At 44.4% G+C, this 65,665-nt stretch overlaps 2 protein-coding genes across 2 annotated transcripts; both read right to left on the bottom strand.

Moving 5' to 3' along the window:
- Positions 1 to 11,510: 11,510 nt before the first annotated feature.
- Positions 11,511 to 50,930, bottom strand: LOC138359438 (putative per-hexamer repeat protein 5). Its single transcript, XM_069318578.1, has 3 exons — positions 50,882 to 50,930; positions 48,146 to 49,728; positions 11,511 to 11,729 (listed from the first exon to the last, which is right to left on the bottom strand). Exons 1-3 carry the CDS (start codon positions 50,928 to 50,930, stop codon positions 11,511 to 11,513), a joined length of 1,851 nt encoding a protein of 616 aa, XP_069174679.1.
- A 3,318-nt stretch (positions 50,931 to 54,248) lies between these two features.
- On the bottom strand, positions 54,249 to 54,905 carry LOC138359437 (fibrous sheath CABYR-binding protein-like). The gene has a single exon (XM_069318577.1). It carries the CDS (start codon positions 54,903 to 54,905, stop codon positions 54,249 to 54,251), a length of 657 nt encoding a protein of 218 aa, XP_069174678.1.
- Positions 54,906 to 65,665: the final 10,760 nt, after the last annotated feature.

The following is a 65,665-nucleotide window of genomic DNA, read 5'->3' as shown; positions in this document are numbered from 1 at the left end:
CCTCCTTTATGGACTGGCGTTACTCTTGCTTTTTTGAGGATATCAGGGAAGGTGTGATACTCTATAGATTTGTTGAACAGTAGTGCTATGGGTGGGGCAAGGGCATGGGAGGCTCTCTTGTACACAATGGACGGAATTTCACTGGTGTTCCCTGCCTTGGTTTTTAGAGAATGTATGATGGACACAACATCTGCCGGGCTGATTGGTGAAAGGAGAAGAGAGTTTGGATAGCTGCCTGAGAGATATGTGTTAATATGTGTCTGAGTCTGTGGGATTTTACTGGCAAGATTAGCACCAACCGATGAAAAGAAACTATTAAATTCATTTGCCATTTCTAAGTCAGTTGACGGTATACCCCCATCCTTGTAGAGTTTTATTTGGTTATGTGAGTGTTGTTTAGTTCCTAGGATACTAGAGATAGTTTTCCAAGTGCTTTTCATGTTGCCTTTTGCTTCATTGAATCTATTCACATAATATGCAAGTTTTGCCTTTCTTATGATACTGGTAAGCATTGATGAGTACCTTTTAGCTACTTCCTTTGAAACTAGGCCAATCCTAACTTTCTTTTCATATTCATGTTTCTTGTTGATTGAGTTGAGAATGCCACTTGTGAGCCATGGATTGTTTAATCTTTTGTCAGTTACTTGCTTGGTAAGAAGGACAATGAATGTTGTAGAGGCTTAGAGTTTTGGAGATGAAGAGGTTAGCTAATGAATTTATATCATGGGTATTATTGAATTCAGAATCCCAGTTAATATTGTAAAGTGCCTCTGTAAGATTGTCTAAAGCTGATTCACTGTGTAGCCTAAATGAAAGTTTCTTGCTTTTTGGTGGTGTTATGTCCATGTTCGCTATGAGAAAGGTAGGATAGTGGTCAGTTGTTCTGTCGTAGATTATACCAGATACAAGGGGAGCTGTTATGTTTGTCCATATGTGGTCCAAGGTAGTGGCTGATGTTTGAGTGACTCGGGTAGGTTTGGTGATTGTGGGGATTAGCATACAGGAGTTCATGCTGTTAAGGAAATAGTCAACTTGAGAGCAATTTTGTTGACCCAGGTCAATATTAAAATCTCCCAGAATGAAGTGGTTTTTGTTGAGATTGTTGTTTATAATAAGATTCCTTAGGTTGTCTGAGAAAGAAGCTATGTTAGTATTGGGAAATCTATAGATGGCTCCAATAGTCAAGGAAGATTTAAGGGATTTAATTGTAAACTGAGCAAAAGTATATTCACAGTAGTCATCTCTGTCACTAATAACACTGTTGCAGATAAATGTATCTCGGTAATATATAGCTGTGCCACCACCTTTTTTATTAGGCCTACAGTTATGAATGGACACCAACAAGGTAAGATGAACACCAACAAGGTAAGTTGAGGTTTCTAGTTGAATATTTAATAATTATATGTGGCAAGGCAATTCAAATTATGTTGTTTGTAGTATAAAAGTAGTTGGAAATTGTCACTTTTGGACTCGTAGGTGAAAAAGTACCATTATCCGAAAAATGTGATAATCCGGCTGGGGGTCCTTCCCATATAGTCCGGATGATCGAGTGGAGACAGTATTAGTATATTTTGGTAGCAGTCTTTCCTGTAGACATATATTAATAAATATGACCGAAAAAGTAAGATTAATAATTCTAACACAAATTTTCTCTATCTTTCTTACATTTCTTTTTCACTGTTGATGGTAATTCAAAGATCAATTCTCCAAAATTCATTTTTATTTCTAGTCTGACGCGTCACTTGAGCGCGTTTCGTAAAACTTATTACATTTTCAAAGACTTTAGTTTACAAACACACAACTGAAACTGAATAGAGCTTACACATAATCGAGGTTTATATTTACAATTGGGTGAGGTGGATGAGGTGAAAAAACGAACTTTCAACAATGGGTATTAAATTCCAACACAAGACAGAACACGAAACAATGGGTATTGAATGGGTATTAAATTCAAACACAAGACAGAACACGAAACAATGGGTATTGAATGGAAGTAATTGTAGAAAGCCTATTGATCCATATTTCTTGATGCTTCTATATTGCAGCGGAGTCTTGAAGTGGGTAGAATATAGTTGTGCATTAATTGGCTGTTGATTGCTGGTGTTGACTTCTTGATGTGTAGTGCTTCGCAAATGTCAAGCCGCCTGCTATCGCTGTATCTATCGATGATTATCAAACAACTATCTATCTAACACCACAGAAATCATCGATAGATACAGCGATAGCAGGCGGCTTGACATGTGAACGCGTTTCGTAATAAATTATTACATTTTCAAAGACTTTAGTTTACACACACACAACTATAACTTGCAAACACTAAACAGAGTTTAACCCTTAAACTGCTCATGGTGTATATATACGCCCTGAGTAACATGTCCCACAGTGCGCATGGCGTATATATACGCCATAGGGTGCCAGGCCCGATTCAAATGGCCCGCGGCTACACGGGGTTCACAGTAACTTCCTCAGGGCTCTTGTAAACAGACGCCATTTTTTTTAAAAATCGTGGGCAATATTCTCACGTGTAAGAGGCACAGTACTGTTGGAGCAACCAAGGCTGGCGCACGCAGCATGAGCGAACAGCATTGCTGTTCAGCTTGTGACCACAGCATCGCCGAAAAATGTCAAAATATATAATTGTTATTATTTAGCGATGACAATATTACAGATTACCCATGACTGTGATATAAATAACCAGGGTTGTGATAATAGCAGGATTGTTGTAATAATTAGCGCTGTGGGAGGAGTGATGCTGAGAGACGGAGGGAGACAGCATCGTTTACTGTGTGGCCACCTGTTATTGTTTGCATTCACCATACCAGGTCAGTGGTTCTCTATGGTGAACACAAATGTAGATACTTATATATAATGTGTGTATTAGTGTAATAACAGCAAAAGGATTATGCTGGAAGGAGCCATTTGGGTGACGGAGGTGACGTCGTCTGCACGATTTGTCTAGCTGTTTAGAGGGTGGCCACTATGCTCTTTGGGCGCACTACAAGCTTAGGTGTACAGTTACGGTGCATAAAACATGTAGATACTTATATATAATATGTGTATATAGGGTAATAACACTGCAAACAGTATTGTTGGGGGAGAAAGTTTAGTGCGTGTGACCTTGAATGAGTGAGGGAGCCGCCAGCCGCCATCTGTGTATACCTGGTTACCTGGTTGATGGGGTTCTGGGAGTTGTTCTACTCCCCAAGCCCGGCCCGAGGCCAGGCTTGACTTGTGAGAGTTTGGTCCACCAGGCTGTTGCTTGCAGCGGCCCGCAGGCCCACATACCCACCACAGCCCGGTTGGTCCGGCACTCCTTGGAGGAATAAATCTAGTTTCCTCTTGAAAATGTCCACGGTTGTTCCGGCAATATTTCTTATGCTTGCTGGGAGGACGTTGAACAACCGCGGCTCTATAGCGACGACTCTTAGTGCCTGAACTAACTATATCAGCTTAGCTTACAGTTGTGGTGAACAAAATATATACATACTTATATATAACGTCTGTATATAGTGTAATAACACCACAAATGGTATTGTTGGGGGAAGAAAGTTTAGTGCGTGTGTTGAGGGAGTGGCAGCGAGTGGCTGGCTGGTGTGTGGTGGTAACTCTTCGTTGCTTTTCGACTCTCAATACCAACTTAGTGGTTCGTTATGGTGACCAAAACATGCAGATACTTATATATAACCTGTGTATAGAGTGTAATAGCAGCAAAACTATTTGTTTATTGTTTTATAAACATAATTGAATCACTAATATGCACATCATACTTTTGAGTATAGCGATTATTCACCACTTTTATTATATAAATATATTACAATACACACTATTGAATAATATTACTGCAAAAAAACTAAGAAAAAATAAATCGAAGACATTGAAACAATTAGGTAATAATATCTTTGTGGCAACTCCCACCTGTCAGCGCGGGTGACGCTGACGGGTCTGACGACCGCTGTCAACGCCCACTTTTTGCCAGACTTCCTCGGTCAATTGCGCCCAAAATATGTCACCTACGATTTTTTTTTTATTTTTCCCGTGCTCAGGGGACACAAATTAACATGTCTAGAAGACGAAAAAAAAATTTGAATTTTTTTTTTCTTGCGCACAGGGGTGTAAATGTCCCCAGGACCCCTGAGCAGTGTAAGGGTTAAACAGCTTTGATTTTATACCTGCATTTGGGTGAGGTGATATGTTACAACAGTTTTGGATGAGGTGAAAACAAATTTTCAACACAAGACAGAACACGAAACAATGGGTATAATATTTTGTAAGTTAAAAGGAAGAATGTAAGTAACTGCAATGGGCCTATTGGCCCATATTTCTTGATGCTTCTATATTGGTGCGGAGTCTTGAAGTGGGTAGAATATAGTTGTGCATTAATTGGCTGTTGATTGCTGGTATCGACTTCTTAATGTGTAGTGCCTCGCAGATATCAGCCGCCTGCTATCGCTGTATCTATCGATGATACGTGTTTTTTGATAAGACTTCTCTGGTGATGGTCTGGTTGTGGAAGAGATTATATGTTCCTTAATGGAGCCCTGTTGCTTATGCATCGTTAACGATGCATAAGCCATTCTATAGGCATTGCTCCCCTTGCCTCTCTGAGGGGGCCAGGTTCTGGCCGTGGTCCCCGGTAGGCCCTAGAACTCCATACACATGACTGATGCCAAAGTCTGACATTAGCATATCAGCCTGGTAAAGCTCCGGGGCCTCCGGGTCTCACCCAGAAAATGGCGTTTCATTACATTCAACGCTGGTTTTTTCCAATATTTTGACTATAACACTTGTCAATGATACAGGTCTATATTTGATGGGATCTTCCCTGCTGCCACTGTTGTAGATTGCTGCTGCCTCTAATATCAACAGGGAATCTGAAATAGGTAGTACAGTGAATATCAACCTTGTAGTGCAAACATTTGTTCTGTGTTAGCCTTTTTCCACACATCTGCTAGGACTCCTGTTCACGGGGATGCCTGAAAAATCTGTTAAGTGGAATGCTGAGCTCAAGTGCACATTCTCTCAAAACCCATGGTGAAACTCCATCTGGACCAAATGCTTTGTTCTTACTTAGCTCCTTTGGCATTTTTTTCACTTTATATTCAGACACCTCTATGAAATGTGAGAAATCTTTAAAGAATTCGGATAAAGAAAGAGATCTAGAAGTGGTTCTAGATAAAAAGCTATCACCTGAGGACCACATAAAGAACATTGTGTGAAGAGCCAATGCTACACTTTCTAACTTCAGAATTGCTTTTAAATACATGGATGGCAAAATACTAAAGAAATTATTCACAACTATTGTCAGACCAAAACTGGAATATGCAGTGGTTGTATGGTGCCCATATCTTAAGCAGCACATCAACAAACTGGAAAAGGTGCAGAGACATGCAACTACTGTAATTTACTCGTGGAAAATAGTAGAGGGGCTGGTCCCAAATCTGCACACAGAAATAATATCATTTGAGACCGGAAGGTATGGCAGCATGTGTAGAATACCCCCGTTGAAGAGCAGAGGTTCAATAGGTACTCTGAGAGAACTCTGTCAACATCAGAGGCCTGATACTGTTCAACACGCTTCCACTAAATATAAGAGGCATAACTGGCCGACCCTCACAATGTTCAAGAGAGAACTCAATAAGCACCTCCAAATGATACCTGATTAACCAGGCTGTGATTTATACGTCAGGCTGCGAGTAGCCGCATTCAACAGCCTGGTTGACCAATCCAGAACGAGGAGGCCTGGTCGACGACCGGGCAGCGGGGACGCTAAGCCCAGAAAACACCTCAAGGTAGCCTTAAGGCAAGGCTAAAAGTTTTGTGAAGAAATGTTTGCACTGCAAGGTTGATATTCACTATGTCACCTATTTCAAACTCCCAGTTGATATTAGAGGCAGCAGCAATACAGTTGCTTTTACAAGTTTCATTGTGTAGCCTAAGGCTTATCTTCATTGTATCTAGAGGCGGTTTACCTGCTTGATGGGGTTCTGGGAGTTGTTCTACTCCTACTTCTACTCTACTGGAAGTACTTGAGGAGTACTCTCTACTCCTCAAACTCTGACTTGTGAGAGTTTGGTCCACCAGGCTGTTGCTTGGAGCGGCCCACATACCCACCACAGCCAGGTTGGTCCAGCACTCCTTGGAGAAACCTATCTAGTTTTCTCTTGAAGATGTCCATGGTTGTCCCAGCAATATTTCTTATGCTTGCCAGGAGAATGTTGAACAACCGCGGACCACTGATGTTTATACAGTGTTCTCTGTGCCTACGGCACCCCTGCTCTTCACTGGTTTCATTGTGCATTTTCTTTCATATCATTCACTCCAGTATGTTGTTATTTTACAGTGTAGATTTGGAACCTGGCCTCTAGTATTTTCCATATGTATATTATTTGATATCTCTCTCGTCGTCTTTCTAGTGAGTACATTTGGAGGGCTTTGAGACGATCCCAATAATTTAGGTGCTTTATCGGGTCTATGTATGCCGTATATGTTCTCTGTATTCCCTCTATTTCTGCAATCTCTCCTGCTCTGAAGGGTAAAGTGAGTACTGAGCAGTACTCATGACGTGACAACACAAGTGATTTGAAGAGCACAACCATTGTGATGGGATCCCTGGATTTGAAAGTTCTCGTAATCCATCATTTTTCTGGCTGACGCAATATTTGCTTGGTTATGCTCCCTAAACATTAGGTCGTTAGACATCATTATTCCCAAATTCTTTACATGGTGCTTACCTACTATGGGCAAATTTGATTGTGTTATGTACCCTGTATTATGTTTAACCCCTGTGTGGCTCCAGGCTATTTAGCATTTGTCACCCACAGGCGCATACAAAAAAAAATTATTTTTTCTTTTAAACCTGTTAATTTGTGTTCTCTGATCATGGGAAAAATAATAAAAAATATCGTAAGTGGCATATATTGCCCGCTATAGGGGGGAAGTCTGGCAAAAAACAGGGGCTGACTCAGCGTGCGTCCCAAGCGGTCTGTTGCTCGCCAGCTGTCAGGCAGGAGTGGCCACAAAGAGATAATTACCTAATTATTTCAATGTCTCTGATTGATTTTTCATAGTATTTTTGCTGTAATATTATTCAATAGTGTGTAGTGTGATATATTTATATAATAAAATGAGTGAATCATCGCTGTACTCAAAAATATGGTGTGCATATTGTTGATTCAATTATTATGTTCATCAAACAGTGAACAAATACTTTGTCGATTATTACACTATATACACAGGTTATATATAAGTATCTGCATGTTTTGTTCACCATAACGTACCATTAAGTCGCTAATATGAGTCAAAAAGCAACCAGGAGTGACCGCCACACACCAGCCAGCCACTCGCTGCCACCCACTCCCTCAACACCTCACTCGCCCACATTCTCCTCCCACCATACTGTTTTTGCTTTTATTCACTATATACAGACGTTACATATAAGTATCTACATTCGTGTTCACCATAACGAACCACTAAGTTGGCATGCTGAGTGGCAGTGGCAACCAGTGGCAGCCCGCCTCTGGCTGCTACTTCCTCCCTCCCTCACCCACATTCTCCTCCCACAATACTGTTTTTGCTTTTATTCACTATATACAGATGTTATATGTAAGTATCTACATGTTTTGTTCACCACAACTGTACAACTAAGTTGATATAGTTAGTTCAGGCACTAAGAGACGTCGCTACACACAGTCAGGTGACGGCTGCTTCCTTCACACATTCAAGGTCAGACGCACTAAAGTTTCACCCCCAACAATACTGTTTGTGGTGTTATTACCCTATATACAGACGTTTTAAACACTTTTATTATGTGTGATGTTAGTGCAACTGGCCTATAATTTTTTGCCAAGGCTTTACTCCCCCCCTTGTGCAACGGAGCTATATCTGCAGATTTAAGTGCTGCTGGTATCTCCCCTGTATCCAGGCTCTTTCTCCAAATTACGCTGAGTGCTCTCGCTACTGGTACTTTACATTTCTTTATGAATATTGAATTCCATGAGTCAGGCCCAGGAGCTGAGTGCATAGGCATATTGTCAATTTCTCTTTCAAAGTTTTCCGAGTTTGTGGTAATATCCGTTATATTATCTGCAGCTTGAATGTCATTCATAAAGAAACTGTCTGGGTCATCAACTTTCATGTTGTTTATTGGTGTGCTAAACATAGCCTCATACTGGCTTCTTAGAATTTCACTAATCTCTTTGTTGTCCTCTGTGTACGTACCTTCATTTGTAATTAACGGTCCAATACTGGTAGAGGTTTTTGATTTTGATTTTGCGTATGTGAAAAAATATTTCGGATTTTTCCTTATCTCTTTTGTATAGCTTTCTGTTCCAATTCCATTTCCTCAGACTCATATGATCGCTTCAACGTTTGTTCTATTTCTTCGATCTCCCTGCTTAGGCTTATTTTTCTTGCTTGTGATAGTTGTGTCTGCCGAAGCATTTCTGTTATTTTTTCCCTTCTCCTGTACAGTTGTCTGCGTTCTCTTTCTAGAGTGGTCCTCTTTCTGCCCCTCCTCACAGGCACGTGCTTCAAGCAAACCTTGTAAGCTTCAGCTGTCAGTTGAGCTATTCCCTGTGTGGGAGTTTTGTCGTTTATGACTGTCTCCCATTGAATGGTTGCAAGGTCTACATTTATTTTTTCCCAGTCGATCCTCTTATTGTTAAAATTGATTGATTGAATATTCCTTCTCGCTTGTTGGGTCTCTTAGACCTACTACCGTTATTTATGCTAGTTTGCACTTCAATGAGCTTATGGTCTGAGTATGAAGTATCTGAGATTGTGATGTCTCTGATTAGTTCATCATTGTTTGTGAACTAATGATGAACTAGAAAACAAGTCTAGAAAACTAGAAAACAACAAAAACACCCTAGAAAACAAGTCTAGTGTGTTTTCGTTCCTAGTTGGTTCTGTAATCTGTTGATTGAGCGAGAATTTGTCACAGAATCTCAAAAGTTCTCTGACCTGTGGTTGGTTATTTCCCGAGTCATTCCCTGCTATGATATTTGTGTTTGCCATTCTCCATCTTAGACTCGGGAAATTGAAATCTCCAAGGAAGATTAACTCTTTTGCTGGCCTGGCAAGCGACCTGGCACACACTGCAACGAAGGCTGAGCATTGGCCGTGAGCGCACAAACCATACTCAAATGTTTATACAGTGTGACCTCACTCGAATGAGGCGTAGGCATTATATGAGGCGAGGCCGATTCGTTTCACTGTGGAATTCGTTCTACCCGTCAGCCCCAGGCTGTCCCTCCCCTTCATGTGAAAATAACAAAGGTCCTACATCCACTATCAACAAAACAAAAAATCACAGAAAATCTATTTATTATGTATTTATCATTTTGAACATGGCACATGATAGAACAATCAATGGTAAACAATTCCATATTAAAATCAAAACTATGTGACTGTTATTGGTGGCTGCAAATATGATGTATTGGCCAGGATTTCCATAAGCCAACTGTATCAGTCTATATAAATATTCATAAACAATTCATTTATTATGAAGTCTTCATTTTCACTATGGCATTTGATAGAACAATCACTTATAAACAATTTGGATTAAAAATTCTACATATATGAGCATTATTGAATCCAAAAAAGCAAAATCACATAATTTTCTCAACAAACTGAAGAGGAGGGGTGGTTGGCGGGCCACCGGTGGTAGGGGAAGGAGGGTCAGGGCCGGCCGCTGGTAGTCAGGTGCGGGAGGGGAGGGGGGAGGGGTTGTAGCATGTTGGTGGTATAGGAGTGAGGGGGGGAGGGTGGCAGCCAGACTGACAGGCCTTGGGCCAGACCAGGCCTCAGGCCAGACCTTGAACCCAGACCTCGACGAAACTCGACCCAATGTTGACTGCATAGAGGCTAGCCGCCTCCTTACCCCTCCATCCCCCCCCAATACATCCCCTCACCACTAACCCCACACTTTATTATGAATTCTTCATTTTGACTACGGAATGTGGTAGAGCGATACATTACAAGCCACTGAAATGGTAAAATTTTCTCTCCTAATTTTGTCAAAAGCAGCAAGTGAGCTTAGTATCGAGGCAGGCAAGTGCTGCAGCAGTCAGCTGGTGTCTCTACTCACCCTCCTTCTCTGACGCCTTTCCACCCCCAATACATCCTCTCACCACTGACACCACAATTTATTATAAATTGTTCAATTTGACTATGGAATATGATAGAGCTTTGTGTTACAAACAACTGAAATGGTAACATTTTCTCAGCTAATTTGGTGAAAAGCAGACAGTGAGTGAACTATCAAGGTGGAGCATGGAGGCGCCAGCCACGTGTTGCCATTTACATGATAACTCGAGCCAGAGCTCTCCACTGACACAACCTGCCTCCCCTGACACCACTGTTACTCCATCTTCCCTGACAACTTCCACCACTGACACAACCAGCCTCCCTGACACCACTATTACTCCAGCTTCCCTGACAACTTACACCACTGACAACCTGCCTTCCATGAGAATAACTTACACCACCTGCCCCCCCCCTAACAATAAACCCTAACTACTGACACCACTTGCCCCCCTGACAACAACTCTCACCAATGACCCTTGATACCATTTTATCATCCTTCAACCATTTATCCCTAGAAACAATGGGTAAGCATAATAAAACACTGTATAACGGTTTACACTTTGGCGAATCATAGATGATGACAGCCACCTCCGACACTCGGTCTCGGTGACTGCTTGGATGAACAATCTTCGCTTAATCAAACATTTGTATGTTCCACTGAACATTTAGTACCTAATTCAATTTGTTCGGATCTTCTGGGAATTCGCTAGAACGGGGTTCGTTAGTGAGGATGAACTGTACTCTTTTCAGCTTTCTAACCTCAATTTTCATGCTACGTCATTCATTTTGCTATCAAACTGTTCACAATATAAAGGGGCACATTTAAAACCAGTCCCATAATATTCGGACAATAAATGGGATTTTTAAAAATGCATTAATTGATGATGGCATTACCTTCATCAGGGACTCAGCGTGTTTTGGTTTTATGATGTCGATACCCTCATCAGGCCGCGAAACCCCTGATATTATTAGTTGGTTTTTGTTAACCCTTGGGCTGCTCTCTTGCGATTTTAGCCTGCAACACGTCTTATAAAAGTGTTCATGTGTGTTTCCTGATCATGGGAAAAATAGAAAATAATTTGTGACATATTTTGACCACAATAGGGCGAGGAAGTCTGGCAAAAGTGAGGCGTTGACAGAGTAATCATCGGAGGCAGTCAGCTCCACCCGAGCTGTCAGGCGGGAGTTGCCACAAAAATATTATTACTTAATTATTTCAATGTCTTTGATTTTTTTTCTGTTTTTTTTTCGAGTAATATTATTCAATAGTGTGTAGTGTGATATATTTATATAATAAAATGTGATCCATCGCTATACTCAAAAAGTATTGTGAGCATATTAGTTATTCAATTACAGTGCATCCTCACTCTAACGAACCCTACTCTAAAGCATTCCCGGATAATCCGAACAAATTGCATTTGGCGCTAAATGTTCAGTAGAACATACAAAAATTCATTTGTGTTGTTCCACTGATGGTGATGACCTAGGCCGGCATGGCAGGGCTGTGAGAGCTGTGTACTGTACACACTCTCCACATCGTTCACTTCAATATCCGTATCACTAGTATCAAACACCTGTCTTAGGTCTTTTTCCAGATTTGAGTTATCAAAATCCCTGGCATGCTCATCTTCAAGGAATATGCCCTGTATTCCAACATCAGAGAGTGTTTTCTCAAAAACATGGCCAATTAGAGACTGGGAGCTCAATATGGATACATACAAAATAGTTCCTACCTTGAATATGAGCCTGCCCACAACCGTGGGGAATGCTGGGAATTTTTTTCAAGCTGGCAAACACCTCAGGAATCCATCTTGTACCCAAGTTTTGAACCCTACAATATATCTACGAGTGCCTTAACCACTGTGATGCGCTGAGTTTATTGTGACATTCCCCGTGCACATGAAATCAAGTGTTCCCCAAAAATGTTTTTTTTAACCCTGAACATGTCTATGTAAAAATAAATACAAAATTCCACTTACTTTGGCTGTGGGGACGTGGACAAGGTGCGCTGTGACGTCATCATGGCTGGTCGCCCGTACCAGAAACTCCCAGAAGCAAGTGTGCAGGCCATTCAAGCATTGTGAGTTGCCACAAATATATTTTTAATTATTTGTTCTATGTATTTTCAATGCGGTTTTATTAGTTTTTTTTATTGTATATGATGCATATTTTTGTTATTTACAATATGTATACAACAGAACGTTCATAATGTTCCATGGAACTGTGATACTGTGTGTCAGTAATGTATCCACAATGTTTATTGTTGCAATATTACTTGCTAAAAATTCACTAAGATTACAATATGTATAGTTTCACACACTATTTACACACTAACACACTGTATTACACAATCAGTACTTCAGAAGTGAGTAATAATCAATGAAGTAGTCCATGGTACAAAGCGCGACTTCGCTCTCGTTGCACCAGGTACATAGATTTTCGCTGTTTCTTTGTTCTATGTGCTTGCAAATAACGCACTCATGTACACCCTTGGCTTTAGTACTTGTAAGTGGTATGTAGCCAAGCTTGTAATGTGTAAGGTAGTCTTGAAAATACTGCTTTGTAAGGTCCCTGACTGGAAGATTCAGTCATTTATGGCAAGTGTCAGTCAATCTGGAAGAGATTCAGCCATTCTGGAAGAGATTCAGCTAATCTTGAAAATATCTATGGAAAACACCACCATGGAAACCGCTAACACTGTTCATCTATGCTACTTGTATCAGATGCATCATCACTGAACCCAGAAAATGATTCATCTATGTATCACCTATATAAATTGGAGATGGCATAGGTGGGCATGGGTGGCGTTCACAGCTACAACTGGATACGCTCGCTGTGTCGTCCTAATAGGTGCGGTATCACTTGCATCCGACCTTTGTGTTAGGTCCTTATTGCTTCATCAATATCATGACCTAGCTTCATCAATATCATGACCCTTATGTTCTTCAAGCTATAAGGTCTGAATTTCACCGACAGAGAGCAATCTTTCAACACTGCGTCGGACAGGTGTTTGGGAGCCAGAGGCACGTGCACCACCCCATGGTTACTCAATACTAACCCAGCCAGCAGCCCTAGGACATTCTGGGAATTTTTTTCAAAGAAAGCTGCCTCTCACTGGAGGTCCCAAGAGTTCATTTTGTATCCAACCTACCGCGAGCGTGTTTTGACCGAGTACGAAAAAAAAACTTTTGTCGGTGGGGACAGTTAATGGCGAAAAGCATTTGTCGTTTGGCACAGTGCAGTGGTTAAGGTGTTATGTGCACCGCTTGACTGAGCGAAATTAGGCGCTAATGCATTTCAGAGGGTTAATACACTCAACAAAACTGGTTATTAATACCATGACTAATACAATCAACATCACTGGGTAATGCCAATATGATGAATACACTCACCATTACTGGGTAATGAAAACACCAAGAATAACCCTTGTGTGGCTCCGGGCTATTTAGCATTTGTTACCCACAGGTGCATACCAAAAAAAAAAAAATTATTTTTTCTTCCTAACCTGTTAAGTCGTGTTCCCTGACCACGAGAAAAAAAAATTAAATTGAACTTACAGACGACGTAATTGAGCCGACAAGATGGGCGATGACATCACACCCTGCATGATCGCTCATGCACGGTGTGTCCCAGAGGCGTCGCGTGCGGTCTTCAAGCAACCAGAGTTGCCACAAATTTATTTTTGCGTCATTATTTACAGTGTCTAGGCCTATTTTATTAGCAATATTAGTCACTAATTGTGTTGCACATAATGTTACATCACAGTCATTGTCAATAAATGTTACATACATCGAGTATACACATGTGCACACAAATGTTTTCCATTACGCCATTATATTATGTAATCACAATGTTCATTATTATATGTACACACAAGCATGCACTATGTACAGGTTTTTGCACTATTATTGCACATTTAGAAATCTTGGAGAGAGTGGTAGTCGTTGAAGCAGTCGACAGCACACAATGGCACTGCACACGCTTCACACGATGTTTGCACCACTTTACGTTTCTGTTCTCTCCTTTTTGTTGTTTTTACATACTAGGCATTCACGTTGGCCTATTGCACGCTTTCCAGCTGGTGGCAAATGTTTTAGTCTGTGTTGCTGAAAGGCCTCCATGTGAGCAAGCTTGGTGTTGCAGCATGCTGCAACACTGGGTTCATGATTGGTCTTTGTATGCCAGGGACACTTGACCAAACTTTGCTAATAACTGTGCTGCAAGTGTAAAAGCAAATGCACAGAAACTAGGTTTATGTCCAGTTTTCCCCAGATACATATTATAGCAGTTCAACATGCTCATGTCAACAAGATGGAAAAACACTTTTTTCGTCCATTTCAATGTTTTCTGCACACACTCGATCATGCCAACCATCATGTTAGCCTTATCAATCAAACGCATGTTGATATTATAGTCAAGAACACAATCTGGCTTATATACTGGTTCTTTCGTTACACAGTTCACCTTGCCACTATTCACCATTGTACCCTCATGAATGGTTGTCAGCATGTTCACTTCTCTCTTGTCTTTCCACCGAACCGAGAGTATTTGATCACATTTCTGTAGCTGGCACTCACCAACTGCAAGTCTACCGTCAAACACTGGCATTTCCCTCTTTCGTGCCTTTACTGTGCCAACCAATCCAGTTCTATTTTCAACCAAAAACGTAGTTAGCAATAGACTAGTATAGTAATTATCTGTGTATAAGATGTGGCCCTTGTTCGTCCATGGTGCCATCAGTGACTTCACCACACTACCCGAGACACCATGTTCGTTGTTACCGGGAATGTCTACATCGCTAGCTGAATACAGAATCATGTATAACACGTATCCTGTTTCACAGTCACAGTACAAAAGAATTTCAATCCAAATCTGTTTCGTTTGGAGGGAATATACTGCTTGAATGAAACATATCCTTTGAAAAGCACAAGGGATTTATCAATCACCAGCTTCTGTGCTGGTACGTAAAAATCTCTGAACTTATCAATCACTTCATTCATATAGTCTCACTCGCCAAAGTCTATCATCCTCTGCCCGGTCCTCATTACATGCAAAATGCAGATACCTGAGGAGTATCTGAAACCTATCTCGGGATATATATTTCCCTAAGAAAGGTGTTGGAATAGTCAGATCTTTGCTCCAGTAATCTGTGATAGCGTGTTTGACACAGTGCTTCATCAACATACATATTGCTAAAAACACATACATTTCACCTACATTGGTGGTTTTCCAATGTTGCAATCGTGAAAATTCTGTTATCTCTCTTCTAATGAGATGAGCCGCATGAAGGTTCGTTTGGTGTACAATATATTCCATGAGCGGCTCATCATAGAATGCTGTAAAATAATCTAATTTACTCATATCCTCTCCATTATCAGGGAAAAGCTCGGTAATCCCATCTTTATTGTCAAAGGCAGGAATTCGAGGAATAAAACCAGCACCATCACTCCACACTAGTACACCTGGTGTCCTGCGAGACGCAACAGGGGCACGACGGCGAGGAAGCGATGTACACCGTGGACCAGGAGCTGAAGCCCATCTACGCACAGTACGGCCACTACGTGCACATAAGGTGGAAGCACGTGAACATCACCATCACTACACTACTCTTGGTGCCTCATGTTGTTCCATGCGGTGGCGCTTGGCTGGGCGAGACGCTGCTGACGCGACAAATTCTTGCCCAGTAACACCACTGGTACTGGCACCAGGCCCAGTAACACTATGTTCTGATTCCACTTCACTAAAACCAGAAAATGAGTCACCTTCCTCTGACTCGTCACCGAAAATATCCTCAGACTCTAAATAAGCACATGAACTGTGTGGTCGAGGGTGAATTGGAGTAGACACTGGGCTAAGTGGTATTGGTGAGCATATAGGCCTCGCCATGGGAGGCGGCTGTATCTCATTTTCACTGTCAGTGCTACTATCATCGGTCAATTGTGTGTAGTCTTTATCAATATTAGTTATCAAAATCACTTTCCTCACCATCAGAAAATAATTCACTGGTTATTTGCTCTTGGGCGAGTGATTGCGTGGTGCGCGCCGATAAGCGTTCGGCCGTGCGCTCGACATGGTGGCTGCTGGGTAACTGATGCCTCCCACGCGATGGTAGCGTGAGCTGGATTTTTTTTTACAAAATGGTGTCTGTTTACTATAACCCCTAAGCAGCGTATGGGAGTCCCCTCTACTCGCGGGCCTTTCAAATCTTGCGCGGTACTCCAATGCATCATATGATGTGGAGCGCAAGTTACTGCAAGTCACTCAACCCATCATATGATGAGTTGCGCACTTAAAGGGTTAATACACTCAGCATCACTAGTTAATGACAACATAATAAATATACTTACCATCACTAGTTAATAACAATATGATACACACACACTGGTAGTACAGTAAGAATAAAATTGTCCTTACCATCATTAATGGGCAGAAGTTGTGTTTGCTATCGTCCTTGGTAGCCGAGCAGAGATGGAAGCAGTATTACCTATTAGGCAAAATAAAACAAATTTAAGGTTTCTATGACTAAATTTTTCCCACCAAAACATAGTAAATTTTTTGAAAAATTTAATATTTTTTAGGTATTGTACTTTGAGCAAAAGTAAGGAGGTGGCCAGGAGTAAGGAGGGTAGGCCAGAGAAAGGAGGGTGGGTAGGAGTAAGGAGGGTGGGTAGGAGTAAGGAGGGTGGGCAGGAGTAAGGAGGGTGGGCAGGAGTAAGGAGGGTGGGCAGGAGTAAGGAGGGTGGGCAGGAGTAAGGAGGGTGGGCAGGAGTAAGGAGGGTGGGCAGGAGTAAGGAGGGTGGGTAGGAGTAAGGAGGGTGGGCAGGAGTAAGGAGGGTAGGCGGAGAAGGAGGGTGGGTAGGAGTAAGGAGGGTGGCAGGAGTAAGGAGGGTGGGTAGGAGTAAGGAGGGTGGGCAGGAGTAAGGAGGGTGGCAGGAGTAAGGAGGGTGGGTAGGAGTAAGGAGGGTGGGTAGGAGTAAGGAGGGTGGGTAGGAGTAAGGAGGGTGGGCAGGAGTAAGGAGGGTGGGCAGGAGTAAGGAGGGTGGGCAGGAGTAAGGAGGGTGGGTAGGAGTAAGGAGGGTGGGCAGGAGTAAGGAGGGTGGGCAGGAGTAAGGAGGGTGGGCAGGAGTATGGAGGGTGGGCAGGAGTAAGGAGGGGGGGCAGGAGTAAGGAGGGTAGGCAGGAGTAAGGAGGGTAGGCAGGAGTAAGGAGGGTGGGCAGGAGTAAGGAGGGTGGACAGGAGTAAAGAGGGTGGACAGGAGTATGGAGGGTGGACAGGAGTAAGGAGGGTGGGGCAGGAAAGGGGAAGGGGTATGGGCGGGTTCTCGGCTGCCTCCCCTCCCTCTCTAACAGCCTACGTAATACAAACCATGTGCATTAACCTGTAAATGCTGTAAATGGGGGCTGGGCCAAAAATATTTGAATTATGTGAAAATTAATATTAAATGTTAGACAAATCTCCAACTTATTGGCATAAGCGTCATGCAAGTTTCATCCTAATATTTTCAAAAATATATTTTAGACAATTTTTTTTAAAAAGGAGAACATTTTGTTGATAAGGAGAACAGCTCCTATTAACTGGAACTGAGGGATAATGCAGTAATAAAGGGATGCAAGCACTTGTACAATGTACAAAGAAGAAGAATAGTAGCAAGAAGTATCGACAAAGTGGATATGCAGCTGGTGCCTGTATTGCATTGCTGAGTAATACATCATAATACCAATAATAATGAGTATGTTATCATGCTCTATTTTGTTAAATATCATAAAAATGTATTGCCTAATGTTAATATCTGTTACTGTCACCAATATCCAAAAAATATATATTTTTTTATCTCCTTTGTTTATTATCTCATTTTGATGTAACCTCTACATCCTGGAGAGTGCATACCCATCCCTAACTATGTCAAGATAGAATGAAATTGGTCACCCAATAAATCAGTCACAACTGGCAGAACTTGGGACTTTGAATTTTTTTTACTGAGTTTTTCACAGATTTCAAATTCTATTTTCTTTGTCTCTTTAGGCGGTTTTGATGATCAGGGCTTTATCACTTTTATAAAGTACAGTAGCACCTCGATTAACGAGCGGCTGTATCTAAGATCATTTTGAGTAACGAGTGAGCCACTCACAGCAAATTTGTCTCTATTGACGAGCTTCACCTCTATTAACGAGCAAAACCACATGGTGCTTCCTAGCGTCTCGCGGGTTCTCACAAATTCTCGGACGCCTCCGACACCAGTGTTGTTGTTGTATCGCGCATGACAAGCATCCCTCTGCATTTATTTGCGCTTTTCTTTCGGTATTTTGTGGTTTTGTGACAACAATTTGTAACGCAAGATGTCGCCAAAGAAGCTGCTTGTTAAAGATAGTCTTGTCAAGAGGAAGAAACACACAATTACTATGGATTTGAAGAAGGAAATTATAGCAAAGCATGAGCGTGGTGTCTGTGCGGCTGATCTCACAAGGGAGTATGGCAGATCCTCATCAACAATTTGCACCATTAGTAAGGGGATGAGGAGGTAAGGGAGGATGCTGCCTCTTCCAGTGAGATCAGTGAAGTGTTGGGAATGTTTGAAAAGGTAACCGCATTCTTGGAAAAGCTGCCCTGATAAAGCAGTGACAACCTTGTGTGTGAACATGTTTAATGATAATTTGGTGACTCGTTTTAGGAACATCCTAAAACAAAGACAAGAGCAATTGTCAATAGATACGTTCTTTGGAAAAGTAGAGAAAAGAAGAGCCAGTGATAGTGAACCACAATCCGGTCCCAGTGGGGAGAAATTCCCGAGAGAGCCCCCCTGATTCAGAGGTGGATTCTCCTTCCACACCATAACCCCTCTCCTCCTTCCCACCTCCCCATCGTCTCATTCAAGCAAGCAACGACTCTTCATAAGGTAAACATGAAAATAGTACAACAAAACATTCATAAATACATGTGCAGTATTATATTTACATTATAAAATGTCATACAAGTATGGATATTTTTGTGAGTGGAACGGATTAAATTTATTTCCTTTATTTTATATGGGGAAATTTGTTTCTAAAGACGAGTTTCCAAATAACGAGCTCGGTGCCAGAAAGGGTTAAACTCGTTAATCGAGGTGCCACTATATACATTTTATCCCCTAAATCATTATAATTTTCCCTATACAGTATTTAGCTGTTTTTTTTTTGGGGGGGGGGTATTTTTTCTTGACATCATTCCAACACATATTGACCTACAACTTTCACATATTCGAGTACGAATGCCAAACAACGTTTATTAAAACATATAAGTAAATTAATGAATTAGAACTACCTTATTCATTGTCGATAACTTTAACTTCAGTTATCTCTAAAACATTGAGTCAGCTTCAAAAAATTCCGTTTCTGACCAATTCTCACCATTTTTACAAATAATGTGCACAGTTGTCTGTTCTACAATCCTATTAGAATAATATTTTAAATAAAACAAATTGCAACAGTCATTTGATAACTTGTAACATGTACATTAAATTTTGAGTATGCCTATAAAATAAGCACAGGTCATGTCAACGCATTGGGCCTGGATGAGATGGCTGGCACCATGTGCTTCTCCTCTTCCTGGGGTAAAAACGTCGGGTTCACGCGCGATGGATTTTCGTGATAAATTTGAACAATTTTTACTGTTTGAACTCATTTAACCCTTAAATGGCGCATAGCTATATACCATTTGACACCCACAGGCGCATACCAAAAAAAAAAAAAAAATTATTTATTCTTCCTAACCTGTTAATTTGTGTTCACTGATCACGGTAAAAATAATAAAAAAATTGTAAGTGGCATATATTGCCCACTATAGGGCGGGGAAGTGTGGCAAAAATCAGGCGCTGACTGAGCGTGCGTCCCAGGCGGTCTGTTGATCGCCAGCTGTCAGGCCAGAGTTTCCACAAAGAGATAATTACCTAATTATTTCAATGTCTCTGATTGTTTTTTTGCTGTAATATTATTCAATAGTGTGTAGTGTGATATATTTATATAATAAAATGAGTGAATCATCGCTGTACTCAAAAATATGGTGTGCATATTGTTGACTCAATTAGGTTCATCAAACAGTGAACAAATACTTTGTCGGTTATTACACTATATACACAGGTTATATATAAGTATCTGCATGTTTTGTTCACCATGACAAACCACTAAGTTGGTATGCTGAGTGGCAGTGGCAGGCAGTGACTGGCTGCCACTGGCTGCCACTCCCTCCCTCACCTCACCTCACCTGACTTGCCACCATTCTCCACCCACCATACTGTTTTTGCTTTTATATACAAACGTTATATATAAGTATTTACATGTTTTGTTCACCATAACTGTACATCTAAGTTTGTATGGTGAGTAAAGTCACAGAGACATAGCTTCTCACACAGTCAGCTGGTGGCGGCCGCCCTCAAGGCCAGACGCACTAATATTTCTCCTACAACAATACTGTGTGGTGTTATTACGCTATATATACACACATTATATATAAATATCTACCAGTTTTATTCACCATACTTGTACAAGTAAACTGGTATGGTGCCCAAAGACCATCGTGGTCATCAGTAAACAACATGATAAGTCCTGCAGACGACGCTCCACCCTCACCAAAATGGCGGCTCCCAACCTCCTACTCTCGCTGTTATCTCACACTATACACACGTTACATATAAGTATCTACATTTGTGGTCATAGCGAACCACTAAGCTGGTATGGTGAGTGCAGTCAATAAAAGGTGGCCACACACACTCAAAAGACAACGCCACCATCCTCCCTCCCACAGCATTACTCCTCCCTCCATGGCGCACAGCGCCAAATATCACCACAATCTTGCTATTATCAGAACCCTGGTCAGTTTTATCACTGTCTGGGGTCTTCTGTAATATCATCGCTACATAATAGCATGAACAAGTATATTATGGCATTTTTAGGCGATGCTGTGGTCACAAGCTGAACAGCAGTGTTGTGAGTTCATGCTGCGTGCGTCAGGCTTGGTAGCTGACTCAATACTGAGGCCCCTAACACCCGGGAGTTTGGCCCACGATTTTTTTTAAAATGGCGTCTGTTTACAAGAGCCCTGATGAAGGTCTGGTGAACCCCGTGTATCCGCGGGCCGTTTAAATCTTGCGTAGTACTCCAAAGCATCACATGATGCGATGCGCAATTTACTGCAAGTCGGTCAAAGCATCATATGATGCGATGCGCAATTGAAGGGTTAATCTGTCAAGATGTCTCAGAGCAGCATTCATGGTATTAAAGGTATAAAACAAAAGAGAAAATATTTGTCAATTGATTAGAAAGTTGACTTGATAGAGAAAGTAGAGCATGGATACTCTGTCACTCGACTCGCCCAAGAATTCAACATCGGTAAAGCTACAGTTTGTGATATAAAAAAGCAGAAGGATAATATTAAGAAATTCTTTGCTCAAACTGATACAATAGGCAACAGAAAAAATTGAGGCCTGCTAAGTATACGGATTTGGACTCGTCTGTATTTAAATGGTTTACACAGCATGGTACGAAAGGAATTGCTGTTTCAGTTGATTCTATTAGAAATGCAGCTGAAAGACTTGCTGTAAAGTTAAACATAGACAATTTCAAGGCTAGCATTGAATAAGTATGTCGATTTAAAGAGAGGTATGGCATCATTAACAAGAAAATTTGTGGCGATGCATTAAGTGCAGATGTTGGAAGTGCTAATGCATATAAGCATAAACTTTCTCAGCACATGATATCTAATAATCTAAGCTGGTTTTAAGTGTACAATGCAGATGTAACAGGCTTTAACTGGAAATGACTTCAAAGAAACACTTTGGCCTTCAGGCTTGAGAAGAGTATTCCTGGTTGCAAGATAAAGAAGGAAAGAATTTCAGCATTATTGTGCTCTAACGCAGATGGCAGTCACCAAACAAAGTACGCAATTGTTGGGAAATCTGCCAACCTCAGAGCACTGAAAAACTGCATGAACAGATTACCTGTCATCTACTACAACACAAAAAATGCCTGGTTCACACAGATTATTTTTGAAGATTGGTTCCAGAATCACTTGTAAAGAAGTAAAAAAAGCAGCAGATGTAGAATTCAGAGTGTAGAATTCATCCTACTGAGGTAAAGGTAATGCTGTTGACTGATAATGCCCCAGCTCACCCCATTGCTAAATTAACATCGCCTGATGGCAAAATAACATGTATGGCTTTACCACCAAACACTACATCTGTAATACAGCCCATGGATTAAGGGCTTATCAATGCTCTCAAAAGGCTTTATAAAAGAGCTATGAATTCAGATATGGAAGTTCTGCTCTCTGAGGAAGACGAGATGCTTAACCACTGCACTGCGCAACGCGCTTGTAGGCGCTCGACGGGTGGTGCGTAACACACCTCAGGGATCTTATAGGTATAGCGTATGATTCAAAACTCCCGCGGATACATGGGGGTCACATCAGCTTCCTCAGGGCTCTTTTGTAAACAGATGCCATTTAAAAAAAAAATTGTGGGCAACATTCCTGGGTGTAAGAGCCTCAGTATTGAGTGAGCAACCAAGGCTGGCGCAAGCAGCATGAGCTCACAGCACTGCTGTTCAGCTTGTGACCACAGCATCGCCGAATAATGTCAAAATATATATGTAACTGGTATTATTTAGCCATGATAGTATTACAGAAGAGCCTGAGTGTGATAATGACTGTGTACAATGTTCAAATGTAAGTGAATCAATGCTCTTCAAGATGTTCACAGCGCTAGCCACAGCACCACAGCATTATTTCGTCCATCTAGGAATCTTCAAATGACTTCATACGTTCCTTTACAAAATAAATGTGTGATCGATTATTCATTTACAGGATTTAGTGACCAGGATTGTGGTGATAATTAGCGCTGTGTGTAGTATTGTGGGAGGTGGAATTTTGGTGAGGGAGGGAGGGAATCGAGGTAGCGTCAGCATGTGGCAGCCACTCTTGTTTTGCTCACCATACTAGCTTAGTGGTTCACTATTGTGAACACAAATGTAGATACTTATAATAAATAAATAAATAAATAAACGTTTATTTAGGTAAGGTACATACAAGAGATTTTACAAAGTTTGTTGGATTAATAGATAGAGCTAGTACATACAATGCCTAAAGCCACTATTACGCAAAGCGTTTTGGGCAGGAAAAACATTAATGACTAAAGCTTAATACTAATGGGTATAAAGAATAAAATGTGTTGAGAACAAATAAAAATAGAGATAAAAGAGGGGGAACATGGCTGAAAAAGCAGCACAAATACAATTACAAATTATTACAGACAATTACAGACAAACAGCGTTGTTTTAAAAAAACCAGCGTTGAATGTAATGAAACGCCATTTTCTGGGTGAGACCCGGAGGCTCCCCGGAGCTTTACCGGCTGATATGCTAATGTCAGACTTTGGCATCAGTCATGTGTATGGAGTTCTAGGGCCTACCGGGACCACGAGCCAGAACCTGGCCCCCTCAGAGAGGCAAGGGGAGCAATGGCCTATAGAAACCCCCGTGTGGTTGGAAGCATTCTATGTCTGCCATCGACTGGGTCAAGCATCCAGAAAGGCAAGCATTCCAAAACAAACCCCTATTCTGGTGAAAATTGCTACCTAAAGCCGAACTAGTGGATAGAACTCTTCAACAGAAAACAAGGAAACTAGTATGACGTCATACGTCACGCGCCGCTGTCTGCGCAGCTCCCCCCTCCCCGGGAGGGGGAAGGGGGAGCCCCAGACCTCCCACGCCGGCTATCCACCCATCAGTTCTGAGGCTGGATGTCAAAACACACGAAAAACGCCGACCGGAGGGAGGGAGGGTTGCCGGGGAGCCTCCGGGTCTCACCCAGAAAATGGCGTTTCATTACATTCAACGCTGCTTTTCTGGGGGGAGCCCCGTCGGCTCCCCGGAGCTAACTACACACAGAGGAAGGTCAAGGGACAGAACCGGGAGGCGGACACCACGCACCCCCCAAAGAGGCGAGACAACCGGCAGCAAACGCCAACCCAAGGCACCACAGCCCCGAAAATCCCAGGAACAACACGAGAACCATGAGCAGCAAGGCCCCTGCACGAACACCAAAAATCCATGCCCGAAAGACCGCAAGGCCACGTCACCCAGACGGCAGCGAGAGCAGCGAAGCCACGAACGCCACAGGCATGAGTGAAGAACACAGGCAGCTTAGCCGCAAGAACACGGCTGACCACCCGGGACACTATCACCCACGAACCAGGAAGAACAGAACCGGATCAACGCAAAACGCGCTCCGGACCCAAACGCCGTGGCACGCAAAAACAGCGAAGGGCCGCCACTGAACACAAAAACGACACACCCCCGGCCCGACCAACGAAGCACCAACAAACCCTGGACCCCTCCAGAATGCAGCAGCCCCACCCCGCGCCAGAAAAGATGGAGACTGCTGCCACCAAACAACCAAAACGCTAAAACCGAAGGAGCAAGAAAACTCAGCGACGCGACCCCCAGAGGCAAAGGCCCAAAGGAAAGAGCCGACGAAAAAACACACCGGAACCGAAGGGGCACTACCAACCGAGGAGAAGACAGAGCACGCTGACCAGAGACCAGGATGGTGCAAGCGGCGCACGAACAGGCCGGAGGTGAAACGACGCACAAGACAGCTGACTAACGGTGCAGAAGCAACACCAAGACCGAAAGCAAGCTGAAGCGGCTCTGCCCGCGCTGCACGAAAAGAGACAGTATGTGGCAAGACGACGGCCCCCAACCCCCACCAGAAAACCAAGCCGAGAGTAAACCAAGCTAACAAGAGTAACCACCTAAGAAGGGACAGGAAAAGGAAGGACCGCCAAAATACCCCATACTGCCGCCAAGAGAAGCACGCAGGTGGGACACCTACCACGAAGCCACCCGACCACCAACCGGAGGTGAGACCGCAAGGCAGAACATAAGCAGCCCCGACAAGGCCCCTCCGAGCCCAGGAAAAAGGCGGAGCCGCGGGAAGATCTCGGCGCGACCACCGAAACCCAGGCGGCACAAGGAGATGGAACGTCTGCCGAACAGAAAAACTCCCCAAAGCATGCAAGCCCGCCAGGAGTTCAGAAACGACGGGTCCGATGCGAGACATCGCAAGACCCCCAAAAAAAAACAACCGGCAGGGCAAGCTAGGAAACCAAAGAAGGCGGAAGGGTCGCCGCCAGAACAGTACCCGAACCAAGGGGTACGAACAACTGCAATAGACCGAGACAAAGAAGCACATCACAGGACACAGGCTGACCAACGCCTAAGAACACACGCAGAACATCCCTGCTGCAGAGGAAGCAGGAAGAAAGAGCAGAAGCACAAAAACCCCAGGAGAACCACCAGGGGTGGACAATCAGGCAGGGACAGAAAAAAAAACCACGCAATCCCCAGGCACAAAACGGCAGCAAAGTGCCACTCCACAACCGGACACAGGAACAAGGACACGCCACCGTGAAACACGGTACCAATGCACACGTGCAGCAGCAGCAACAGGCACCACTGCAACATGTAAATAGCAACTCCCTTCTGCAAAGGCAGAGAACGGAGCAGGCAGACCCCAGACAGGGCCAACGGAGACACAACAAAACCCTGCAGGCCCAGAAACCTGCACCAGGCGACCGACGGCGGAGAAACCCCGCTCGATACCTGCTGGATGAGGTACTGGGAGCTCTTTTACACCTGAAGCCCGGCCCAAGGCCAGGCTAGACCGGCCAGAGGGTGGCCCACCAGGCAGCTGCTAGGAGCAGTCCACCGGCCCACATACCATCACAACCAGGACGGGCCGGAACTGCCATACGAAAACAGGCTAGTGCACCCTGGAAGTCCACGGACGAACCAGCAAGAAGGCTTATGCTTGCAAGTAGGTCGTGTAACAAGCACAGACCTCTGATGGTAATACAGTGTTCCCCAAATGTGCCAATAGCACCACTACACTCCACTGGTACTATCCCGCAAGTTCTACCAGATAGGGGGACCCAAGAGCCAGAGCTCAAAACCTGCAAGCACAGCCAGGAGCCTTACCAGGTGAGTACAGAACCAACCCTACAACCCCCACACCTCACAACATTAAAAAAGGAGGGTCCCCTGAATGACTCCAGCATGGGTTGGACATGCACATAAGGGGGACAGGAAGGGTTGAAAAAGGGACAGTCACTGGTGTGCGAACGGTCTCAGTCGTACAAAAATATACCTAAATAAAGACAGGTATATAAACAACTCTGCATCCAGCGCCCGGCCAAAAGACGCCAGACCGCAAACTCACCTGGCGAACGGTGGCACGAACTTGACACGACTCAACCGTGCCCAGAAGAACCAGGGAGCACCGCCAGGTGAAGACGCCAGAGCCGGACCCCGCCGGACCCGCAGGAGAGCAGGGAGAGGCGAAGGAGGCGGTCCACACCCATGACACAGGGAAAACCGCGGTGTCCTCCCCACAACTGGGAACCAGGACACCCCTGGCGCGAAGGGGCACATACCGCAGCCAGGGAGAAGAACGAGAGGCGAAGCACTGTAGCAAAAAGGGCGCAAAACACCAGCACTGAAACACCGCCCAGACCAAAACAAACTCCACGGCGCATGCGCATAACACGCTGGCCGAACCGCACACCCTCTCTGTGGGAAGACGCCAGCCAGGACTACTGCACGAGAAAAGTAGCCAAAAGAGGAAGCAGGAACAATAAAACCGGCCAAAGAAGCAAAGAGCGCAAAAAGGAACCCAACCAGGCGACAAGCAGCCCAACCGGGCGACAAGCAGCCCAACCGGGCGACAAGCAGCCCAACCGGGCGACAAGCAGCCCAACCGGGCGACACGCAGCCCAACAGGGCGACAAGTAGCCCAACAGGGCGACAAGTAGCCCAACAGGGCGACAAGTAGCCCAACAGGGCGACAAGTAGCCCAACAGGGCGACAAGTAGCCCAACAGGGCGACAAGGAAGAGGAGCCGACAGACGTTCCAATAATGCGGGAAGTAGCGAAAAACCTTCCCGTACCCTCGAGAACACAGAAGCCAACACTAGTCCCGAAGGCACACGCAGGCGCACCCGAGATCAGAAGTCACGCAGAACCCCATCGAACGGGGAAACATGACAAAAACACCATCCCAAAAAGGGGTGGGAGGAAACATCCACCCACAGGACAGAACCAACCGACTCAAAGGCCAAGGAACCGAGCCCAGGGGCCGACGCCCAACAGCATGTACGGCGAGTGGGGAAAAGACCCCACTCCGCGTAACCACAAGCCCCGCCTAGAGGGGGATAAAAAAAACCCACGGGGTCCAACGGGGCCAAGGCCCCAAGTCAGCCCCTCCCCAGCCCCGGGAACCAACACGACAGGCCCCGGGGCCGAGCCGTTCCCCCAAAGCCCCGGCCGTACCAGAAAACCGGGGTAGCCGTGAAAACACTAAGGAAGGGAGCCCACTGGCAGATTCATACAACACGGCTGGAGGAACAGGCTCAAATGCCCCCGTCACTACCCCGGAAGGGGAATTCCCCGAGACTGCCCGAGTCTCAACACCACCAAAAACCCCGCCCCGAACCTACAGATGGTAAGGAACCGGACGCAGGCAGGAAGGGTGATCCAGGGGAAAGACAAGGGGGCGTGGATGGAACCGAAGCAACCAACACCCCCAAGTCCCAAAAACTACAACGGGGCAGCCCCGGGGCTCCCGGGGAGGAAACCACGAGAACGTTGCCACCACCAAGGCTTAAGTGCAACGCCCCTGCTGCCCGCACCCGCTTCGTTAGCACAACCGGGTAACCAAGCCACAACGAGCAACCAAACTCGCAGGACTCCGGGTCGAAGGTGTCACCGACCCCACAGGCAGCAGACGGAGGCAAAACAGAGAGTCACCCAGAGACAAAGGGCGAAAGCAACCCTCAAACTCGCTGGAAGCGAGGGGGGGACTCTGGGGTCACATCCATCGGACCCGCGCGCCCCCAGGGGTTTCCCAGGGTCCCGAGCGTTTACTATAAGAGGACTCGCGCTCAGGTAATCCCAGGCAGGGTACTGCTAACCGGCACCCAAAGCTACCAAACAACTTTCTAAGAGCTGAACCCCTGGGACGTGTAAACTCACGGGGACCTAGCAGGGGGTACCACCAGAAAATACTCAGAACACAAGGGGCAAGAACGAAGGCAGACCCCCCCCCCCAGGTAGATAAACAAAAAGAAAAAGAAAACCCCGCAAGAGGACAGCGTACCCAAGCGGAACAGAGCCGGCCGCTATGATTGGTAAAGACAAGCTGCACAGCACCCTGCGCCCCTACCAGTGCAAACTGCCCCCTACCCTAAGGCGAACAAGGGAGACAGAACACTCGAGCACACAAAGAGTGGCCGAAAACCAAGCAGTAAACGGCCAAGCAGGGGCAGGACCCAAGGAACTTGTGGAAGGTGGCCCCAAGGGCAGTACTTACAGGGCACCTAGGGAAGGGAACCCTAGGCGCATGCAGCCCGAGTACTGGAGAATCACTCCCGGCTCACGCACCACCTAGAAAACAGACACCACACTCTAGGTACAGTGCTGAAACAACCACTGGAGCCGGAGCACATAACCGTTGCCTATAGCATCAGCCGAAGAACTGATGGGTGGATAGTCGGCGTGGGAGGTCTGGGGCTCCCCCTTCCCCCTCCCGGGGAGGGGGGAGCTGCGCAGACAGCGGCGCGGTGACGTATGACGTCATACTAGTTTCCATGTTTTCTGTTGAAGAGTTCTATCCACTAGTTCGGCTTTAGGTAGCAATTTTCACCAGAATAGGGGTTTGTTTTGGAATGCTTACCTTTCTGGATGCTTGACCCGGTCGATGGCAGACATAGAATGCTTCCAACCACACGGGGGTTTCTATAGGCCATTGCTCCCCTTGCCTCTCTGAGGGGGCCAGGTTCTGGCCGTGGTCCCCGGTAGGCCCTAGAACTCCATACACATGACTGATGCCAAAGTCTGACATTAGCATATCAGCCGGTAAAGCTCCGGGGAGCCGGCGGGGCTCCCCCCAGAAAAAACCAAGAATTTATTTCCTGCACACAGGGGGGGTTGCCATATTTTGAGCCCGAGCAGCACAGTGACTAATAAGGATACAAAGGTTAGTAGAACAATAGAAAACTTCAAGAAATATTCAATTAAGGATGCAATTTACAACTAGGCCAAAGAATGGAGCAAGTTGAAGGTCACCACATTAAAGAATGCATGGAATAAAATTCTGAGTCCGGTACCTAGTTAGAATGAAGACAAAGATTACTATGATTTTGAGGGCTTTGATAATGTGATTTTTGAGACATTCAGAGATGCAGGTGAGGAAGATGTGCAATTTTCTGATGTGAATGCATGGTTAGATAATGATGCTGATGATCCAGGTTATGGTGAATTAGCTGATGATGAGATTATCTAGTCAGTTACTGGTAATAATGATGAGGATGTTGAAGAGGAAGATGATAGTGTGTTATCTATTCCATATGCTGCATCATTGCAAAAGGTTAATGATCTGCTTGATTTGGTTGCTGTAACTGATAATGAAGAGCTGACAGATTATTACCGGCACCTAAAGGACATGAAAGATATTATAATATCTTTGTGGTTGGCACAACAAAGAGACAAACTATGATTCAAAAGTTTTTGGTATGATTTCACAGAAGGCCTACAGGAACAGCACCCAGCACTAGCAAGGACACACCTGAGGATGCCAGGCAACTGACCAGCACCCAGCACTAGCAAGGACTCACCTTCCAGGATGCCAGGCAACTGACCAGCACCCAGCACTAGCAAGGACTCACCTTCCAGGATGTCCAGGCAACTAGACCAGCACCCAGCACTAGCAAGGACTCACCTTCCAAGGATGCCCAGGCAACTGGACCAGAACCCAGCACTAGCAAGGACTCACCTTCCGAGGATGCCCAGGCAACTGGACCAGCACCCAGCACTAGCAAGGACTCACCTTCCGAGGATGCCCAGGCAACTGGACCAGCACCCAGCACTAGCAAGGACTCACCTTCCGAGGATGCCCAGGCAACTGGACCAGCACCCAGCACTAGCAAGGACTCACCTTCTGAGGATGCCCAGGCAACTGGACCAGCACCCAGCACTAGCCATAACTTACCTGAGAGTACCAATTGAGCTGTACAGCACAGTTCTAATGACACTAAATGTACAAAGTGTAGTTTAAGTGATATATGTATACTGCAGTAGTGTGATTCTAGTGGTCTGTACTTTATGTACAGACTGTAGTGTATAATGTACATTTGTTAGAAAAGTTACTGTTCTTTAAACAATTTATATTGATATCATATGTGTGGCACTCTCAGGATATTGAGACTAACAAAGTTTGCACTACACAACTCAAAGTTACCCTAGTGTTCTAGTGCAGACAAGAATATTCAAGATGGCCGCCAGCAAGAGGAAAAACAGAGTTTGATTTTGGGGGATTCAATGAAGAAAGCATTGATATAAGCAGTCTACACAACAAGTTGGCAAAATTAGATACCATAGTGAACTCTCATGTAGAAATAATCAGTAAATTGAAAGAAAGTAATGACTAGTTGTGTAGCAAAGTTTTATGTCTTGAGGGTTTAGTGAAAGACTTGTGCAAGGACAAGACTCAATTGGAAACAAATTGCAAAGCCATGGAAGAGGAAAATAAACTCTTAAAAAATAGCTTTGGAAGAAGCAAATTTAAACATAAATGACTACAATAGGTTAAGTAAGGAAATTCAACAGGAGAAACAGCTTTTGTCAGCACAGATGGAGGAAGTTACACAGGGAATAGAACAGTGCAAGAAGGATATGCAACTAACCTATGCACAAGTGGCCAAGGAGAAGGAAAAAATTGAAGAAGCAGTAAAGGAAGCCAAACACTGCAGCAACCAAGATAAAACAAACATTAGGCTGGAGATGAGGAAGGAATTGGCATCTAACCCAAAGTTGGTACAAAACACAGTTGATCGGAGCAAGTCCCTGATAATTTTTGGTTGCAAAGAAAAGATAATATCTAGGTCAGAAAGAGCTGTAGAAGAAGCAAAAGTAGTAGATAAAATTGTTGGCCTCGTGGAAGGTCTTACTACCATAGAGAATGTCTGCGACTACAGGAGAATAGGCAGGTACGTAAAAGGGAAAGATCGATCTTTGAGGATCACCCTAAACGGTGCCAAATAGATGGAAGAAGTACTAAGGAATGCTAGAAAATTACAAAGTGATGAGGATGGGAAAGTGTGATCGTTAAGACGAGATCTTTCAAGAGAAGACAGAGAGAAGCTGAAACTAAACCTCATAGAGGTAAAAAACTAAATGAGAGCAGAAATGAAGAAGAAATCAATTCTTTTTTCTACAAATTGATAAGGGAAGGCAGGCCTGTAAAATGGTACAAAAAGGCAACCCAACAAAATTGCTAGAGAGAGGGGTAGTGATGAATAAGGAGAGGGGGAACATGTTCCTGAAAATAGTATACACCAATGTAGATGGAGTAAGATCAAAGATACTGGAGTTAAGTGATGTAATACAGCTTCAGACACCAGACATTGTTGCACTCACGGAGACATAACTTGAAGATGTTATTTTAAATGAGGTCATATTCCCAAGAGGCTACTCAATTTGGAGACGGGACAGAAAAATTAGGAAAGGCGGTGGCGTTGCTGTGCTGGTGAAAGTACACCTAATGGTGAACGAAATAATGATTGCCAATCCACGAGAAGTTGACGTAATAGCATTAGAGATCTCCTATGAGGATGATAAACTAATGATCATAAATGCACATAGTCCACCGCCATGCAACACATGGACAAAGGGGGAGCTAGATAGTGAACGAGAGGGTCTTATAACAATAATGAGAGAGTTTATAGTAAGAGCGGATAAATATAGATCACGACTTTTGATAGTCAGCAACTTCAACTTAAAATCCATATACTGGGAAGCATACAAAGCTAGAACAGAGGATTTTTGGACCAGTAGATTTGTAGACCTCATCCTGGAAACATTTTTGTATCAACATGTTAAACAAGCTACGAGGATGAGGGAAGGGGACGTTGTTGGATATTTCCAACACCGAATACAACACTGTTGTATTCTCATTACTTATTACTAACAATACTAATTATTGTAGTAAGTAAATTTAACAACACGTAGAATTCTCATGTACTAATAATTTCATCTGTGCAGTAGGCTAGGATTCTCACTTCACCTGACGCCAGTATTGCGTCAGATTTCCTTACAGTAAACACATTATATCCAATGTATGTGAGAATTAAACACGATTCTCTATGATTGAGGCATTCTGTATGATAACTAGTTGCAGATGAATTGACTTCCAACTAAAAGCCGAATAGAGCATTGGAGTCATAGCGTCTATCTCGTAATAACGTTAACGTCACCAGTGAATGCCATGGGGAGACATTAATTCCTCTCCCTTATATATTTACTATTCTTAAATTGGTAAATAATAATAATTTCCTCCTCTAAATAATAAACCCGTCCAGTCTTCAACATTTCAAGCATAAATGCGAGAAATATTATTGTTCGTGAAAATAATTTATTTCGTGAACGCGGGACGCGGCGTGGGTAGGAGGAGGACCAACTCAGTACACGCGGAGAGCCGCTCAGAGGCAGACCTGCGTATTCCGTACTCACAAGGAGACGCCATTGTCCAGCCACTAGGGCAGACGTTATCCATCCTCAGATGAAAGTCGCCACTGTGAGGCGTGAATAACCTTGCAGATAATATCTTCAGCTAGTGCTGGTGTCAAATAAGGAACCTTTTAACCTGGTTCTTGACGACACGTGACCGGCCAGCGAAGCGCGTCACTATCCAGGATAGGTCAAACCGGAGCCTGGGACGCGAAGCACGGCAATCTTAATACTTATACAGTGCCCACAGCTAAGTATATTCCTTTATGTGATGCATCAGGTAAAGCTTTAATGGTAGCTGGGTGATTGTCCGTTATGACGCACGATAACATCTAATAACAGGTGATTAAATTCTGTCACTTGTAACTCTCAATTTCTTGAATATAGATTTAGTAGTTAAATTAGTTACTACTGTACATATTTGTCTTGCAGCACGAGAGAGGAACTCTCCATGCCGCCTTCTCCCATATTAATCCGTCCCTTTCGTCAGCCGACCGAGTCCAGAGAATAAGAGGAACTTCCATGGCTTGTCTAAAGGAATCATCATTAAGCTAAGACTATATTTTCTTTCATGATTCTATTGCAATTTCTTATGTGCAGAATCCCACAGGATTAATATGTGGTTTACTGTAACTCTCATTGCTATACTCATAATCTATGTTTCCATCTATGGTAATGATAGCAGTTTCAATATAATTTTTATAGGATTAGATTATTATTAATTGAATTAGTGAACGAACCACACTAATTCCTGGACGTACTTACCTCCAGTAATAACCCCCCAATGTAGGTGCTTGAGGGTTTGATTCATTTAATAATACAGCCCATTAATTATTTCTATGATCATAAATTCTAGTATTTTTATCCATAGTTACTGGTTTCATCTAGGAATTATTTAATGATCAGAACTTCTCAGTTTCCCTCTTTACTATAAAAGTGGGTGGTCCTTCGTAATTTAATTTACTACATTAATATTTAAATAATCACTTTCAAGCCTCAAATATCCCACATTATGGTCCTTCGAACCGGATGGGCATTAAATTTATAATTAAAATATTAACCATTAATAACTAATCCTTGTGTGATAGAAGCTAGACTATCTATTTAATTAATTGTGTCAGCTAATAGTGTAACACATCAATTAGTCTAGATCACACTAACATATTGCTACTTTCACCTCATGTGTAAGGTAGCTTTAGTGGGTCATAACCAATTACCCACAACACTTAGACCTACACTTCATACTGAAGTAGAATCTTTAGGTCACCAAGAGCAACAGCTCATAACCTTATATTAATCACTAACACCAATTAAGTGTTAACCATTTAGGCTTTACCAATGTTTCAATATATGGCTGTCAGCAGACTGTCCATTATAGCCTGAATCCATGTTAAAATTACTGATTCACTCAAGTCAGTGGATCATTAACATTTAAGGATCCAGTATACTAATATAAATTACTGATCTCATACTAGTTAATCATTACTAACCCTGATAACATTTTATTCCATAATTAGGAGTACATTTAGGAGTTAGATAATATTTACGGCAGTAGAATACTTGCCAAACACAATTAATTCCTTTGTGTTCATTTAATTTCTTATACACATAATTACGCAAGTGTATATTATATAAAATACAAAAAAAACAAAAATACAGCACAATTATTTGCACATTACTGCACCATAATATAATCTTTGCCAACCTTTAGTAGGTAGCAATTTAGGCTGTGATTGTGTTGAATTTGGCACAAGCACAGACTAAATATAGTTGTAGTTTCTCAAGTAGAAATTCTCACGACAAGGCTTGAGCTAGTTAGTGACACATATATTATTCTTTTGTGCTGACCCTATCAAGGGTGGGATTAACCATTTATTGTGTAATTATTTTATTGCATATTTCTATGTATGTCTTTGAGTGTTACTGTAAGTCAACTACCCATCCGAAGCTGATTTAGAAGAGCTAAGCTGAGGAACACCTGTAGTGAGACCAAGGTACCACTCAAATCTTAGTTACTTATTATTAGGTAGGTAGCTAACCTCTAAATGAGGTAAATTACAACCAGCCTTAAGACATATTAGGCTGTCAATACTTATACCTGCTCTACATCAAGGAGCAGGCACCATAGCTATACCACTAGCTACATAAGCCCTATAAGGCTGTCAATAATTATATCTGCTCTGCATCAAGGAGCAGACTATAGCTATACCACTAGCTACATAAACCCTATCAGGCTCAATTTACCGCAAGAATGAATCCTTTAGAAAGGAATGCAAGATTCTTGACAGCTCTTCAACGTCCCTTAGGAAAACTGCTTATGAAATGTCATTTCTGTGTCGAAACTGACCCAGGTGACGTCTATAGATTAGCAAGTTACATAAGGCACGCCATCCAAAAATATGATCATGTAAAGACTGTAATCGAGTCCCACAGGAATTTACTCCAAGTCGGTCATACTGTCTCAGACCACTTACGTCTAACAGAATCTGATCTCGATAACTATGAACATTCTGTTCAAACCAGTTTAGACCGATATAAGGAGGTGCTTGCGAAACAAGATATTCCCGAGTGGGTGGATCAGATCATTAATAGACCTGTATCCAAGTTAACACTCAGTTCAGATGAAATACCTGAACTACCTCAAGACGAGGAGAATCCTCTAATCAATACTGATCACTATACAGGATCAACAACTGAAGTTCAACCTTCATTTTCTAACCTCTCATCTAATACAGCTTCATGTGATGATTTGTTTACAGAGTCTGATCAAATTTCAGACCACTCTTCTCAATGTTCCCTGGATTCTATAAGTGCAATACATAAGGCTACTGAATTAACTAGCCTATCACCAGAATCCAGAGAAACAAGTGAAGCTGCAGATGAAACAAGTGAAGCTGCAATGATCAGTGAATCTGAACCAGAAAATGATAAAGCTAATGCTGCAGCAGCAGCCGAAGCTGTAATCAAAGCTGAGGCTAAGCAAGAAGCCTTAAGCAACACAAGTAATGGTCACAATTGCTCCCAACAGCCTTCTAAAGTAAGTGCTAACAATGAGAAGACTATTATAAACCTTGTGCACCAATTATTAAATTTATCTTCACCAGAGCAATCAGTTGACTCTTTACAAGACTTTAGTTTTCAGCTTGAGTCACTGATAAATTCTTTCAGTAAAGAGGTGGATCACCCAACTACTGAGTGGATGACTAAAATTATCATCCAGAGAAAATTGTCTGGTGACACACTTAATAAATTATATGTATACCAGAATGGTAATACCCTGTCAATGCAGGATATATTTACAGGTTTGCGTAATATGAGCAATCATACAGCAGACCAAGCAATTAATGCTAAATCTGAATGCACCAAAACTATACCTACATCAGTTTCCTTGCCTGAAACTCCTAAAGTGACACTGTCACTAGGTAACAAAGGTGCTAATAATCAATGTAACCAGAATCAGTCAAACACTGATTCATCAGTGAGGCCTAAGAGTCCCACAGGTGCTCCTAAGAGACCTAATAGTCCAAAGAGCACTCCCAAGAGCCTGTTAATGGTTCCCCAGAGTACACCAAGTTCTCCCAAGAGAATAAATAACAAACAAATGCAAACAGCAAAACCATCACAACCTGCAAATACTGTTTTACCTAAACCGGTAACCCCTAAACGATCTGTAGGATGGGGAATGTGCTTGTTTTGCAATCAAAAACATTCTCTGTACAAATGTACTAATTATCCTAATAGAGACACAAGAGTCAGACGACTCAAACAGTTACACAAATGTACTAGGTGTCTCAAACCACATAATGTTAACAGCTGTGACACCCCACTGAACACCTGCAATAGGTGTAGAAGGGGCAAGCATCATGCTGCACTGTGCAAATTAGTTAGGACTAATTATGTCAATCCTAGAATAGGACGTAGAGAATCTACACCAGTACAGTGCTGCAAGGTGCGAGATGTGTACAGCGTAACTTCCCAAGCATCTCAAGTGGATGCTGCTTTGCCTACTGCCCAACTTCAAGTGAAGAACAGAGGATCCCAAATCACCATACGTGGACTATTTGACCAAGGTTCCCAGAGAACTTTCATTACTCAAAGGGCAGCAGAGGCACTTAATTTACAACCAATAGGACAGGTAAAATTAAACTTGTCAGGGTCCATGATAAATCGAGGAACCCATGAATACTCAGTAGTTCAACCGCTTGTACGACTAGGTAGTCATGCCAAGGCTGTCCAAGCCATTGTTGTAGATCAAATACCTTTAGACTTAAATATTAAGGGTCTGGGGTACACAGCCCACTTCCTGCAGGAATGTGAAATTAATTTGGCTGACAAGTTAATGTCTGACCGCCTTAACAATGTAGATGTACTAATAGGAGCCGACTACTATTACCAGTTCATAACTGGAAATGTTAAACGATTGGGAATGAATATGCTCCAATCTGCAGGTGGCTACTTACTTACTGGTAAAGTTCTGAATGTGAACAAGCCTAAACCTGCCAACAATAATAAATTAGTCAGCAGTAAATCAATTCTCCAGCAACAAGCTAAAGGGAGAAACACAGCTGAGTAATAAACTCAGATTGAATGTAGTGCAATTGATACTCGCCGAGATGTTTCATAGCTCTCAGTGAAAACCAATGGTCCGTACTCAAACAAGTACAAGTCACAGCGACCAAACCATTGAATTCACTGCAGACCTGGAATTATTCTCGACAAGTAGTAATTGACCACACTCAGTCTTCCTAGTTAAATTGTAATGTTGGGCTAGAGAATCTAGTACCCCCTAGGTAATTAATAATATTAGGCTAGAGAATCTAGCACTTAATGCCACTGGCATTTCCTGAATTTAATTACAAATTCACTAGGACCACTGGTCCACTATACTTGTGCTTAAAGGTTTGCCAAGAAAACCTTCTTAATACCATGTTTTCTGCACTAAGAGTTAGTGATAAATATTTGCATTAATTGTTTGAGTTTTTTTTCTTTCGTTTCTGCTTATTTAGTGTAGGAGCGCAACACGAACAAACTTGCAAACTTACTAATATGTAAGCGAATTTACAGAGAACTAATATGTTTAATGCATTATCGTTAAACATTAGGATTGTTAATTAACATGCTTCCTGAGCTTAATATAGCTCACCCTAGAATTAACGTAATAATATGAGTGCTCGTCATGATAATTGAATGATGCAAAACTCCACCTCGTTAATTCGAGTTCACTGAACTCACCCTGTTAGCACTGCTAACGAGCTCACTGTAGCTCACCCTAGAATTAACGTAATAATATGAGTGCTCGTCATGATAACTGAATGATGCAAAACTCCACCTCGTTAATTCGAGTTCACTGAACTCACCCTGTTAGCACTGCTAACGAGCTCACTGTAGCTCACCCTGTCAACACTGTTGACAAGTTCAATGTAACTCACCCTGTTAGCACTGCTAACGAGCTCACTGTAGCTCACCCTGTCAACACTGTTGACGAGTTCAATGTAACTCACCCTGTTAGCACTGCTAACGAGCTCACTGCGGCTCACCCTGTCAACACTGTTGACGAGTTCACTGCAACTCACCCTGTTAGCACTGCTAACTAGCTCACCCTGTCAACACTGTTGACGAGTTCAATGTAACTCACCCTGTTAGCACTGCTAACGAGCTCACTGTAGCTCACCCTGTCAACACTGTTGACGAGTTCACTGCAACTCACCCTGTTAGCACTGCTAACGAGTTCAATGTAACTCACCCTGTTAGCACTGCTAACGAGCTCACTGTAGCTCACCCTGTCAACACTGTTGACGAGTTCAATGTAACTCACCCTGTTAGCACTGCTAACGAGCTCACTGTAGCTCACCCTGTTAACACTGTTGACGAGTTCAATGTAACTCACCCTGTTAGCACTGCTAACGAGCTCACTGCGGCTCACCCTGTCAACACTGTTGACGAGTTCACTGCAACTCACCCTGTTAGCACTGCTAACAAGCTCACTGTAGCTCACTCTGTCAACACCGTTGACGAGCTCACTGTAGCTCACCATGTTCACGAGTTCAATATAGCTCGACCAGTTAATGAGCTCAATACTGCTCACAATCTTAATTCGAGTACATTTGCTCACAATTAACTTAGTCCCTTACTTAGGTAGGTTAGAAATTCAAACCATTTATTTAGGTAGGCTTAGGGACTTTAGTTAGTGTCAACTGAGTACTAGCCTAATCTGTACTCACCATTAATTACAGTTGACTATACTTATAGAGACTGATTTAATAAACTCAAATTCATGTAAAGGTGATTTCGTACTAACCAGTTTACAGTGTCAAGCCTATAAGCTACCATTTAATTAGCTCATAAGTCAGAATGACTAGGCTACTAATCTCACTGTCGACTCAGAATTTTCCTTGATTTAATGAATAAACTTTTCAGTTCTCTATTTTTCTACTATTTAGCTAGTTAGCAAATTAGTTGTACCATCAGTCAGAATGACTACTGCACGGCAGTGCACATTAAATCCAATTTCCTCATTTGAATTTGGGGTGATCGTGATGCTGCGTGATGTTATTGTCTAGTAACTCAATAGTTACCAGTCACAGCGACCCTAGACAGTGACCTTACTGTAGTGTCATAGTCTCCTTGATCTTAAATGACTAATCATACTTTACTGTATAATCATACAATAGCGTTATCAGTTCTTAGGAACTTATTCTGAGTTTGCCTACGATTCAGCAGCTACGTAATACACCATTACATGTCACTGCGACCCTAGTTGTTGAGTTTATTGTGAGCTTAAAAGTGTTCCTGATTACCGATAACTTAATCATTTAATGTTTCAATATTTAATAAATGTTTCCACTAAGGGAAACTGCAAGCCTATTACAACTCGGAAGAAGAGTAATTTCCTTCACTTCCCACTGAGATAACTATGATGATGCTACGATGTGATATCATGTAACAAAACATTACATGTCACTATGACCCAGGATATCGTATCACTGTAGATTCTGTTAGTTTAAATTGGGTGAGTTAGATTCTATAATTATTGTGTAAGCTACAAGCAACATGTTTCATTTGACATGTAAATAGCAAGACTCAAGTTCTTGTAAGTCCTTGATCAATCCGGGACGTTCGTTATGTGTGTACTAACATACTAACATATTAACATACTAATGTACTAATCTTAATATCACTTCGGGATAGGTCAGTACAACACAGTACACTACGACCCTAGAATCCTCCCCCGGAGTTATGTTGGATATTTCCAACACCGAATACAACACTGTTGTATTCTCATTACTTATTACTAACAATACTAATTATTGTAGTAAGTAAAATTAACAACACGTGGAATTCTCATGTACTAATAATTTCATCTGTGCAGTAGGCTAGGATTCTCACGTCACCTGACGCCAGTATTGCGTCAGATTTCCTTACAGTAAACACATTATATCCAATGTATGTGAGAATTAAACACGATTCTCTATGACTGAGGCATTCTGTATGATAACTAATTGCAGATGAATTGACTTCCAACTAAAAGCCGAATAGAGCGTTGGAGTCATAGCGTCTATCTCGTAATAACGTTAACGTCACCAGTGAATGCCATGGGGAGACATTAATTCCTCTCCCTTATATATTTACTATTCTTAAATTGGTAAATAATAATAATTTCCTCCTCTAAATAATAAACCCGTCCAGTCTTCAACATTTCAAGCATAAATGCGAGAAATATTATTGTTCGTGAAAATAATTTATTTCGTGAACGCGGGACGCGGCGTGGGTAGGAGGAGGACCAACTCAGTACACGCGGAGAGCCGCTCAGAGGCAGACCTGCGTATTCCGTACTCACAAGGAGACGCCATTGTCCAGCCACTAGGGCAGACGTTATCCATCCTCAGATGAAAGTCGCCACTGTGAGGCGTGAATAACCTTGCAGATAATATCTTCAGCTAGTGCTGGTGTCAAATAAGGAACCTTTTAACCTGGTTCTTGACGACACGTGACCGGCCAGCGAAGCGCGTCACTATCCAGGATAGGTCAAACCGGAGCCTGGGACGCGAAGCACGGCAATCTTAATACTTATACAGTGCCCACAGCTAAGTATATTCCTTTATGTGATGCATCAGGTAAAGCTTTAATGGTAGCTGGGTGATTGTCTGTTATGACGCACGATAACATCTAATAACAGGTGATTAAATTCTGTCACTTGTAACTCTCAATTTCTTGAATATAGATTTAGTAGTTAAATTAGTTACTACTGTACATATTTGTCTTGCAGCACGAGAGAGGAACTCTCCATGCCGCCTTCTCCCATATTAATCCGTCCCTTTCGTCAGCCGACCAAGTCCAGAGAATAAGAGGAACTTCCATGGCTTGTCTAAAGGAATCATCATTAAGCTAAGACTATATTTTCTTTCATGATTCCATTGCAATTTCTTATGTGCAGAATCCCTCAGGATTAATATGTGGTTTACTGTAACTCTCATTGCTATACTCATAATCTATGTTTCCATCTATGGTAATGATAGCAGTTTCAATATAATTTTTATAGGATTAGATTATTATTAATTGAATTAGTGAACGAACCACACTAATTCCTGGATGTACTTACCTCCAGTAATAACCCCCCAATGTAGGTGCTTGAGGGTTTGATTCATTTAATAATACAGCCCATTAATTATTACTATGATCATAAATTCTAGTATTTTTATCCATAGTTACTGGTTTCATCTAGGAATTATTTAATGATCAGAAATTCTCAGTTTCCCTCTTTACTATAAAAGTGGGTGGTCCTTCGTAATTTAATTTACTACATTAATATTTAAATAATCACTTTCAAGCCCCAAATATCCCACATTATGGTCCTTCGAACCGGATGGGCATTAAATTTATAATTAAAATATTAACCATTAATAACTAATCCTTGTGTGATAGAAGCTAGACTAACTATTTAATTAATTGTGTCAGCTAACAGTGTAACACATCAGTTAGTCTAGATCACACTAACATATTGCTACTTTCACCTCATGTGTAAGGTAGCTTTAGTGGGTCATAACCAATTACCCACAACACTTAGACCTACACTTCATACTGAAGTAGAATCTTTAGGTCACCAAGAGCAACAGCTCATAACCTTATATTAATCACTAACACCAATTAAGTGTTAACCATTTAGGCTTTACCAATGTTTCAATATATGGCTGTCAGCAGACTGTCCATTATAGCCTGAATCCATGTTAAAATTACTGATTCACTCAAGTCAGTGGATCATTAACATTTAGGGATCCAGTATACTAATATAAATTACTGATCTCATACTAGTTAATCATTACTAACCCTGATAACATTTTATTCCATAATTAGGAGTACATTTAGGAGTTAGATAATATTTACGGCAGTAGAATACTTGCCAAACACAATTAATTCCTTTGTGTTCATTTAATTTCTTATACACATAATTAAGCAAGTGTATATTATATAAAATACAAAAAAAACAAAAATACAGCACAATTATTTGCACATTACTGCACCATAATATAATCTTTGCCAACCTTTAGTAGGTAGCAATTTAGGCTGTGATTGTGTTGAATTTGGCACAAGCACAGACTAAATATAGTTGTAGTTTCTCAAGTAGAAATTCTCACGACTAGGCTTGAGCTAGTTAGTGACACATATATTATTCTTTTGTGCTGACCCTATCAAGGGTGGGATTAACCATTTATTGTGTAATTATTTTATTGCATATTTCTATGTATGTCTTTGAGTGTTACTGTAAGTCAACTACCCATCCGAAGCTGATTTAGAAGAGCTAAGCTGAGGAACACCTGTAGTGAGACCAAGGTACCACTCAAATCTTAGTTACTTATTATTAGGTAGGTAGCTAACCTCTAAATGAGGTAAATTACAACCAGCCTTAAGACATATTAGGCTGTCAATACTTATACCTGCTCTGCATCAAGGAGCAGACACCATAGCTATACCACTAGCTACATAAGCCCTATTAGGCTGTCAATAATTATATCTGCTCTGCATCAAGGAGCAGACTATAGCTATACCACTAGCTACATAAGCCCTATCAGGCTCAATTTACCGCAAGAATGAATCCTTTAGAAAGGAATGCAAGATTCTTGACAGCTCTTCAACGTCCCTTAGGAAAACTGCTTATGAAATGTCATTTCTGTGTCGAAACTGACCCAGGTGACGTCTATAGATTAGCAAGTTACATAAGGCACGCCATCCAAAAATATGATCATGTAAAGACTGTAATCGAGTCCCACAGGAATTTACTCCAAGTCGGTCATACTGTCTCAGACCACTTACGTCTGACAGAATCTGATCTCGATAACTATGAACATTCTGTTCAAACCAGGTTAGACCGATATAAGGAGGTGCTTGCGAAACAAGATATTCCCGAGTGGGTGGATCAGATCATTAATAGACCTGTATCCAAGTTAACACTCAGTTCAGATGAAATACCTGAACTACCTCAAGACGAGGAGAATCCTCTAATCAATACTGATCACTATACAGGATCAACAACTGAAGTTCAACCTTCATTTTCTAACCTCTCATCTAATACAGCTTCATGTGATGATTTGTTTACAGAGTCTGATCAAATTTCAGACCACTCTTCTCAATGTTCCCTGGATTCTATAAGTGCAATACATAAGGCTACTGAATTAACTAGCCTATCACCAGAATCCAGAGAAACAAGTGAAGCTGCAGATGAAACAAGTGAAGCTGCAATGATCAGTGAATCTGAACCAGAAAATGATAAAGCTAATGCTGCAGCAGCAGCCGAAGCTGTAATCAAAGCTGAGGCTAAGCAAGAAGCCTTAAGCAACACAAGTAATGGTCACAATTGCTCCCAACAGCCTTCTAAAGTAAGTGCTAACAATGAGAAGACTATTATAAACCTTGTGCACCAATTATTAAATTTATCTTCACCAGAGCAATCAGTTGACTCTTTACAAGACTTTAGTTTTCAGCTTGAGTCACTGATAAATTCTTTCAGTAAAGAGGTGGATCACCCAACTACTGAGTGGATGACTAAAATTATCATCCAGAGAAAATTGTCTGGTGACACACTTAATAAATTATATGTATACCAGAATGGTAATACCCTGTCAATGCAGGATATATTTACAGGTTTGCGTAGTATGAGCAATCATACAGCAGACCAAGCAATTAATGCTAAATCTGAATGCACCAAAATTGTACCTACATCAGTTTCCTTGCCTGAAACTCCTAAAGTGACACTGTCACTAGGTAACAAAGGTGCTAATAATCAATGTAACCAGAATCAGTCAAACACTGATTCATCAGTGAGGCCTAAGAGTCCCACAGGTGCTCCTAAGAGACCTAATAGTCCAAAGAGCACTCCCAAGAGCCTGTTAATGGTTCCCCAGAGTACACCAAGTACTCCCAAGAGAATAAATAACAAACAAATGCAAACAGCAAAACCATCACCACCTGCTAATACTGTTTTACCTAAATCGGTAACCCCTAAACGATCTGTAGGATGGGGAATGTGCTTGTTTTGCAATCAAAAACATTCTCTGTACAAATGTACTAATTATCCTAATAGAGACACAAGAGTCAGACGACTCAAACAGTTACACAAATGTACTAGGTGTCTCAAAGCACATAATGTTAACAGCTGTGACACCCCACTGAACACCTGCAATAGGTGTAGAAGGGGCAAGCATCATGCTGCACTGTGCAAATTAGTTAGGACTAATTATGTCAATCCTAGAATAGGACGTAGAGAATCTACACCAGTACAGTGCTGCAAGGTGCGAGATGTGTACAGCGTAACTACACAAGCATCTCAAGTGGATGCTGCTTTGCCTACTGCCCAACTTCAAGTGAAGAACAGAGGAGCCAAGATCACCATACGTGGACTATTTGATCAAGGTTCCCAGAGAACTTTCATTACTCAAAGAGCAGCAGAGGCACTTAATTTACAACCAATAGGACAGGTAACTCACCCTGTTAGCAATGTAACTCACCCTGTTAGCACTGCTAACGAGCTCACTGCGGCTCACCCTGTCAACACTGTTGACGAGTTCACTGCAACTCACCCTGTTAGCACTGCTAACGAGCTCACTGTAGCTCACCCTGTCAACACTGTTGACGAGTTCAATGTAACTCACCCTGTTAGCACTGCTAACGAGCTCACTGTAGCTCACCCTGTCAACACTGTTGACGAGTTCACTGCAACTCACCCTGTTAGCACTGCTAACGAGTTCAATGTAACTCACCCTGTTAGCACTGCTAACGAGCTCACTGTAGCTCACCCTGTCAACACTGTTGACGAGTTCAATGTAACTCACCCTGTTAGCACTGCTAACGAGCTCACTGTAGCTCACCCTGTTAACACTGTTGACGAGTTCAATGTAACTCACCCTGTTAGCACTGCTAACGAGCTCACTGCGGCTCACCCTGTCAACACTGTTGACGAGTTCACTGCAACTCACCCTGTTAGCACTGCTAACGAGTTCAATGTAACTCACCCTGTTAGCACTGCTAACGAGCTCACTGCGGCTCACCCTGTCAACACTGTTGACGAGTTCACTGCAACTCACCCTGTTAGCACTGCTAACAAGCTCACTGTAGCTCACTCTGTCAACACTGTTGACGAGCTCACTGTAGCTCACCATGTTCACGAGTTCAATATAGCTCGACCAGTTAATGAGCTCAATACTGCTCACAATCTTAATTCGAGTACATTTGCTCACAATTAACTTAGTCCCTTACTTAGGTAGGTTAGAAATTCAAACCATTTATTTAGGTAGGCTTAGGGACTTTAGTTAGTGTCAACTGAGTACTAGCCTAATCTGTACTCACCATTAATTACAGTTGACTATACTTATAGAGACTGATTTAATAAACTCAAATTCATGTAAAGGTGATTTCGTACTAACCAGTTTACAGTGTCAAGCCTATGAGCTACCATTTAATTAGCTCATAAGTCAGAATGACTAGGCTACTAATCTCACTGTCGACTCAGAATTTTCCTTGATTTAATGAATAAACTTTTCAGTTCTCTATTTTTCTACTACAGTATTTAGCTAGTTAGCAAATTAGTTGTACCATCAGTCAGAATGACTACTGCACGGCAGTGCACATTAAATCCAATTTCCTCATTTGAATTTGGGGTGATCGTGATGCTGCGTGATGTTATTGTCTAGTAACTCAATAGTTACCAGTCACAGCGACCCTAGACAGTGACCTTACTGTAGTGTCATAGTCTCCTTGATCTTAAATGACTAATCATACTTTACTGTATAATCATACAATAGCGTTATCAGTTCTTAGGAACTTATTCTGAGTTTGCCTACGATTCAGCAGCTACGTAATACACCATTACATGTCACTGCGACCCTAGTTGTTGAGTTTATTGTGAGCTTAAGAGTGTTCCTGATTACCGATAACTTAATCATTTAATGTTTCAATATTTAATAAATGTTTCCACTAAGGGAAACTGCAAGCCTATTACAACTCGGAAGAAGAGTAATTTCCTTCACTTCCCACTGAGATAACTATGATGATGCTACGATGTGATATCATGTAACAAAACATTACATGTCACTATGACCCAGGATATCGTATCACTGTAGATTCTGTTAGTTTAAATTGGGTGAGTTAGATTCTATAATTGTTGTGTAAGCTACAAGCAACATGTTTCATTTGACATGTAAATAGCAAGACTCAAGTTCTTGTAAGTCCTTGATCAATCCGGGACGTTCGTTATGTGTGTACTAACATACTAACATATAAACATACTAATGTACTAATCTTAATATCACTTCGGGATAGGTCAGTACTCTACAGTACACTACGACCCTAGAATCCTCCCCCCGGAGTTATGTTGGATATTTCCAACACCGAATACAACACTGTTGTATTCTCATTACTTATTACTAACAATACTAATTATTGTAGTAAGTAAAATTAACAACACGTAGAATTCTCATGTACTAATAATTTCATCTGTGCAGTAGGCTAGGATTCTCACGTCACCTGACGCCAGTATTGCGTCAGATTCCTTACAGTAAACACATTATATCCAATGTATGTGAGAATTAAACACGATTCTCTATGACTGAGGCATTCTGTATGATAACTAATTGCAGATGAATTGACTTCCAACTAAAAGCCGAATAGAGCGTTGGAGTCATAGCGTCTATCTCGTAATAACGTTAACGTCACCAGTGAATGCCATGGGGAGACATTAATTCCTCTCCCTTATATATTTACTATTCTTAAATTGGTAAATAATAATAATTTCCTCCTCTAAATAATAAACCCGTCCAGTCTTCAACATTTCAAGCATAAATGCGAGAAATATTATTGTTCGTGAAAATAATTTATTTCGTGAACGCGGGACGCGGCGTGGGTAGGAGGAGGACCAACTCAGTACACGCAGAGAGCCGCTCAGAGGCAGACCTGCGTATTCCGTACTCACAAGGAGACGCCATTGTCCAGCCACTAGGGCAGACGTTATCCATCCTCAGATGAAAGTCGCCACTGTGAGGCGTGAATAACCTTGCAGATAATATCTTCAGCTAGTGCTGGTGTCAAATAAGGAACCTTTTAACCTGGTTCTTGACGACACGTGACCGGCCAGCGAAGCGCGTCACTATCCAGGATAGGTCAATCCGGAGCCTGGGACGCGAAGCACGGCAATCTTAATACTTATACAGTGCCCACAGCTAAGTATATTCCTTTATGTGATGCATCAGGTAAAGCTTTAATGGTAGCTGGGTGATTGTCCGTTATGACGCACGATAACATCTAATAACAGGTGATTAAATTCTGTCACTTGTAACTCTCAATTTCTTGAATATAGATTTAGTAGTTAAATTAGTTACTACTGTACATATTTGTCTTGCAGCACGAGAGAGGAACTCTCCATGCCGCCTTCTCCCATATTAATCCGTCCCTTTCGTCAGCCGACCAAGTCCAGAGAATAAGAGGAACTTCCATGGCTTGTCTAAAGGAATCATCATTAAGCTAAGACTATATTTTCTTTCATGATTCTATTGCAATTTCTTATGTGCAGAATCCCTCAGGATTAATATGTGGTTTACTGTAACTCTCATTGCTATACTCATAATCTATGTTTCCATCTATGGTAATGATAGCAGTTTCAATATAATTTTTATAGGATTAGATTATTATTAATTGAATTAGTGAACGAACCACACTAATTCCTGGACGTACTTACCTCCAGTAATAACCCCCCAATGTAGGTGCTTGAGGGTTTGATTCATTTAATAATACAGCCCATTAATTATTACTATGATCATAAATTCTAGTATTTTTATCCATAGTTACTGGTTTCATCTAGGAATTATTTAATGATCAGAAATTCTCAGTTTCCCTCTTTACTATAAAAGTGGGTGGTCCTTCGTAATTTAATTTACTACATTAATATTTAAATAATCACTTTCAAGCCCCAAATATCCCACACACTTACTGTTGAACGACCACTTACTGTTGAACGACCACTTACTGTTGAACGACCACTTACTACTGAACAACCACTTTCTTTTGAACCACCACTTACGGTTGAACGACTACTTACTGTTGAACGACACCTTACTGTTGAACGACCACTTACTACAGAACGACCACTTACAACAGAACGATCACTTACTTTTGAACGACCACTTACTATTGAACGACCACTTACTATTAAACGACCACTTACTACAGAACGACCACTTACTGTTGAACGACCACTTATTGTTGAACGACCGCTTACTGTTGAACGACCACTTACTTTTGAACGACCCCTTACTACTGAACGACCACTTACTTTTGAACAACCACTTACTGTTGACCGACCAATTACTACAGAACGACCACTTACTTTTGAACGACCACTTACTACAGAACGACCACTTACTGTTGAACGACCACTTACTACAGAACGACCATTTACTGTTGAACGACCACTTACAACAGAACGACCACTCTCTGTTGAATGACCACTTACAGTTGAACGACCACTTACTGTTGAACGACCACTTACTGTTGAACGACCACTTACAGTTGAACGACCACTTACTTTTAAACGACCACTTACTGTTGAACGACCACTTACTGTTGAACGACCACTTACTGTTGAACGACCACTTATTGTTGAACGATAACTTACTTTTGAACGACCACCTACTGTTGAACGACCACCTACTGTTGAACGACCACTTACAGTTGAACGACCACTTACTTTTAAACGACCACTTACTGTTGAACGACCACTTACTGTTGAACGACCACTTACTGTTGAACGACCACTTATTGTTGAACGATAACTTACTTTTGAACGACCACCTACTGTTGAACGACCACTTACTGTTGAACGACCACTTACTACTGAACGACCACTTACTACAGAACCACCACTTACTTTTGAACGACCATTTACTGTTGAACGACCACTTACACAAGAACGACCACTTACTGTTGAACGACCACTTACTGTTAAACGACCACTTACTGTTGAACGACCACTTACTGTTGAACCACCACTTACTGTTGAACCACCACTTACTGTTGAACCACCACTTACTTTTGAACGACCACTTACTACAGAACGACCACTTACAGTTGAACGACCACTTACTTTTAAACGACCACTTACTGTTGAACGACCACTTACTGTTGAACGACCACTTACTGTTGAACGACCACTTATTGTTGAACGATAACTTACTTTTGAACGACCACCTACTGTTGAACGACCACTTACTGTTGAACGACCACTTACTACTGAACGACCACTTACTACAGAACCACCACTTACTTTTGAACGACCACTTACTACAGAACGACCATTTACTGTTGAACAACCACTTACACAAGAACGACCACTTACTGTTGAACGACCACTTACTGTTAAACGACCACTTACTGTTGAACGACCACTTACTGTTGAACCACCACTTACTGTTGAACCACCACTTACTGTTGAACCACCACTTACTTTTGAACGACCACTTACTACAGAACGACCACTTACTGTTGAACGACCACTTACTTTTGAACGACCACTTACTGTTGAACGACCACTTACTGTTGAACGACCACTTACTGTTGAACGACTACTTACTGTTGAACGACTACTTACTGTTGAACGACTACTTACTTTTGAACGACCAATTACTACTGAACGACCATTTACCACTGAACGACCATTTACTGTTGAACGACTACTTACTACTGAACGACCACTTACTGTTGAATAACCACTTAAGTGCCAGCCTGGTCGAACCTTAAGTGGCAGCCTACAACAGGCTGCCACTTAAACTTTTTACAACTTTAAACTTTAAACTTCTTCGCAACTAACTCCTATACACACTGCTAGGTGAGCATACGCATCAGAATGAAAGAAACTCGGTTCATTGATTTCCACCCTATCGTCGGGGATCGATCCCCCGGGTCTACGAATCCGTAGGGCTGACCTCTCAGCCGCCAGGCCCCTCCAATTCATAATACCAGGTGTGAGTATGAGCCGTATACTCACAGGTGCCCCTGCTATGTATACAGGTGCTTGTGTTATGTATACAGGCGTGTCCGAGTCTAAATACAAGGAGGCTATTCTGGTTAGCTTGAGGCATCGCCCTGGCACTGCCAGTGATGGTAGAGTGCCATATCTGGCACTCAATCCTTTACCTGCCTGTCACACGCACGCACGCACACGCAATTCGTAATGGTATAACTAGATGTGACAGGGAAATGGGACAGGAGTCATTGTTGTAAACAAAAGATGGCTAGAAAGGCGGGGACCAAGAGCCTGTGTTCAACCATGCTGGCACAAATAGGTGGTTGGGCAACCATTCCTTCCCCCCGTCCCATCCCTAATCCTTATCCTGACACCTTCCTAGTGGTCGGGCACCATTCCTTACCCCCTTCCCATTCCAAATTCTTATCCTGACCCCTTCCCAGTGGTTGGGCACCATTCCTTCCCCCTGTCCCATTCCTAATCCTTATCCTGGTCCTCCTAAGGTTCCCCAATGTCCAGAAACTGTCGTACGAAAGTGCCCTTATCCTAACCTACATGAGGAGCCAAAACAGAAAACGGCACATTATGTCAGCTTCGCAAGCCGCTGCTATTTACTGCACTACCATCTAGTATGACAGTTTTGGGTTAAAAGTAAAGTTTACGTCAAAATGGGACGTTCTATTAAGAGAACGAGTTGGCCCGTACCTCCGGATGTTGCACCTGCTGCTGATGCATCTCTGTGCAATTCTTGCATTGTTCGATCTCTAATTCGAACAATGCAATTCAACAATAGGTATTAATCCTTTCTAGACTCTGTGGTATGTAAATGTTACCATTTCTTCTGTTCGTTGCAAGCTTTGCCGCTTCGTCGGCAATGTCGTTTCCTAGTGTTCCCATATGACTCGGCTCCCCGTTATTAGTTATTCAGCGATCTTGACGTTATTATTTATTAACGATCTTGACATTGTAGGCGACGAGTCACAATAACGTGGCTGAAGAATGTTGACCAGACTACACACTAGAAGGTGAAGGGACGATCGACTTGAGAATGGTCCAGGATGGACCGAAATGTCGTCGTCCCTTCACCTTCTAGTCTGTGGTCTGGTCAATGATCTTGACATTATTTATTCAACGATCTTGACGTTATTATTTATTTAACGATCTTGACGTTTGAGTGTTTGAATGAATGTATGATGTGTTTGTATTAATGTATTGAGTGTTTGTATTAATGTATGCCTACATTCCTTCTCTTAGTTGCAAGTTTTGCAAGTCTGCAATGTCGTTCCCTAGCATTCCCACATGACTCAGCTCCCCATTATTTTTTATTTATCTTGATGTTTGCGTTAGTGCAATGACATTTGTGGTCAGATGGATTTTGTCATGTATGTGTTCTTGTTGCAAGGTTTCAAAGGCAGTTCTCGAATCATATGAACGATAACATGTTCTCGGTGTTCAGGAAGAACATGTTCCAAAGTTGTCCATGTAACAGAGATGCTGGTCATTTGACAGGCTAGCATCTCAGTACAGTTGACCAGCAGTTTGAGAGTCTTTCAACTAATTACAGAAATGCCTGCTTTAACTGCACCTCCAGATTCTTGTCCCCGCTGGTCTACTGATCCGTCTGTGAAGTATGTGAAGCTGTCAGATTGATTGATTGATGAAGATTAAGCCACCCAAGAGGTGGCACGGGCATGAATAACCCGTAAGAGGCTGTCAGATGGCAAGTTTGGTTCTAGATTCATCTGTGATATGTTGCATAGAAGATTAGGCTGATTTTTTTTTTCCTTTGAGATTCCCAAGCGACTCACAGAATGAAGTCTGCGCGAAATACGTCACCCCTGATTTTCGTTACCTGGTCCTGATGGCTGAGTAGACAGCGCTCGGGATTCGTTAGTCCTGAGGTTCCGAGTTTCGATCCCCGGCGGAAACAAATAGGGTAGAGTTTCTTTCACCCTGATGCACATGTTCACCTAGAAGTACATAGATATTCCCGGGAGTTAGACAGCTGCTGTTTCCTGGGGATGTGTAAGAAAAAGGAGGCCTGGTCGAAGACCGGGCCGCGGGGACACTGAGTCCCGAGACCACCACACACACACACACACACACACACACACACACACACACACACACACACACACACACACACACACACACACACACACACACACACACACACACACACACACACACACACACCTGTTTGCGGGGCTAATGTGTGCAAAGCAAAACACACACCTGTCAGAGGGAAGGTGTGTGCCAACGACCCGAACAGAGTTGTTGAGAGTGCCAGCTTTGGCGCTACTCACCGAGGAGGGCCACTGAGTGCCAATGCTCATACGGGACCCAAGAGCCAAAGCCCAACCCCCACCAGCAAGCACAACTAGGTGAGTATACATAGCTATACACCCCACATACAAGAATACATACCCCCCCATAACTCAGACTATACATGAGCGGATCGAATGGATTCCCCAGAGGTTATACATACTATGTATAGAATGTATATGTGTCAGTATTGTCTGTGGGGACAATCTCGTATGCTTGAGACCATAGTTCGAGCCTCCAAGTGACTCAAATGCATATATTACTTGGGAATTGTGAAATGACTCTATGAATGCCTCTTGACTGAATATTATTGACTATTAACCTCATTTGTTTACCGAGGGATCGATCCCCGGGAACCGCAGGCATTACGAATCCTGTGCACTGTCTTCTGAGCCACCAGGACCCCCCCCTTGTACACCTAGAACACACAAACAAATTAGTATATACACATTTACAACCAACAAACAGTGCTTTGGAATGTTAGTTAACCCAACTAACTCTCCACCTTGGGGGGGGGGGGGGGGGGGGGGATGGGGCGACATACCACAATAATAATAATAATAAATAATAATAATAATAATTTTTTTTATTTAGGCAAAGGTACATACATAAAGAGATTTTACAAAGTTTGTTGGCTTTATAGATAAGAGCTAGTACATACAATGCCTAAAGCCACTATTACGCAAAGCGTTTCGGGCAGGATAGGAGACCTTGCCACCGATGGCTGGTAAATTTGTGTTCAAGCGTTCGAGGCATCTCTGATATTCTCTTCCAACTGAACGAACGCATAGCCCGGGGAGGACTCCCATGTCTGCTGCTGGGGTGTGTCTGCTGCTGGGGTATTTCTGCTGATGGGGTATGTCTGCTGCTGGGGTATGTCTGCTGATGGGGTATGTCTGCTGCTGGGGTGTGTGTATTGCTGGGGTATGTCTGCTGAGGGGTGTGTCTTCTAAGTTATGTCTGCTGATGGGGTATGTCTGCTGCTGGGGTATGTCTGCTGATGGGGTATGTCTGCTGCTGGGGTGTGTGTATTACTGGGGTATGTCTGATGAGGGGGTGTCTTCTGAGTTATGTCTGCTGCTGGGGTATTTCTGTTGATGGGGTATGTCTGCTGCTGGGCTGCTGGGGTGTGTGTATTGCTGGGGTATGTCTGCTGAGGGGTGTGTCTTCTGAGTTATGTCTGCTGCTGGGGTATGTCTGCTGCTGGGGTGTGTGTATTGCTGGGGTATGTCTGCTGAGGGGTGTGTCTTCTGAGTTATGTCTGCTGCTGGGGTGTGTGTATTGCTGGGGTATGTCTGCTGAGGGGTGTGTCTTCTGAGTTATGTCTGCTGCTGTGGTGTGTGTATTGCTGAGGTATGTCTGCTGAGGGGTGTGTCTTCTGAGTTATGTCTGTTGCTGGGTATTTCTGCTGATGGGGTATGTCTTCTGCTGGGGTGTGTCTGCTGTGGTATGTCTGCAGCTTGGGTATCTTTGCTGGAGTCTGTCTGCTGATGGGGTATGTCTGCTGATGGGGTATGTTTGCTGCTGGGGGTATCTCTGCTGGAGTATGTCTGCTGATGGGGTATGTCTGCTGATGCGATATGTCTGCTAGGGTATGTCTGCTGGGGGTATGTCTGCTGGCGGTATATATCTGGTGGACGTATGTCTGCTGGGGTGTGTTTGCTGCTGGGTATATGTCTGCTGGGGTATGTTTGCTGCTGGGGATATGTCTGTTGGGGTATGTCTGCTGCTGACGGTATGTCTGTTACTAGGGTGTGTCTGCTGATGGTATGCCTGCTGCTGGGGGAAAGTCTGCTGGGGTATGTCTGCTACTGGGGTATGTCTGTTGCTGAGGGGCATGTCTGCTGCGGTATGTCTGCTGCTGGGGCATGTCTGCTGGGGGTATGTCTGCTGCTGGGGTATGTCTGCTGCTGGGGGTATGCCTACTGCTGGGGCATGTCTGCTGCTGATGTATATCTGTTGCTGGGGCATGTCTCCTGGGGGTATGTTTGCTGCTGGGGCGTGTCTGCTGCTGAGGTATATCTGCTCCTGGGGTATGTCTGCAGGAAGTATGTCTGCTGCTGGGGCATGTCTGATGCTGGGGAATGTCTGCTGGGGGTATGTCTTCTGCTGGGGGTATGTCTTCTGCTGGGGTATGTCTGCTGCTGGGGAATGTCTGCTGGGGGTAAGTCTGCTGCTGGGGGTATGTCTGCTGCTGGGGAATGTCTGCTGGGGTATGTCTGCTGCTGGGGTAGGTCTGCTGGGGTATGTCTGTCGCCGGGGTATGTCTGCTGCTGGGGCATGTCTGCTGGGGTATGTGTGCTGCTGGGGCATGTCTGCTGGGGCATGTCTGCTGGGGAATGTCTGCTGGGGGTATGTCTGTTGCTGGGGCATGTCTGCTGGGGTATGTGTGCTGCTGGGGCATGTCTGCTGGGGAATGTCTGCTAGGGTTGTGTGCTGCTGGGGCATATCTGCTGCTGGGGGTATGTCTGCTGCTGGGGGTGTTTCTGCTGCTGGGGATATGTCTGCTGAGGAGTGTATGGTGTTGGGGATATGTCTGCTATGGTATATTTGCTGCTGGGGTGTGTCTGTTGCTGGTATGTGTCTGCTGTTGGTGTGTGTCTGCAGGGGTATGTCTGCTACTGGGTTTTGTCTGCTGGGGTATGTCTAATGCTGGGGTATGACTTCTGCTGGCGGTATATCTGCTGTTGGTGTATGTCTGCTTGGGTATGTCTATTGGGGGGTGTCTGCTGTGACATGTCTTCTGGGGTATTTCTGCTGCTGGGGTATGTCTGCTGCTAGGATGTGTCTGCTGCTGGGGTATGTCTACTTTGGGTATGGGTTCTTATGGGGTATGTCTGCTGGAGTATGTCTGCTGTGGTATGTCTGCGGCTAGGGGTATGTCTGTTGATGGGATATGTCTGCTAATGGGGTATGTCTGCTGGGGTATGTCTACTGCTGGAGTATGTCTCCTTTGGCATGTCTGCTTGGGAATGCCTGTTGTGGTATGTCTGCTGCTGGGGTATGTCTGCTGCTAGGATGTGTCTGCTGCTGGGGTATGTCTACTTTGGGTATGGGTTCTTATGGGGTATGTCTGCTGGAGTATGTCTGCTGTGGTATGTCTGCTGGAGTATGTCTGCTGTGGTATGTCTGCGGCTAGGGGTATGTCTGCTGATGGGATATGTCTGCTAATGGGGTATGTCTGCTGGGGTATGTCTACTGCTGGGGTATGTCTCCTTTGGCATGTCTGCTTCGGAATGCCTGTTGTGGTATGTCTGCTGCTGGGGTATGTCTGCTGCTGAGGTATGTCTGCTATTGTGGTATGTCTGCTGCTGGGGTATGTCTGCTGCTGAGGTATGTCTGCTATTGTGGTATGTCTGATGGACGTATATCTGCTCGGCGTATGTCTGTTGGGTGTCTCCTGCTGACGGTATGTCTGCTGGGTTATGTCTGCGATGGTATGTCTGCTGCTGGGGGTATATCTGCTGCTGAGGGTATATCTGCTGGGGTGTGTCTGCTGCTGGGGGTATGTCTGCTGCTGGAAGTATGTCTGCTGCTGGGGGTATATCTGCTGGGGTTTGTCTGCTGCTGGGTGTATGTCTGCTGGGGTATGTCTGCTGGGATATGTCTGCTGCTTGGGTATGTCTGCTCCTGGGGGTGTGTCTGCGGCTGGGGTATGTCTGCAGGGGTATGTCTGCTACTGGGTGTCGTCTGCTGGGGTATGTCTGCTGGGGTCTGACTTCTGCTGTGGTATGTCTGCTGCTGGGGTATGCCTGCTGATGGGGTATGTCTGCTGATGGGGTATGGGTATTTTTGGGGGTATGTCTGTTGGAGTATGTCTGCTGCTGGGGTGTGTCTGCTGTGGTACGTCTGCGGCTAGGGGTACGTCTGCTGATGGGATATGTCTGCTGATGGGGTATGTTTGCTGATGGGGTATGTCTGCTTTGGGTATGAGTATTTTTTGGGGTATGTCTGCTGGAGTATGTCTACTAAATGGGTATGTCGGCTGGTGAGGTATGTCTGCTGGGGGCATGCCTGTTGTGGTATGTGCTGCTGGGGTATGTCTGCAGAGGGGGTATGTCTGCAGAGGTATATCTGTGGCATGTCTGCTGCGGTATGTCTGCTGGGGGAGGCTACAGAGGTGGGGAGAGGTGGTCTGTGAGATGGTCGGGATCTGTCTCATATCTCTCTGTTATGTGATCTCTCTCTCTCTCTCTCTCTCTCTCTCTCTCTCTCTCTCTCTCTCTCTCTCTCTCTCTCTCTCTCTCTCTCTCTCTCTCTCTCTCTCTCTCTCTCTCTCTGTCTCTGTTTCTCTCTCTCTCTTTCTCTCTCTCTCTCTCTCTCTCTCTCTCTCTCTCTCTCTCTCTCTCTCTCTCTCTCTCTCTCTCTCTCTCTCTCTCTCTCTCTCTCTCTCTCTCTCTCTCTCTCTCTCTCTAATGTCCTATAACCCATAAATACTCAACTGTAAACCTGAAAGTGAGAATAATTTTTCCTGACAGAGTTTACATCTTAAACAATAGCTGATGTAAACTTTCTCAGACGTATGTAGACTCAGGGCCAGCAGAAGTAGCGGTGAGTTTACCCAGCATGAACGGATTTACCTGTCTTCACATCTGGATCAGCTGATCATGTAAACAAAGGGACATGTGCTCCTTCAGATCCGGATCAGCTGATCATGTAAACAAAGGGACGATTCCCGCCCGATGATCGGCCATCTTGGCGCGCGGATTGAACGCTCCTGGCTGGACTTTCTTTCCACACCTTACCTGGAACTCATCTTTGAATTCAGCTGGCTTCTTTGGGCCAGTGTGTGCTCACTGCAGCTACCCAGGGGTTCACAGGGCCGGGGGAGGCCGGAGCCTCCCTAATGGACGCCTTCCCGAGCGGGGGCGCCATGGATGTTGACAGCAAGTCCCAGAGAGGAAAACGTCTGCTGGAAAATGAATCGGCTGATGCTGCCCCAGAGCGAGATGCTAAGAGGATGTCTTCCCCTTCAGAAGACCTTAGTCTTGTGGTACCCCGTTCCTCGTTTGTGGTAGTCCTAATCCAGTCAGAATCAGGTCAGTGCGTCTTTGCAAATCCTCGTACCTTAGGTGCAGCAATTGAAGCTTCGGTATTGTGGCCACATTGCCTGCCTGAGACCATACGTACCCTGGGTAGGGGTACAGCACTGAAGCTACATATCAGAAAGGAGGCTCTATCACACATCCATGTATCTGACATTATTAAGTTGGGGGACTGGCCTGTCAGGTGCTGACAGGTATTGTCGCAGGAGGAGGAGTCTCGGGCCCGGTATGGGAAGATTGGCCCAATTGACCAGAGTGTAGATGTGGATGACATCCAGGCCGCTCTGCAGGTGTTAGGGGGTGCATCAGCGAGATTATTGGAAGTTACCAGGATTCGCGGAGCAGTGAGCCCGACATCCATGGTCCGTGTAAAGTTCGATGGGCACCTCCCTGACCGGGGGGCACTACACAGGACCTCGTATCAGGTCCAGCCCTACAATTTCCCTGTGTTACGATGTTACGCTTGTCATCTATTGGGCCACAGTCGCCTGACCTGCCGTAATGCAGCACGTTGTGCAAACTGCGGCAAAACAGGCCATTCAGACAGAGATAACGGTGGGTGCTCTGCTGCACCTCGCTGCTTTTTATGCCATGGCCATCATAAGGTTACGTCTAAGAGTTGCCCTGTATATCTTGAGGCCCTCCAGTTGGACATCGATCATAAAACAGCGGGGACACCTCGACAGGAGCTGTTCCAGAAGTTGCGCACCCTCAATCAGCCTATCGCTTCTTCTCGCCTCCAGGTTTCCCCTGGTCGGGTCTCTTCACAAGTAGGAACTAGCAGACGCTCTTGCCTGTCCCAGTCACATGCCACATACGCCCAGGTTGCTAATCGATTTTCCCTCCTGGGTAGCCTTGACATTGACGGAAACTCATCCACGGATACAGACATGGACGCTCAGTCTCGGCCGGAGCCTAGCACTCATCACCCTCCTGCCTCTCCTCAAAGAAGCCAACACCGGCGTCGTCGACACACCCATCGATCAGGAGGTACTGCTCCAACAGACAGTCCTGATGATCCTCTGGTCCCCCAGGCACTTTCCCAAGGGATTGTGACACCGGGGGAACATGAGGCCCAGAGTGAGGCTCCCACCAGTCGCAGACACCGTCAAGAGAGTTCGCGAGCCGACCACCGCTTCCGTCAGGCAGAGAGAAGCATAGATCAACATCCTCTAGACTGGAAGTCATTGATACCACACATTTTACTTACTTTGTATGAGGGTTTTATGACTTTTTCTAGTAATTCCCCCTTTGGAGACGTCTGTGCACTGGTGGTCAAAAAGTTAGCTGTTGTATTTCAAGGATAATGGCGCCCCATCCTGAAAATACTGTGGTGTTTTGGAGTGCCCGCTCCCTTTTTAAGAAGACGCAATTTCTACGCAATTTTATCGCCAGTGCACCACCGTTGATCGTGGGACTCTGTGAGACTTGGCTTACAGACGATCTTTCCGGGGTATTCGGTCTATAGACAAGATCGGCCAGTACAGGGTGGAGGGGGACTTGCCCTCTTGGTCAGGGACTCAGTTCCCAGCTCCTTGCTCCGGATTCACTCCCTCCCGGGTGGACATTTAGAATTCATGGCAGTGAAGGTCGCCCTCTCCCATGGGTGGGGCACCTTTGGAGTTCTGTATAACCCCTGTCTACCGGTAACGAAGAAGGAACTAGAACACTATTTTGGTCAGATCACAGACACCTGCCTCGTCATGGGTGACTTTAACGCTCGGCACTCATCATGCAACCCATGCTGTCGGGTCGCCACCACAACATGGCTGGCCGAGCCCTATTTCAGTTTCTCCTTGACTTCCCAGACCTCTTCTTACTGACGCCGCCAGGTTTGGGAACCGCTAAATGGCCATACGTCAACACTCGATCTTTGCATTGGAAGAGGCCCCTTCACAATGGCGCAGATATGGACCGGGCCGTACCTGGGTAGTGATCACCTGCCCATCGTCATCTCCTTCGTGGGCACTGTTCGTCCTACTCTGACCTCCCGTAGATCCAAATGGATCTTCTCGGAAGAGGGGTGGCATGGCTATGAGGCGGATGACTGGTTAACCCTTCCCCCAGTTACTGCAGATCTCCATGGGTCAGCAGATGCTCTCTCCGAGTCCCTCTTCAGTGTAGGCTCTCGGCATTTCAGGAGGACTAGTGGCCAGACAACCAATCCTTCCCGCCGTGGGGCACCGTGGTGGACTCCTGAATGTCGGCAGGCAGTACTGGACCGGCGACGTGCGTGGAATTCGTGGTGGCGCCACCCTACTCCACTGCAGCGGCAGACCTTCCACAGGGCAGACGCCAGGTGTAGACGAACAGTCCTACTTGCCAAACGCAAGGCCTGGGCTGATTACTGTGCCTCTCTCTGATTCGACTCCTCCTCTGCGGGAGCCTGGGCCTTTGTTCGTAAGATGACAGGTAGGTACTCCCGGCCTACCATCCCACCCAGAGACCCCAGTGGTAATGGGGGCCTGGGGGAAGTACAAATAGCCGAACTCTTGGCTGACCACTTTGAAGATGTTTACCGTTCTCCGCTCCTCTCTGTGAGTTCCATAGGTTGGGGCTCCCGACATGGTATAGGACTAGCTCAGGACCTGGATCGCCCATTTACATCTGTTGAGCTGAATGACGCTCTGTCACTCTCTAGGTCGGGCACTATGCCAGGGATAGACAACGTCCCATATGAATTTGTTCGGAGGGCACCCAAGAACCTTCAGTCCCACCTCCTTTACTTCTACAACGCCTGTTGGTCCTCTGGTGTCTTCCCTGCCCCGTGGAAACACGCCATTCTTCTACCATTGGCCAAGTCAGGGAAGGATCCGTCTGTCCCGAGTTCATATCGGCCCATAAATTTGCTTCCATGTCTCGGGAAACTGATGGAACGTCTTGTTCACACCCGGCTACAATGGGTGGTGGAAACCTCAGGTCTCCTACCTGAGGGTATCAGTGGATTTCGGCCGGGAAGAAGCACGATGGACCGCCTCCTCTCCTTGGAACATCGAATAATGGACACTTATCGCCGGAGAAGAGTGCTCCTTGCAGCATTCTTCGACATCAAGAGTGAATTTGACTCTGCTTCTCATTCTGCTGTCCTTCAGAGTCTGGCTCGACTAGGTCTCTCGGGTCCGGCGTTAAGGTGGTTCCAAAACTATCTACAGGGCCGCTCATTCAAAGTGGCGGTTGGTGGAGTCGTCTCTACGTCCCGCCCTGTCTCGCGTGGTGTCCCTCAGGGAGCGATTCTGAGCCCACTACTATTCTCTATTCTTCTGTCTGATCTCCCTGTATTCCGGGGGGTTCAGGTTTTAGCCTATGCCGATGATGTAACCCTCGTGGCGGATGGCGCCACTCTCCTAGAGGCACAAGGCTCCCTGCAAAATGTTGTGACTGTGTTCTCAGCAATTGTGCTGGGAAAGGGGATCTCCATTAACCCTGTGAAAAGTTGCGCCATGAGCTTCACCTGGACCCGCTTACCAGACCAGCCAGTGGTGACCCTCAGGGGCTGTCGTCTCCCAATTGCTACCAAACACAGGTGGCTGGGGGTCGTTCTAGATAGCCCTCGGCTGACGTGGAGGCATCATGTCGACTACCTTCGGGTCTCATGCCTTCGTTGCGTGAACATCATGAAACGGGTCTCTGGTGCGGCATGGGGGGCTTCACGGGAGTCGCTCCTAGCTCTCTACAAGGCCTTCATTCGTAGCAAGATCATGTATGCAAGTGAAGTCTATGGCTCAGCAGCAGCATCTGTCTTGGCAAGGCTGGATCCCATTCAAAATGGTGCCCTTCGCTCAGCGTTAGGAGCTATGCCCTCCTCGCCAGTTCTTTCTCTCCATGTCGAGTCGGGGCTATGGCCCCTGAGCTTTCCACGTTTTCTCGCCCACTGCCGCCAACTTCAACGGATAGCGCGTCTCCCTGCTACCCATCCACTTACTCGCCTCCAGCTCGAGGCTAACTGGTGGAATGTGCCGGCTGGACACTCCAGACGCTGTCAGTTGCCTTTCGTCGTCCGGGCCTTGGATGCATATTCACAGTTTTCCCTTCCCGTCCCTGTACTCACCCCTGGCCCGATCATCTCACCGGTGCCTCCGTGGGCAGAAGAGGTCATTTGGGTTTCTGTCGACTTTTCCAAGCCTCCTCGTCGGAAGAGAGATTTAGAGGGTTTGGCCCCTTTAATTTTTGCAGACCTACGAGCCTCCTTATACTCTGGATATTTAAAGGTTTACACGGATGGGTCCCGCAAAGATCAGCCACCATCTACATCTGCGGCAGCATACTTTGCTCCTTTTTCTTTCTGTCAGACGTGGAAACTCTCCCCTGCTCATTCGTGCCTGGCCGGGGAACTGCTTGCAATCTTACTAGCCTTACGACTCCTTCAACAAGTTTCAGGGCCCTCTGCAGTGGTTTTCTACGTGGACTCAGTTACAGCCCTACATCTGATATCATCTCGGCGTCCACGAGTCCATCGTCATACTGTGTCACAGATCCGTGGAGAACTGCTGTCATATTCTGGTACTCCAGGTTGGTCCATCTATCTCCAATGGGTTCCGTCACATGTCGGTATTAAAGGCAATGAGGTTGCCGACGCAGCAGTAGGGATGGCGCATGCTCTCCATGACTCTACAAATGTGCCTCTAGACCTTTCCGAAATTCTCCCGCAACTCCGGGCGGCTTGCCTCGCGAGTTGGGAGGCAATGATGGAGCCAGCACTCTGGTCCTCCTCTTTGGCGGGTCTATGGGAGGATTCCTCCCCGCGTCCATGGACTCGTCATCATTCTCGACTCCTCGACACTGCCATCATTCGTCTCCGGATTGGGCACACTTGCCTGCCGCACATCTCCATCGTCTACGGCTGGTAGATTCCCCATACTGCCAGTGGTGTCCGACCCAGGAGGATACAGTGGAGCACCTTCTACTTCACTGCCCTCGATTTCATAGCGCTCGCGTCAGACTACAGAGTGCCGTTCGTAGGCTGAATATTCCCCACCTCACAGTTCCCGTTCTCCTTGACGGGGCAGGTGCGAGAGACGAAGACGTCCGTCATGACATCCTTCGCCATACCTTCCGCTTCATCCGTCATGTCCGTGGGCTGAAGAGACTGTAAAATTTGTGGCCTGAGGAGATTGTAGGGTCTATTGCCTGAAGAGACTGTAGGGACTCCTTCCCTCTGCTATTTCCCGGTATCAGGCTGCCGGGGCGCATCCGATCCCACGATCGTCGTCGCCCCTAAATCAACACAACAACATAAACAAAGGGACATGTGCTCCTTCAGATACGGATCAGCTGATCATGTAAACAATCAGCTGATCATGTAAACAAAGGGACTTAGAACAGCTGATCATGTAAACAAAGGGACTTCTGCCCTTCTTATCCGGAACAGCTGATGATGTAAACAAAACGACTTGATTCATATATTTCCGGCTCTTATATGGCGATATATGCGTCTCTGGAGTGTTGATGCGGGGTCTATATCAGGTATATGTGAAACCTGGTCACCCCCCTGACGGGACCCTGTCGGCTGAGGGGATAGGTCTCTGGATTCGTAGTTCTGATGTTCTCTTTCTAGTCTCTTTCTCTTTCCCTTCTTTGGCTATTTTCCCCTTGTTTGTGTCTCCCTTCCCTCTTCCCCTCCCTCTTCCCCCCTTTATCCACCCCTTTGCCCCCTCACTTCCCCTATTCATGGAACGCCCTCAGGGGTAAAAATAACACAGTGAAGGGAGAGGTTTGGTTAAGTCTCTCTCTCTCACTCTCACTGCTCACCCTGGCTAGTCTGACCTATCCCAGGGCTAGTCTGACCTATCCTAAGGCTAGTCTGACCTATCCCAGGGCTAGTATGACCTATCCCAGGGCTAGTCTGACCTATCCCAGGGCTAGTCTGTCCTATCCCAGGGCTAGTCTGAGTTATCCTAGCGGGCTAGTCATATCCCAGGCAACGTCTAATCTATCCCATGTATAGCCTAACCCATCCCATTATTAGTCTAGCCTATCCCAATCCAGTCTAACCCCATCCCAACATTACTCTAACCCTCTCCTAACCCAGCCTAATCCGTCAAAAGTCAGTCTAATCCATCCTAATCCAGTCTAATCCATGCGTCCATATGTGAGACACCTAGTCAATAGAGAGAAAGATCTGGGGGTTGATATCACACCGAACCTGTCCCCCAGAGGCCTATATCAAGAGGATATCATCAGCGGCATATGCTAGACTGGCCAACATAAGAACTGCCTTTAGAAACTTGTGTAGGGAATCGTTCAGGACCCTATATACCACTTATGTCAGACCAATCCTGGAGTATGCAGCTCCAGCCTGGAGTCCATACCTAGTTAAACACAGGACGAAGTTAGAGAAGATTCAGCGGTATGCCACCAGACTGGTCCCGGAACTGAGAGGTATGAGCTACGAGGAAAGGCTAATGGAGCTGAACCTAACGTGTCTTGAAGACAGAAGAGTAAGGGGAGACATGATCACTACCTACAAAATTCTCAGAGGAATTGATAGAATAAACTGAATACATGGGTGGTACTCGAACAAGGGGACACAGGTGGAGACTGAGTGCCCAAATGAGCCACAGGGACGTTAGAAAGAACTTGTTCAGTGTCAGAGTAGTTAACAGGTGGAATGCATTAGGCAGTGATGTGGTGGAGGCTGACTCCATACACAGTTTATAATGTAGATATGACAGAGCCCAGTAGGCTCAGGAATCTGTACACCAGTTGATTGACAGTTGAGAGGCGGGACCAAAGAGCCGAAGCTCAACACACGCATAGAAACGTTCCGCTGCGAGACTGGGAAGGGGTCAGGATAAGGATTAGGGATGGGACGGGGAGGAAGGAATGGGGCCCAACCACTGGGAAGGGGTCAGGATAAGGAGAGCTCAATCGGCGCACGTACGCTCTCAACGAAGCACCAAGTATCTCTGAGCGCCGGGCGCTCTGCAGGCGGCGGGCTGGGTCTCCCGGTGACGTCATAGACCCAGAGGCGGGTTCTGATTGGTCAATGAAGTTATGTGATCTCAGCCAGCCAATCACCGACCGGCGGGCGCCGCACACAAAATGGTGGATTCGCAGGCCAGGGGGCGCCATTTTATTGTACCCAGGGCGCGACTACCACATTACCACCACTACCAAACTACCACCACTACCACACTACCACCACTACCACACTACCAATACTACCACACTAGCACACAACCACCACTAGCACACAACCACCACTACCACACTACCACCACTACCACACTACCACCACTACCATCACTACCACCACTACCATCACTACCACACTACCACACTAACACCACTACCCCTACTACCACACTACCACCACTACCACACTAACCCCACTACCATACTAACACCACTACCACACTAACACCACTTCCACACTAACAACACTACCACACTAACACCACTACCACACTACCACCACTACCACACTAACCCCACTACCATACTAACACCACTACCACACTAACACCACTTCCACACTACCACCACTACCACACTAACACACTAACACCACTACCACACTACCTCAACTACTACAACACTAACCCCACTACCATACTAACGCCACTACCACACTAACACCACTTCCACACTACCACCACTACCACACTAACACACTAACACTGGGAGAATTGCCCAGTTGCTGGAAGAAGGCAAATGTCGTGAGGATCTTCAAGAAAGGTGATAGGGAGGAGGCACTTAACTATAGACCTGTATCACTGACAAGTATCCCCTGTAAAATACTGGAAAGAATAATTAGGCTACGACTGGTTGCACACCTGGAGAACATTAGGTTTGTGAACAAACATCAACATGGGTTCTGGACAGGGAAATCGTGCTTAACAAACCTTCTGGAATTCTATGATAAAATAACGAGGATAAGACAGGACAGAGATGGTTGGGCAGACTGCATATTTCTGGACTGCCAAAAAGCCTTTGAAACAGTACCGCACATGAGACTGCTGTTCAAGCTCGAGAGGCAGGTGGGGGTGGGGGGAAAGGTCCTAGCATGGATAAGGAACTACCTAACAGGAAGGAGCCAAAGAGTTACGGTAAGGGGCGAGAAGTCGGACTGGCGAACAGTAACAAGTGGAGTACCACAAGGATCGGTGCTGGGACCAAT

Source organism: Procambarus clarkii, chromosome 90 (assembly GCF_040958095.1).
Source record: "Procambarus clarkii isolate CNS0578487 chromosome 90, FALCON_Pclarkii_2.0, whole genome shotgun sequence".
NCBI classification, from domain to species: Eukaryota; Metazoa; Arthropoda; class Malacostraca; order Decapoda; family Cambaridae; genus Procambarus; species Procambarus clarkii.
This window is presented reverse-complemented; position numbering and strand designations above follow the sequence as displayed.

What these genes read in the sequence shown, in the direction of transcription:
- LOC138359438 (XM_069318578.1), bottom strand. Translation starts at nt 50,930, where the DNA reads ATGCAAGAATTGCACAGAGATGCATCAGCAGCAGGTGCAACATCCGGA. An exon ending in AGCAGGTGCAACATCCGGAG is followed by an intron (nt 49,729 to 50,881) that starts GTACGGGCCAAC and finishes GTCGTTCAACAG; the next exon opens with TAAGTGGTCGTTCAAAAGTA. An exon ending in CAGTAAGTGGTCGTTCAACA is followed by an intron (nt 11,730 to 48,145) that starts GTAAGTGTGTGG and finishes GTTGGAATACAG; the next exon opens with GGCATATTCCTTGAAGATGA.
- LOC138359437 (XM_069318577.1), bottom strand. Translation starts at nt 54,905, where the DNA reads ATGCCCCAGCAGCACACATACCCCAGCAGACATGCCCCAGCAACAGAC.